The sequence below is a fragment of the Haemaphysalis longicornis genome, unplaced genomic scaffold (assembly GCF_048455015.1).
Source record: "Haemaphysalis longicornis isolate Haplotype H1 unplaced genomic scaffold, Haemaphysalis longicornis Haplotype H1 scaffold_1, whole genome shotgun sequence".
In the NCBI taxonomy this organism is placed as follows: Eukaryota; Metazoa; Arthropoda; class Arachnida; order Ixodida; family Ixodidae; genus Haemaphysalis; species Haemaphysalis longicornis.
In genome coordinates, this window is record NW_027526203.1 from 355306653 (window position 1) to 355378016 (window position 71364).

At 50.4% G+C, this 71364-nt stretch overlaps 1 protein-coding gene and 2 pseudogenes across 1 annotated transcript; all 3 read left to right on the forward strand.

Moving 5' to 3' along the window:
• The first annotated feature begins 25185 nt into the window (after positions 1–25185).
• LOC144154938 (hormone receptor 4-like) lies at positions 25186–43948 on the forward strand. The gene is made up of 6 exons (XM_077686080.1): positions 25186–26158; positions 26470–26618; positions 34306–34367; positions 36427–36695; positions 36750–37441; positions 37496–43948. The coding sequence occupies exons 1-6, from the start codon at positions 25188–25190 to the stop codon at positions 37702–37704; spliced, it is 2352 nt and encodes a 783-aa protein (XP_077542206.1). The 5' UTR covers positions 25186–25187; the 3' UTR covers positions 37705–43948.
• A 14377-nt stretch (positions 43949–58325) lies between these two features.
• On the forward strand, positions 58326–59311 carry LOC144159959 (uncharacterized; annotated as a pseudogene).
• On the forward strand, positions 59308–59855 carry LOC144159970 (peptidyl-prolyl cis-trans isomerase pseudogene; annotated as a pseudogene).
• The last annotated feature ends 11509 nt before the right edge of the window (positions 59856–71364 follow it).

Genomic DNA, 71364 nt, shown 5'->3' on the forward strand with positions numbered 1-71364 from the left:
GGGCAACACAATCTGGCGCTTGCGGCGTCGCTGGATGTGGCGACCTGCTACTCGAACCCGTTACGCTGCTTCCCACATGTTTGACTAGGTTTGCCCGACACGACGCAACTACACCTCGGCTTGTCTCACTTTCTCGTCCCGTGCGTGCATTGTTTGTTCTGCATTCCAAATGCCCCAACGGGCGGCAATTCTCACCGCCATCGTCGAGATGGCGTCGTTGTAGTCATCCTTGTTGTATGGCATGAAAAAGCCTCGCTGTAGGGCCCTTGCGCCGCTGCCGGCTCCATTGCGGTGACGAGGCATCTTGTTGGAGCGGAACTGCAGCTACCGTTACTGGACATAGACAACATGGGCGTTACTAAACATAGACAAGCAACACGCTACTCAACTCTATCCTCCGTCTTCTAGCAGGAGGCAGTCGAAAGAGCAAGAAAAAAGGCGTGCCGAGAAGGTTGCTTGCTGTCTATTAATGACTATAGCTTTTCTCAGTAGACGAGGCAAGCACTCAAAAGTTGAGTCGATCTCTGTGTCGGAGAGCTGGAAAAGGAGCCTCATCGGTCACTGGTTGGAATCGAACCCACGCCCCATGTATGGAAAACACGAGCACTTCAAGTTGAACCATGCGCAGAAGGCGTTCAGAGAAATAACGCGTCAGATGCTTGTGTCGAACTTCATCAGCTGAGACGATGCTGCATGCATATTGCAGCGAGGATCATCAAATGCGAAGAGGCAGTGGAGGCCCGGTCACGCAGTATAAAGATGCACGTATCCCACACAATTGCTCTTGTTTGAAAACCTCTCCATGCCATCCGTGCCACGCAGCGAGACGGGCGTCGTAAGTTGAAACTAGGAGAGAATTCTTAAATAGCACTGCAGCGACACCAATAACAGAGGTGATTGGTATAATTAATTCACGATCGAGAAGTACGCGCTCACAAGGAAGAGACAACGGTAAAGAAAGGGCACGACCTGACAGTTGGAGAAATACGAAATCGGCGGCCGCATTAGGCGAAGGCGAAAGGGGAGAGAGGGGCCCCAGTCAAACAGGCCAGCGTATAGATGGTATGCTTCTCGAGTCAATCCACTTATTTTCAGAGACCCGGAATGGTACGAACTGGTGGAATACGGGCGACGAGGGGAACATGTATACAGAATTGGAGCTTTGAAATGCGGAATAGAGTTGGGGTGGAATGGACAGGTTGGGATATCGAGAATAACGAGGAGACATTGGTGGATGCCCGAAGGCTTGGCTGGACAGCGGCTAAGTGATCTCGACAAGCTAGAAAACTTTCATTTTGGTTCGGGCAGCCTTTCGGCTCTGTGTTAGTAGGTGGAGGGGGGGGGGGGGGGGGGGGGCACCATTAAGCAGTGGGCAATGGGGAGTTCCTTTTTTGTACCACAATGCGCCGATAATCATTGTCTTGTGTAAAATTACATTGGCTACCATTTTCTTTCTTCTGTGGTAATTTTAGTATGTATCATTTATTCAATGCTGTTATAGTGTGAATTCAGTTAATTGCGGAGCTTCCTTACACCACTTGCGCTATATGCTGGCTGTAGACACAATGCAGTTTATCCGAATGATGTCTACGGCCTTTACGGGAAATTTTGTGCAGCTCCGCTTGCGCTTTTGTGTCCAGACCTTACGTTTACTTTGGAGTTTTGCCAAGAAAACTTGTTTGGTTCTTAAGGACGAAGTCGTTAAAGCTGGTCATGCAAACGTGCGGCACCGTTGTCGCGCCAGCTCGGAAAAGCACGATCGACGCCGAGGTTGCCTCCAATGTGACAGGCGTCGCCTGCCAAATTCTGGTGTAGCTCCAGTCGTCCCTCATGAGCGACCTTCCGGAAATTTGTTCTCTCGACAGCTTCACACTAGGATGGTCATTAGAGAAACATTGTCGTTGCATTTGGTCTATGAAGATAATTTCGGGCCATGCGCGCTGTCCCGCACATTGCGTCTCCTGCATCCTCGCCATTTCTTTTACCCGCCGCGGTGGCTCAGTGGCTAGGGCGTTCTGTTGTACAGAGCACGAGGTCGCGTTTTCGATTCCCAGCCGAGACGGCCGTTTTTCTGACGGCTGAGGCGGAGAACAAAAACGGCCGCGTGTCGAGATTTCGCAGCACGTTAAGAGTCCACAAGGTGGCCCGAATTAATCCGTAGCCATGTATACCGCGGCGCGCCCTTCCGTTTTTTTCTTCCCCTAGGAAACCAATGTGACCACCAGTGAAAACTGGCTCGTCGGTTTTTCTTCACACTTACCAACCCTCTCCATCTCGTTCTCAGCAGCATTCACAGTCGACACAGCCATCATTTCGTCGCAGTCGCGTTTCGTAGCCCGCCAAAGCCGAGTCCCGATGACATCCTCCTCCTGACACTCTTGTACACCTGCCCAGCACGTCTTCACTTGAGCAGTGGCGGAAATTCGGTCAACAAGCTCGCGTGGGGCCTTTATGGGTGATCCTTGCGGTACCCCAGCCGGTAGCCCGGCGCATATACGCACTCCTCCCGGTACGGCGCGCAACGTCTTCAGACTTTTACTCGTCCGACCCTCTGGAGTACCGGCGATTCCGGCACTTTCGCAGCTTCTATCGGCTTGGCGTTTAGCGTTTCGTAACATGAACGTTTCTTCGAAAAAGTTTCCTAAAAAACCTTCCGTTATACACCAAGTGCGCTCACTACCGTAAACGACAGCTTCGGATTCTACGATCGGACATGGCCTTATAACTTCTCCAACTCCCGACAGATGCACCGCTTCTCTCAGCCGAGACTTTGGTGTCTCTGATTACACGTGCATGCAGTTAATACGCGTTGTTATTCTTTTTTTCCTATTATTTCCGACAAAAAATCCGTGCATAAGTGCCGCTTCACCTCTCGTGATTTGATGACGCCGGCTGTTACAGCGCCCAGGGAAGCGCACATGACGTCATCTCACAGACTGCGATCCCTGCGTGTACATTTTGCAAATTCTGCTTGAGAGAAAAAATGCCGGGAATGTCGTATTGTGTTCGACCATTGAGACTTAGAAGGCTTGTACAGCAAGATACCGTATTGCTGCCGCGCGTGCGATGTCGGCACTGGTGAAGTTTGTGAGGGAACCGCAAAGGGCACCGGTGTCTTCTTCTCTTTCGAGTTTTATACACAAATTCTAATTCATATATTTCGTCACGCAAAAAAAATCAAGAATTGCATACTGTGAAATACGCCAGAAGCTGTAGATAAGAGTTTAACACTTGTCCTTTAGCCGCATATGCTATAATGGCAGGACCATCGATACACAAGGCCACTGTCTGTCTAGTTTCTTGACGTTTCTTACATGTGCATTTTGCGCATAGCTGAAGTCGTTTTAATGCTCCGCCCTTGTTCAAAAAAGTGAAACGAGTGTTACTCCAGAAATGACGACTGTTGTTTACTGCTTAATCGGAGACTGCGTGGTCTGTCTGCGGTGTCTAACAGACAAAGAGAAACGGCTCGCCAGATCCCGAGGTTTACACACCTTAGCCACCATCAGGGATCATAGAAAGAGGACCACGTTGCAAGTAAGGTACAAGCGTCACCTGGCTACGGATTTTTCGATAATTGCATGCGCAAGCAAGACAAAACAAAACAAAACAAAAATCCCGTGATTCCCCCATGCTTGAGATCACATTCTTCATGCATTCTGATAGAATGGATTCGCAATTCATGCTTTGGGGAAGCCCAATTCCAGACCGAATAGGTGCCCGATAGTAGACGCCCTCTTAAAGGCTATTTCGTCCAATTTATATGATAATAAGCATGAATGCGGTGAGAACGCGTCTCTCTCCTTAGGCTGGGAAGCACAAAATGGACAAGCATTGCATGCGGTGACAAGCCAAGGTGCCTGTAGCTGCGATTGCAGACGAAAAATGGCACAATCTCTACTTCGTGGATGATGGCGAGGGTGCGGAGTACGGTAACTCGAAATGACATCCAAGTTGCGCACCGAGTAACATCCGATTTGCGCCCCGACCGTCATTCGATTTGAGCCGTGAGTTGCACCTTGATTATTCCCTAAATGAAACTGCAACTCACGGCTCAAATCGAATGACGGTCGGGGCACAAATCGGGTGATGTGCGCGCGGATGGACGGGGACGGACATTGGGAGTTCCTAATGTAGTTCGCACCGTTACAGGCGAGGGAGGAAGCCGTGTGACTCTCGGGTACTAACTCACGGTCGTGGGCCGGTGGGTAAGACGACTGACACTAACTCTGTCTGGTCTACCAGACACAGGCTCGAATCCTGCCGGTGCCTGTGTGATTTTTTGCGATTGTAAATGTTATGCGCACGGACGCGGACGGACATTGTGAGGTCCCAAGGTGCTCCGCACCTAAAATGCGGTGGCTGCGTTGTATATAGCAAAGGCCGGTGTGGAAGGGCAATGTAGCGGTGGTTGTTGGGCAAACAGCCGGCTCCCGTCCGCAGCTGGACTCCTTGCAGAGCAGAGCTGACATGGCCCTGAAAGAGAGCCGCCGCAAGAACGCAGTTCTCCATCGACCCCGTGACCCCCGCCGGAACCGCTGCTGCAACAGAAGCGTCTCAACAAAGCGCCACAACCGCGAGTGCGCTTGACCTCGGAGGTCACGAGCTTCCCGCCATCCGCACCTCGGTCTGGTCTCCAAGATGAAGCCGAGACGAAAGAAGAAAAAACGATTCCCCCTGCGGCATGCAAAGCACGGGTGGCGGAAACTGGCGAACGATATAAGCTGGGGCCCGTTATGGAGCGTTGCGTGGCGTGCAGGAAGAGGCGGCTCACTAAGCGGAGAAATTCGGCCGCACAAAGGCTTTTCTCGTGCGGCGCGCATCTTCCCGTTACGCAAGCCCCCCGCCGCTCAAGCAGGGAGCCGCACCGTTGTTCCGAATCCAGAGAGAGGGTGGGAAAGATCAAACAGGAAGACGCATAAGGGATCCCGGCTGCCGCTCCCCACTCGGCATAGAGAATGGCGGGGGGCGAGGGGGCCGAAAGTCGGTCATGAGCCGGCGCCCTTCTCGGCGGTCCGTTGTCAGTGAACTTGTAAGTAGGCCAGCGGCAGGTCTGTCGAACGGTGCGACCTTTCCGACCGGGGGTTCGGGAGGGGTCGGTAACCCCGGTCTCCGGGTCACGGCGCCCCTTCTTCTCGCCCTCGCCCAGCGGGCCCGCGGTGCCCACCTTCCGGCCGCCGCCACTCGGCCCACCGTGCGTCGCCCTCCGCGGGCTCGCCGCCGCGACTCCGCTCCCAGGGGCCTCATCACCTCCCCGACGGCAACGCCCGGAGAGACGCTCCGCGCCGCGCAACGTGAGTAGTGTTCGTGCACCACCCGTCTGCGCCCTTCGGCCGGCAGGCATGAGCCCCGATATTCCGCAGCCGTGTCCGCGCGCGGCGCCTCGAGCTTCGCAGCTACCGTGCTTTCACGCAGAGCGAGTGTAGACTTTACTGCACGAACCAGCATCCGCAGAGAGCCAGTCGCTGTAACTTAGCCCCTCACGTTTCCCCAGTCTGCGGAATTCTGCGCGTCCGAGTACCCTCTGAGCAACAGCCTCGCTTCACGGTTTGAAGCTCTCTCTAAACACTGTGGGGCGGTGAAAGCGAGGATAGCGCGCACCCCCGGCATCCCAGTGGCACCCCCGTTCCGAGCACTGACTCGACGCACTCGCCACTGCCGACCTCAACACGTGGCCACGGCGTCCAAGTCAGAGCTCTCGCTTGCCCCTGCGAACGTAGAAGAAAAAATCGGAAGGCCGTCGTGGGAAGGGTGACGCTTTTACCTGCCATTTTCAACTCCGACGTGCTCCTCACGCTGGAAGCCCGTAAGTTCAGATTTCACCAGTCTGAAAAGTACGGTTCGACTTCGGTGACATGAACTGCACTTTTTCAACCCGAATTCGCTGCAGTTAAAAATTTTGTTCGCTACTGACGCACTTCATGCTCTCTTCTTGACGAAGCAAGTTTCCCTGTCGGTTTTTCAGTGGCTCGGCATATATTATTTAGGCTAAACTCAAGAGCTTGGTTCTAAAGAACGGCCCAGAAGCAAGAAGAGCACGATCCAGGTGGTTTTTCGAAGGGCTTGTACAGCATGGGGAATACGCATCCCTTTTGAGCAGTTTTTTATTGTCGCAGTTCGCCACGGTGATTAGGCAAGGCCACATAAGTTTGCCATTATGGTAAAAAAAGTTGCAAAGGTTGACCACATGTTCACTCGATGCAAGCACGCGTTGTCTTCCGGCGAAAGGGCGCGGATCTGACTGTGGCCCCAGAGTAAGTGAGTTGTCGCGTTAACGCGCGCTTGCGTGGAAGAACTCGGCTGTGACTACGGCAAGGAAGAGGAACCCGTTTCGCCCGAGGCTCGCTCTCCCTTGGCTGGCCCACCTCGGCCAGCGTGCACGCGAGACAGCGGCGTGTTGCGAAAGCTGGCGACCGAGTTGCCCTTCCTGTGTGTGCTGCTCCCGCCATCAACTCGCCGAGGACGCCAGTGTCACGTGGTGCTTTGCCGTTTGACGCTCCTTTCCTACGCGACACAGTTACCCGTTTCGTTCCCCTTTTTTTTCGTGACTGAGGCGGCACGTGACCAGCCGGTGAGTCCCCCTTTCTCGGCTCTGCTGGCAGGTCCCGACTACTCTTCTTCACGCATGCCCCCTTCATGAACGTAGTCCGTGGAACTTTCCTCGTCTTTCCTTTTCCGGTAGAGGAGTGACCCAAACCCCAAAATAATACGAGGTGGCGCGCGCGCACCACCATTCATCAATAATGTGTCGTTGCGGAACCAATACCGGAGCGCTGGAACACACGGCGTGTTAGATCAAGCGGGAGAATTAGGGTAGTGGACACAACCCCCCCTTTTTTTGACGAGCAAGCGCTGCATGCGACATGATATCATATGTTGAGTCGCGGATTTGAGGGTTTTTTTCAGTGGTTATGCGAGCGAGAAACAAAGTATGTTTTTGAAAAACTTGGTAGATAATTATTATCGAAGCCAGACGATTTTTTAAAGAGTTTATGAGCGAAATAAAACGCGATTTGCTGCCGAATTGATCACAAGAGCTCAGTTCGCCGTTACCTCAAAATCGTAGTAGAGCTTTCTGTTTTCCTATTGTATTTTCATTCGCGGCAGTGTCTTCCATCTGTGTGTCGCGTTTCCGATCGAAGCCCTTCTTGACGACGGGCTCTAGCGCCGCGGCGTGCACGTGCCTGGGGTTGTCTTTACAGCGCGCCCAAACGCCAACAAATCCTGGGATGAGTTTTCCCACGGTAACATCTTGGTACATTATTGGCGCTCCTTGATTTAATGCATGAACCGCTACTGCGTCTGCCTTTGCGTCAAAAGCGAAGCGGCGTAGGTGCGGTGATGCGCCAGAGCCCGAATGAAGGCAGCCCTGCGCGGCGGCGGTGGCGGGCTGAGCGCGCGACTGGCGGGAAGGCGGCGGCGGCAAAGGGGCCCGGCGGCGAAACCAGTTTCCGGCGGCAACCAGTCAGCGGGGCAGCAGCGGCGAGCCCCAGAGCCTCGGTAACCTAGTAAACCGCAAGATCGGCGGGCCCTTTCCCCGGGCTTTCCTTTCAGTTGCCCGGCCGTGTAACGGGCCTCCTCCTCGCCACAGAACGGGTCTGCGGCACGCCGAGCCCTTTCTCGGGTCGCTTCCTCTCGGAAGCGCGTTCACCTGGGGAGCGCCCCCGGCTACTCGGACGTCTCCTCGCGGAAAGCGGCGCGTTGGGCAGCCGACGCGCTGCTCTTGGCGGAAGGTCCCGTTAATTGCGCCTCAGAATGCGCGAGCCCCGAGCGAGGAGCGCCGCTCGCTCGCGGCCAATTTCGGCCTGCAAACGTTGCCCCCGCGGCGAGGCTCTTCACCGGGAGATGAACTTCCACTGCTCTGTTACTGCGTGCGTGTTAAGCGCCTGCTGCTGTGCAGCTTGTCAGTGGGGCGAGAGTGTTTGTAAGGGAAGTAAGCATCCTCACTGAAGCGGCCGAACCTTCGCAATTTTAACCGCTCCGCTCAAGTGAAGGTGTTAAACAACTCAACACTTTATCATTGGCTTGGTTTAGAGAGTGTCAGCCTTGATCCGAACACGATAATAATAATCCTCCGAGACAAGTTCTAGTTTACTACTCGGTATGGTTTAAGCACCAAGACAAGATAGCTCTTCTGTCAGCTCTGACTCAATTTCAGCATCAAACTCTTTCGCTTAGAACGCTGTCGGGGATGGCTAGGGGGGAAATTCTTTACCCCCTGTCATTCTTTACCGCACATTAACTTCATGGGAGTTCATGGGAGTTCAGTGTTCATGGGAGGTTTGCGCATTTAGAGTTTGTGAGCAACATTGCCGCCTTAGTTTAAAATCGTAACCGTGACATCGGGCTCAAACAGAACGCGTTACTCACAGCTTTGTGGGAGGTCTCCGGAGCGGTATGGTGCCACGAACCCGACAACATTTTCATACCGCTCAAACAAAGTTAACCCTCACGCCTGCAGGTGGCGAAGTCAAGTGGACTCTTGCATTCTGTTACTCCGGCGAGTTCATAAAGACATAACGGGCTCGTGCTCGCAATCTACAAACCTAATTTTAGGCTCACAGTATTGCCTCATCAAGTTGGTGACTCTTAAACACGGCCCCACCTCGGTCGACCGCTTTCCGGTTGGTTCACTCTCAGCACTTACTGCACAGCATTTTCGTCCGTCCAGTGAGGAAAATGCTTTATGTGTGCGCATGTCACTGTACTCGCATTTGCACCCTTGTCTCCCCCATAAACTGGCAGTAGTGGTCCAAGGGCGCGAACCCTTCCCGCCTTTTTATTGCGTTCTAGAGAAAATCTCTCGAAATTCTTTTTTTCAAAAACGTGGGAAACTACTCCAGTGTGCATCGGCGTCTTTGAGAGGGAGGTTTGGGCAGTCGTTCGTTTCAGTGGTTGCACGCGAGAGGCAAGGAGCAGTGGGTGACCGCACAGTGCGGCTCCTGGACTGAGGCTGGGGCTAAGTTGTCTCCATGCTCCGGGCAGCGTGATTCGGAGGGTCCGAAATTGTCGCCTGCGAGGAAACCCTCGTGCCGAAGGCCACGCCGTGCCATCAATCAATCTCCGAGGTCCGCCATTGTGCTGCGAGCGCGCGCGTAGAAACCTGTTTGCGCTGCCGGCGAACAACAACGCCTAGCCGTGACCCTCTTTGGTCGCCTCGAGAGCGAGATTGGACATGCAAATAGGCGCGGGACGAGAGCGCGCGCTGCTGAGTCGCGGGACGACGGCCTTCGCCGCACGCCACTTTCCCTCGTCCTTCCAGTCGATGCACCGCAAGGCGGGCTGCCGTCGAGCGGTGCACGTTCTCGCTGTCTGTCGCTTTCCGAAGGTATTGAAAGAATTCGTATGCCGTCTAGGTGAACAGCATCATAATTAAACTGTGCCCTGATTCCCAGAAAATATTCAGCCAGTAAAAGCGAGTTTGTAAGTGGAAGCGGACGCTTCCGTTAGAAAAAAAACGCCTAACAAACAATTTGCCGCAATAGTCGTTAAGTTTTTGTCCCGAGTGCGCGTCCCCTCTGTCCTCACCCGTAAATGCCAAAGGGCACGGCAGCATTGCATATCTGGCACGCGTGATGGAACTGCGAGGAAGGAACTGCGCATGTTTCCTTGCGGGCAGCCAGGGAGCAAAAGGAAGCAGAAAAGCGCCAAGGATGGCCCCCGTGCCGTCGTGAAAGATAGCGTCCTTGGACTGTGGCCCTCGCCATCCCCTCGCGCTCCGCGCCTGCAGCCCCGAGAGCGAGCGGGAGCGGCGGAGAAAACAAAAACGCTCTCCGGCGCGCGTGCGAAGAGAAACAGCGGCCGGGGGGTGAGGAGGAGGACGAGGCTACGCACGCCGTGCCCTAGTTTCGCTCGGCGGTTCATTGCCCCCCGCGCAGCGGTGTCCTCGGCGCTTCACTGCCGCCGCCGGTTCCTGCCGCACCACGGCGCTGCGCCATGACGCGGGGTCACGTGACGTAACGGGACTTGCCACTCCCCCCTTCTCCTCTCGTGCGCCGCTCCTCTCCTCCGCGCGCAGGTTATGCGTGGTATTTCTTCCGCTTGCGAAAGTTCCATCGCTTCTCGGAAGCCTCTTTTCGCGCTACTTTCTAGTTGCTGGTCGAGGCCACAAAGCGAGCGATACGGATTGGACGACCAAGGCGAGCAATGGGGAGCGGAGAATTAAAAAGCGACAACAACAAAAAGGGGCAACGTCTACGATAGCGAAGCTTCGCGTGCGGAGAGGTGATCTAGCAAAATAAGAAAAGCTTGGACATCCATATCCGTGCGAACTGAGGACCACGCACAGCAGAGGCGACAATCGTTTTATTTATTCATTGCTGTAGCGGTAGTTTCCGCAGCCAAGCTGCTTCGGCAAAATTTATTTCACTGTGGCGATTTACGACTAGCACAAACCATCCGAGCAGCCCACAGCCTGCCCAAGCGGTGTTTTACAACGTTACGTGCGCAAAATGTAGGGATCGCTACTAACGTTCACTAACACGTCAGCATGAGATTACCGAAAGCATGGCACTACATCTCAAACACAGCCATCGGTGTTATAATTAACCTCTGGTTGTGTAAAGGAGCGGCAGCGTGGTGGCGCTTCGCGTCTGAATTTCTTCGTTCGAAGCCTTGTCAAGGCACCAGTGAGAGCATGGTAGGGTCTGGAACGCCCCGCGGCAGCATTTTTGTGAAAAGTACCAGGAATTCGATCGGTGGCGCAGCATGTGGAGCCACGTGCGGCACCAATCGCAGCTGTACTCCCTCAGCGAATGCAAATCTTGCCGGTGCAGGCAACGTCAACCCGCATCGTTTCTACACGAGGCTTCTTGCACATTATACGGCGCACAGTAATAACCGCGCTGGCGTCGTTTAATGGTGCGAAGAAATTCGTAGTTTATCCGCACCGATGTAAATGTAAAACTACTCATGCATTCCTAAGGTAGCCCCCCTTTACTACCTGCGTGCAATCAAAACGAGCCTCAATATGACTGCCATACAGTTTCCCGTTCCCTTGGCTGAATTAGAACGTATTCCTCAGTTTCGTTGCCCTCCTAACGAAATGGAAGAAAGCGTGGTCGCTCTAAAGTGCACATACAAGCATGGAAACCTGGCCTCGCCACATCCAGCGCATTGCCATTCTGTTTCCCAACTGAGCTCTGGATTACAGTCCCGTATTATATTAAACGGTAGAGCAAATCAAAACGCGCTTGTTTCTTCTTTTTTGGCGAAGGCGTCGTGCAAGTGCTACGGCCGGCGGTGGTCTGGGGAGCCGGGCGTCGGCGAATCATGCTCGCTTCCACTTGCGGCCTGAATGCAACTGGTTGCAGTCTTATTAGCCGCTCAACAGGTGGCCCGGCGGCCAGGTGTGCTTCCTTGAGGTGGTACACGAGCGGATGGCGCTGAGAATGAGGCAGCAGGCTGGTAGATGCGCGAGGGGGGCGAGGAGGAGGCGTGGGCCGCGGAAATGTGTCGGTCTCGCAGGCGGGAGGGGGGCGCCACGCTTCCTCCGACACTGACACGCTCGCAAGGTTATTGAACTCGCGAGCGGCCAACGAGGGGGCGCAGCGGAAGAGGCGAAAAAGCGGGCTAGCGGGGAGGGAGAGCGCGTTCGGGGCGGAGCCTGTCGCCCCTGGCAACTGATCTGCCACCGACAAAAGTGAAAACAGAAAGAGGGGCAGCGCTGATGGAAGAGAGAATGGCAGAAGCAAAAAGAAGCCAGCCGCGCGGCCTACTTTTGGTATCGCAGCCCGCGCAGCGGCGGTGGTTCTCTCTCAGGAGGACAATGACCTCTACGCCAGCCCAACGAAAACACGCCGGCGGCCCTGGACGCCGCGCGGCGCTACGAGAGGCGCGGGAAGGAAACGCCGCGGCAATAATAAGCGGCCGCCGCCATGCTCGCAATCTGCACCGATATGCGCAGCCGAGATTAGGAAAATTTCGCCCGCTTTCTTCTTCCTTTATCCTGCTGCTCCTTCATTTCCCCAAACGCCACTTTTTCAGATGAGCAGCTGCGACCCAATACGCACTCGCAATGTTTTTCCGCCTTACGTAAACGGCTTCGCAAAAGCGTCTTACGTAAATGAGGTTCCTGTTTGCGTTCTTTCCGGATGCCGTTCGCAACACCGTCAGAGGCCACACGTTTCTCCCCGAGACGGGCTAATCGGAAGCCGCGCATGTCCCGGGCATGAGAATGTTAGAAAACATGAACTGCAAAACGCAGACTCGCCATCCCCACAAACTGTTTTCCCTACGTTGGTCGTCTTGTCTTCTCTTCCCTTTGTTTCGTTAAATTACGTACCAACTTGCCCAACTACAAACCCTGCCCTACGTTGGGCCGCGCAATAGTTAGTCCCTCCCCCATAAACCCAGGCCCAGTTGCATTAGTTAGGTCCAAAGCTCAGTCTGGGCAGCTTGTCGGGTGCTCGCGATGCCGGTCTCATGTTGGCGCCCGTGGCAGGTTCGGGCCTTCGGCACACAACGCGCATCAGGGGAGGGGGCGCCTCTAAATTTAGTCAAGTGCCACGGAAGCGCCCGCTGTCACTCCCGCAAAGGGCGTGGCGCGCCGCTCTGCCACATGCGAGCGCGTAACCCCGAGCCGGCAGCGCCCAAGAGCTGTCGCTGATGTAGGTCGGCGGAGCCGTCACAGGCGCGGCCCACGCCACCGACGACGGTGACAGGTGCCACCCGTGGCGTGGGATGCAGCCGGACCTCTGCGGCAGCAAGCTCGCTGGCTGTCGACACTGTCGAAGTGGCAATTTCGCTACAGTTACCGCTCGGCTGTTACGTTCGTAGCTGCGGAAGGACGTCTCACTGCGGCCGCGGATGGGGCACGTTTGTTTGTACTTGATGTTCGAAAATCACGCCCCTACTCTCCATTTTCGTTCGCTATTCGGAATAAGTGTGCCCAAGAAATATCTAACAGAAAGCTTCAATGGTTGAGCTCATCTTGTTGCACCGGGTACTTCCAGCAAAAAGACATGCACCGTCTTTCTAGACTTGCTTGTCACATGCACTCTTTTCGGTTCTTTGGCTTCGCTCGGCACACAGTTCCCCAGGAGCGAAGAAATTTGGTGCGCGGGAAAGGCCTGTGAAAAACCTGTCCGCGTTCCTCGGTATGATGTGAACAAGAAAATGGGGCGGGGGGAGTAAAATAAAGTAGGTGTAACTGCTCGCATTTTTTAGATTCGCAGCTGAGCGACAAAAAAAAAAAAAGAACTGCGTTGTTGAACTTGAAGATCACGCAATTCTAAGGGCGCACCGACATATTCCTGACTTCACGTGCGTACCCTCCAAATTTTCAAGAACGTAACGCAAAAAGCAATATGTCATTATTATTGCAGGCATGGCCTCGCACTAGCGAAATTCGACCCGGTTGACCGAAACATTACGGACGACCGGCATGGGAATGTTATTGGAGGAAGTTCGCATGATCGCATATTTTGTCTCAATAGGCCACAGCGTGTCCTTGCTTTCTTTATTTAATTGGACTCGGGTGAACGGAATCGGACTGAAGCTGCACTGTCATTTAAACTTAACCCCAGCTTCCTTTTTGTGGGGAGTGGGGGGGCGGGGCCTTGTGCTGCGACATTGTGTGGTCGAGCAGAATTTCGAACAGGGATTTTTCACGGGGAAGTTTTCGTTGCTTCAGTTGTGTTTAACTACCCTTTACTCATCACCTTCATTTATACTGGCCGCAAATGCAAACCTTCGCGAAATCCCTTAACGTCTTGTGCCATTCATGGCGTGTAGAATTAGCACGGTCGCAGAAATTGGAAACGTTCCGTACACACGCCACCCGTAGCATCAAGCGCTAAGTTTATCAACACCATAAAAAATAATTAAAAGAAATACGTCTGGTCTTGCTTCGCCGCAGTACTGGCACACTAAGCGGGGTGCACCCTCTACAGGGGCAACTTTTTTCGACCTTTTCTGGGTGGGTGGCCATACTATTTTAGCGTAAATTACAGAATCTCAGTCTCTACGCACGCGCTAACATATAAATTCGCTCGAGTCACTTTTCGCTATGGTTACAAAACGCGGGATTATTTTGGTTATAATTTTAGCTAAAATTATTGGTAGACACGTGATGCAGGTGCTCTTTATCAGCATTTGGAAGCACTAGTGCGAAATAAAAAATACAATACAAAATAAGTGAATATGAAGCGCGTGGGCTGCTATCGTGTGAGAAGCAGCCGAAATAGGGGTTGAAATTAAAAGAAAAGAGAACATCTTGAAATTAGAAAAAAAAGGCAGAAAAGAAAAAAAAAAGGAAGAAGAGGTATAGTTCACAGCAAGTAGAAATGCATAGAACACCGTAGCCATTTATTAATTTTTGTGGACGAGCGCTTGGAGATAGGGACTGGAGACTGGGTGCGGAAGGAATGGATGCTTATTTAGTTGTTTATTTATACGTTGCCTGGTTTCTATCGGAATGAAGTTTTGCTTATTAAGAAACATCAACAAAGCACCAAATGACGGGTGAGTCGTAGGGAAATGGAATCTAAGGAACGATCAGTAGACTACCACGGCAAGCAAGCCGCAAATATTGTTTTTCCTTGTAAGCTCAGGCATCGGCAAGATGTTCGGCGTCTTGTGCACGTAGCAGCCAGCTCTTGAGAAGAAGCTCTTGGGATTACCGCGCAGGATCAGCTCAGCAATAAATTACGATCCGGCTTGGGAGTTTTCCACCGCTACGGGAAGCAATAAATTGGCACGTTGCGAACCTCAGACGCTAATTTGTTGCAGTTATGAATTGGCAATCTTACTCGCTTAGTGGTGCTTGTATTAGCCACTCGGTAAACGCGCAAGCTTAGCGAAATATTAGCTAATCCCGTGTACCTCAGAAGACGTCAAATTACATTTTTTTACTATCGAAGAGTTGTACATTTCGAACGAAAATTTAAGGTCGAACGCAGGACCATCGCAAACAGAGCGCGTCGTTATGGCGGTCAAACGAACTCGACAACCATGGTGGCGTGGGCGATTCGGTAACACGTCTCGAACGGTCTTTGCGCGACAAGGCAGGATCGGCCGCATCAGCAGCCGTGCCCTACGGCGCGCGTGAAAAGGACGCAGTGAACTGGAGCGGCTATGGCTCGGGCCCGAGCCTCGGGGCGCGACACAGGCCGTGCTCGCGGTATTTCTCGGCAGGCGGCCGCCAAGACCTTGAGGCGCGGCGGCCAAGCGAGCCCTGATAAAGTGTCTCGCTCAACCAAGCGCCGAAGAAACCCAGACCTTGAGCAGCAGCAGCAGCGCGCCGCGAATGCGCCGGTTCAGGAAGAGGCGGCGGCGCTGCGGTCGGACGCGGAAGCGAGCGGGAAATAACCCGCTCCCGCGGGGTGACTGAACCCGGCGAGGGGAGAAAGGCGCCGCGTGGCCCAGTTTCCGCGAGACGCGCCCTCCGCGACGTCACGCTCGCCGCCGGAAAGCCGCGGCTCCGCCTCCTCGCCGCGCCGCCGCCGCCGCTAGCGGGAGCAGCCGACGTGTCCGGCGGCCGCCCAGAGGGCCGAGAATAACCGAAGAACGCCGATCCGATCTGGGCGCAAACTTCGGAGGAACGCGTCACCGCTGCAAACAAACAGCGTCCTTTTTTTCCTGGCAGCAGGTTGGAAGGGGTCCGCAAATAAATCCCCGACGCCGCGAAATGGGGTCAGCGCTTGTTTTTCTCCCCCGCGGAAGAAAGGCGCCTTCCGAGGGGAAACGCCGCCTCCCCGGGGGCGAAATGCCCGGCCACCTGGCCACGACGGCCGAACGTAACGCGGCGCAAAGCGTTCCAATCGCCTCACGGCGGCGGCGGACACGAAAGAGACTGGAAAACGCGAGTGCTTTATAAATAGCTCTTCGCCGCGACGACGGCTGTGGCAAACATTTGGGTCAAAGTTGGGGCGCCGAAGCCCTGACCCTCCCAGCGAAAACAACGGTGAAATTGAAATAGCCGAGGCAGCGCGCTGTTGTGGCGGCGGCACTGCTGCATCTCGCCCCTCCTCTTGAGCAAGCGAGAACAGCGCGTCCGCGGCGCCGACAACTGGCGGCCCGTTTTGAACGGCACCGCCTATCGCCAGCACGCGCCTTTTCATGAGTTCCCCCACCACCTTGTGCCATCTAATGGAGCGGAAAGGCTGCGTTTATGTCCAAACGAGCTACCAGAAGGAAGCCATAATCCCCGACATTCTCCTTTGACGCAGCAAAAACCGGGCTGTGTGGCACGGCCTGGTAGGGTGGCAAGCAATACTTTAAGCAGCGTTGAACCTGCGCTCGGTATTTGCATTTCGCATCCATCAGGGTTAGAGCCGACACGGCCTGGAATCGAACCCGCTACCACGTAGCAGAACACCTTGACCCCCGGGCCGGTTACCGGACTTCTTCCAACGTAGCCCTGCAGAAAAATATTACACGCCTGCTCAAGAGCGCAGGCGCTACTGTGCAGGAGCAAGCGAACGAATGGCCCTGGGGAGGAATGGCCGAAGTCCATGAGAATAAAAAAAAAAAAAAAACAGTGCAAAACAAATTGATAAAGAAAACGAATAAAAAGCTACGTACGTTCTACCCCCAACTCATAATAACGAAAGCCTTCTGCGTGCAGCCCTATTATTACGTGTTCCACGGGAGGTCACAATTCCTTATGACTGCTCTCCGCTTTGTTAAATTCGTGACCTTTTGACTGTGAGGCCCTAGACCAGGGCCCGTTTGCCCGAACGCAATAAGTGTGGGAATAAGTTCTCAACTACCACTTTAGCGCTGTCTGGGTAATAAGTTGTTAGCCCAAAACGGGTGCAAACACTCGGTTAAGGTAGCGTTTCCGTCGGGTTTTCCGGCTACCGGCTTATTTGCCGTGGCCGACTTCGACTTATTGGCGTCTTATTCGTAAGCGGGAACTTAATCGGGAACTTATGCGTACGGGCAAACGGGCCCAGGGGTCTCAAACTCACATGAGTTAGCGGGCCGCAGTCACGAATTTTAGTCCCGCAAGGGCCAGGATAGTCAAGAAGGTTGAAACAAAGGTTTGGGGGGGGGGGGGGGGGGGAGGCGGTGTTAACAAAATGTGAGATAACGCTGCCATTTGAAAGAAACAAGTAGGGTTTTCCGTCTTTCCGACATGTTGTACATATGCTTGGTCATTCCTGAATAGAACTGGCGTCAGAATTTGAGACACATATCGATACCGATCTACAAGATGACTAAAATGGGGACGCCGATTCTGAAATATAACATATTTGTTTCACAATTATGCTTAACACATGGTGACCGCATTGGGTGCCTGACAAAAAAAGGCTTGAAGGCAGTTGCGTCTGTGTAACTTACTAGAATAAAGCGTTATTGATAGTAGACGAGAAAATATTGCGAGTATCATTTAGGAAAGTCACAAAATTTTATTCCTTGAGAAGAACAATATAGCTGCTATTGCTCTAAACATGCTGGCTTGATGCCTGGCAACGCTTGGCTGCGAGTAGAGAAGAAATGTCCGGAAGAACTTCTTGTGCGGAAACGATCCTCATGGTAGATCGCAGGTGCTCATCAGTCATCCTCGACCGGAGAGCTGACTTGTTCACCTTCACCAAGGAAAACAGGTGTTCACACAAGTAGGTGCTTCGGAACATGGCAATGATCCTGGCAGCCTGTTTACGTAGCGCCGGGAAACTTGCGTCGTCAAGAAACCTGTAGAAGTCTGGTACAGCCACGTCCTGAAATGTTTGCTTCAACGGGAGCCTGCAGCTCAAGAAGTTCCATCTGTAGCTCGGGCGCGGCGTCATCCACCGGCACCGAAAACGGCAACGACAAAATTCGGAATTCATCGGCGAGGCTTGTGATGTCTTACAAGCGTCCCTCGAATTCTCTTCGGAAATCATGGAGGAGGTCAGCGAAGTTATCACAAGCTTGTTTACCCACGTTCTCCAGCGACTTCAGGGTTAGAAAATGATCACACTTCTGAATTCTCATCTGTCTCTCCCGAAGCTGCAATTTGAATTAAAAGGCCTGAATGTCGTCATGCATTTTTGTGATCAGTTTGTTTTCTCCCTGAAGTTTAACGTTGAGGCAGTTCAAAGGATCAGTGATATCAGTGAGGAACGCAAAGGAGAGAAGCCACGTTTCGTCTGACAGCTCAACAATGGCCCTGTTCTTGCTCTTGATGAAGACGTCAATTTCGTCTTGAAGATTAAAAAATCGTTTCAGAACTCTGTATGTACCTCTGTATGGTGCGAAATTTCACCATATTCGCTGCCAACCGCTTCTAAAAGAGATACAAATTGGCGGTGGTTAAGAGCTCTTGAACGGATGAAGTTCACTGCTCTGAGCCCGATTTCCATGATGCTCTTCATTTGCAGAGACTTGCCGCACAGCGCTTCTTGGTGAAAAATGCAGTAAACCGCGGCAAATTGATTGGTGATTCCGAGTGCAGCGAGTTTCGTCCGCAATCGACCAACAAGCCCGCTCTTGCATCCAACCATTGCAGGCGCACCGTCTGTAGCCAAACTTTCTTACGGTAGTCCAGCGTGTTCGACCACTCTTTCGAGAACAGAAAGAATATCCGCCCCTGTGGTCGTGCCTTTCATTGGGAATAAGTCCAGAAGTTCCTCAGTGACGTTCACGTTTTTGTCCACACCCCATACAAAAATAGCACATTGTGCGTTGTCTGTAATGTCAGTGCTTTCATCAACTGCAATAGAGAATGCTTCAAACTCGTGGCATCGGTTGATTAATCCTTTTTCAATGTCTCCAGTGATCTTGTTAATTCTCTGGGCGACTGTGTTTGGAGAGAGGTTTATTTTCTCGAATGTCTTCTTCATGCTAGGACAGGTAGCATCAGCGACTCCGAGCAGGCACTGCTTCACAAATAGACCTTCAGTGAAAGGCTTGGATGATTTGGCGATAAGCTCAGAAATGACGAAGCTTGCCCTTACCGTTTCGTCGCTTGCTTTGGCCGCCTTTTTGAACAGGTTTTGCTGCTTTCCCAACGCCGCCTTCAGTTGAGTCACGGTGTGCTCGCGAACGTTGCCAGTAAGAGCACCATACTTCTCGTGATGGCAATACATGAAGTGGCGTCGAGCATTGTACTCCTTCGGCACAGCCACAGTCTGGTGGCAGACTAAGCACAACACCGTGTCTCTTGATTCCGTGAAGAGATAAGTAAGTTCCCATCGCCCCTGAAAGCACCTCTTCTCGTCTTCTACTTTGCGTTTTGCAGACTGCTTGGACAACGATATTGTGGCCCGTTAGACTCCCACAGCAGAAACCTTCGTCGTTTGCAGATCTTCCAAAAAACAACAGGTCAAAAAGACACCTGTCACATTTACGGAGGCGACTGGCGCGTAGGAGCACAATTATGTAGTGCGCTCTATCATGATTGACTTGGGGCGCCGCTACCTTTCACAGTGCTGTCTACAGGTTGCGAGTCGGAGGATAGGCGCTTAGTTTTGTGTCTCGATATGGGGCGTTTGATGTCTGGAAGTACACTTTCGACGTGCAATGTGCAGTCTTTTCCTCAGCAGCGCGATGTCGCTCTCTCCCAGGCCAGAAATAACGCTGCGACCCGCCCCTAAACGCACGTGGGCGCATTTTGGAGCCCGAATGCAGAATCCGACGTGTGGCTGCGCCCTTTTCACCACATCTGCAGCGAATTAAAAGTGTTTGACACGAAGACGAACAGGAAAGCAGATATCGGCAAACACCACACAACACCCGGAAACATTTGCACTTTCTCGGAAGCCTGGAAAACTCCGGTCAAGGCGCGTCTTCTCATTAGCGGCGTGCAGCCCCGTTCGCGGGGTCGTAAAACGCCGCGGGGAGTTTCTCCGCGGCCTGTGCTCGCCCAGCCCTGTGCGCACTGTGGAGTGCTCGATTCACAAGTCGCAGTTGCTTGCGACCATTGTGCACCCGACTTAACGGCGCCCGAATTGAGGGGCCTCTGGAAAAGAGGGATGTCCACTCTGGTAACGCAAAGCCGTGAAAGACGATATCCACGCGTTTTCGAGCAGTCTCTGGCCATCTGCGTCTTTGGGTACACACGCAGGGCGCACAGTCACGCACTTGCTTAAAAAACAAAAATAAATGAACCAAGACAGTCATGAGAGGGCCGCGGGCCGCAATAAAAGGGTCCGCGGGCTGCATGCGGCCCGCGGGCCGCATGTTTGAGACCCCTACCCTAGACGGTATCCGGCCATCTTTTCTCAGCCTCTGGCTTGCCCCCCCACTTTCCGATGACAGCACTTTCGGGCAGCTGATAGCATTTTATAAACAACGCCCTTTTATACTTTGCTTTTGTTTTGCTTTTATAACCAACCCGCATGTGCAGTCGCGACCCTTAAACTGTCCCAGCCCACGGGGCTCATGTGGTTGTGTCCCTTAATGCGGTATCATTGAAAACTGCATTAACTATACTGAAGTAAGCCGAGTCCTTGTGCACGAAACTGACAGCTGGACCCTGACCATACAAGTCGCTTCTGGCAAAAATCACGCACGCTGTAAAAATTTCCTGAGTCACCCAGTTCTTTTTCTTTTTGGTCTATTCTTGCGCCGTGCCCTTTCTGTGGAACTAGTCCAGCTAAACGCCTTGTTGTTGCTTCTTCTAATTGTACCTTCAGTGTGTAGGACCTCCACACTCACTGCGATTCGGGTAAAAAGTCGTGCTTCTTCGCTAAATAAGCTTTAAATAGAGCGCCCTGAGACTAGGAGTGTAAATGTGGACTTCTATACTACATAAGCGACCCGTGTTTAAACAGTATAAGTATCGCACATGCACAAGCGCCGCTGTCCCTATAAATGTTGAACGGTATTAGGTACATTAAATATACTGGTCCAGTCCTTGGGCGAAGTCTGACGAGGCCGCAAAACTTCAGGTACCAGTAGTGGTCATGCCCCCCCCCCCCCCCCTACCAATAGTCGTCCCCCCCCCGCCCTAAAAAAAAATCCCGGGCCATCTCCACTACCGTGAAACATGGGGAGGGGCGAAGCATGCAGTGTACAAGTGTATTTTTGGCGCCTTGGCGTTTTTGCCAACGGAGATGAATTCGTTTGTGGGGGGGGGGGGGGTACAGGTATACATCTTTGCCGTAAAAGTCTGTTGTCTTTGAAGCACGAAGCTGCCTAGAGCGAGGCGTAAACGAGTGTCCCGGTGTTTTGTTAGTACTCGTTGCGTTCTAGCTCGAGGTGTTAACGAATTTCCCGGTGTTTTAGTACCGTGGCTACATGAGACGACAATTACGACGACGACGACGACAGAAGACTCCAACAGCCCCAGTCCCTAAGGGGCTTCACCCCTAATAAAAGCGGTGGGGGTACGAGTTCTTTGCAGCGTCATAAACTGAGTGGCGCCTTTTTTCTCTTTATGAAACGTGGAGACAGTACATTTTGCGCAGTATGAATGAAAAAAAAAAAAAAAAAAGACAGCGTCGTTTCTTTGTGCGTGTGTGTGTATAAAATGCGGCAAGAAAGCTGCGGCTTAGCTATGATTACCCATTTTCGGCCGCCCGAGCCATATTCAAAATATTTGCATCGTGAAGCAGAAACAAAGGAACAATGTAGAGTGCGTTTGCGCGCTGTTCGTGGTTTGCAATTCGTCGCTTTTGCGTATGTGTGCGATTTTTCTTTCATTTTGCGTGATTTTCATTTTGTAAGACATGGCTAGTACAAAACCCGTGGAGGTTAAATCGCGCAACCCGACCATTTCCTCGGTCTATTGATTTCTACCATTTGCTCACGCGATAGTTTCTCGCCTTGACTTTTCTTTATTCTCAATTTTCTCTTTCGGGCCGGACGTGTCATCGGTGTTCCCAACTGTTCAGCCCTAACGCCACTGCCTTCTTATCCGCCTTACGCTATTTCTCTATTATGCTGTTCCTATTCTGCATCAACTCCATTATGACCGTTGGCAGCAGCAATGCTATCAACAGGTTAAATTTCCATATTAAAACATCTCACTTGAAATGCTCGGAGTGCGGCACACCAAATTAACAGACCACGACCAAAAAATAATTCCGAAGTGAACTCTGGATGTGCTGCTCCTGTTACCCCCTCTCCCTGCGTCCCCCCTCTCAATGTGTTGAATATTTTCTTTTTGTTTTTGAAGAACGCTGGGTGCTCTAGAAATAAAAATAACTAGCCCGGCCACTTCGAAAGCGGGTGCCATGGTTAAGTCGCTTTAGTGCGCGAGGGAGCAATCTGCCGCATATTATGCACTGCATATCTTCTTTTCACGTGCAAATAGGGTATCAAGAAAGAAAAAAAGTCAGGACAAGAGCAGTTTGCATTCGCAATAGACGGCATTCACTCAGTTTCACTTTAGCAGGTTCCCCGGGCTGTACCGATTGGGAGCGAAGGGTGACAATCACGGAAGCAATAGCGGTTCAACGGCAGCGCACGCCGGCGAGCACGCTTCCACCTCTGGCAGGTCCTTGTGCCGAAGAAAGGCAACAGGACGGATGCAGTAGGAAATTAGATTACGTGAGGATCCGCCTGCTGGAAACGTAGGGACTCTCTCGAAGGGAGCCACAGTTAGATCTGCGTTTCTTGTTTGCTCACGCACATCACGCGCACATGCCCAGGTTACTTCAACGGAGCAGTGTCGACGCTCTGCTTAGTGTTGTTCTCCGTGGACAAGGAAGCCTTATTTCGGCCACAGAAATCGCAATCTTGAGCAAAAGGCAAGCCTAGAAATGCATCAAGAGAATTCGTTCCGGCTGAATATTCGTTGTAGACTCTAGTAACGTATACTGTTGCACATTGTAGGAACTTTTCAAATGGTGCGGCACACAGTACGGGTCATGCAAGTCGCTTCCGCCTGCCGGTTCGCCACCTGTGCAGATTTCTCCCTCAACCTGTCCTCTCACCTCACTTTGGACAGAGAAGACGTTTTGGCAAATTATGGCCGGAGGGTGCGTTCTGTAGAGTGCCGAGCTCTGTCATGTTAGCGGACGTCCGGGTTCCAATTTGGGTTTCCTGTGCGTAAAGCTACCCCTGGCCTAGAGGAGCGCCATAGAAGAGCACTATACGGAATAATTTCCACCCGCTTCTGGGGATCGCTAACGTGCACCGTAATCTTGACACACGGGCGCTTTTGTTGTGCGCCTCGATCACGAATATAGTTGCCGCAACTATCTTGAAAATAACAACTGCGCGCAAAACAACGGGGACAGGAACGCATGAGGACAACACAAGCGCAGGTGTTGTCCTAATGTTCGTGTCCCCGTTAATTTGCGCGCAGTTGTTATTTTCAAGATGAACCATTACCAACTCGCCCAACTTTCAACCCTTTTGCCGGAGCTAGCAATCGAACCCGCTAACTCGAGAACGGGTGCATTTGTAACGGGTTTCACCGGCCAATTCTGCAATGCTGGTCGTGAGAAATCGAGAAACAAGTGTATGTGGAGGGCGGCATAATAACACACATGGGTCCCTGCGCTGACGCGCAAGGGGACGTGCAGTGCATAGCTCGCTGTAATGATATCGCCACAAATAACTCTCACAGCGTGAGTTCATGAAGTGTGTTTCGTCGTCTTAACCGTTCCCTTTCTTCAAACGTTGCCATTGCCTCTCGATCCTCTAAACACCGGCGCAGTTATTCTTACGATGCAAAATTCACTGGCATCCCAGAATGTATGCTACTTGGAAGCCAAACGCACGATACGCGGTCGGCCTATAAAAAGTAAAGAAGAGCGACCACGCTTGTTGATATTATTATATACACACGGAAGCCAACAGCTGCGCCAGTTGGCGAACTTTCACTAAGTCTCTCTCTCTCTCTCTCTCTCTCTCTCTCTCTCTCTCTCTCTCTCTCTCTCTCTCTCTCTCTCTCTCTCTCTCTCTCTCTCTCTCTCTCTCTCTCTCTCTCTCTCTCTCTCTCTCTCTCTCTCTTCTGTTTCCGGCACCAGCTCTTTTGCTTCGGGCCTCTTCGCGTAAATGTCCCCTTGAAAGTTCAGCAGCTTTCAGTGCAAAACAACGAAAAAAGTTCAGTCGAGCGGGACGTGTGCGGAGGACAGACAACTTGTGGTGGACCACACGAGTATCTGAACGAACACAAAGGCACCGGGCAAGAACACGGGCGAGCAGAGAACTTGTTGGAGGAACCAGGTAACAGGCAATCGAGAAAAAAAAAAAAAGCTAGACAACGACGACAGCCTGCTACCGTGGTAACTGAACGGCAACTTAGTCGATCCTTCTCGATACCTTCAAAGTACTGGTTGGGTTTCGCTCTGGATACCACCTGCTACAAGCCTCGTTGCGTTACGCTTTGAAACTCGCTTATAGGTTCATGCGAATCGTGCGTAGTTACTTATTGCGTTGACCACTGGTTCATTTGTGTATTGATGCGGCGGGCAGACAGCTCTCGCCGTCGCTGAGAGATGCAGGGGCCGTACGTGAGGAAAGATTTGCCCAGCGTAATGCGACAAATGTAAAACGAGAAAAAAGTCTGGTCACATGTAAAGTGTGAAAACTGCAAGCGCGATGATACTGCAGGAAAGCATCACTAAGCACTGCAGTGTACGCGCTTTTGGCGGTGCACGCACCGTGATATCGCTGACACGCTCCGCGTGCCGCCCCTCAAACCAGGAATTTCAGCTATTCACTGAAAGGTGCCGAAATAATGAACAGCCCGCAAGCAGCCATACTCAAGCCGAGCTCAAGCTCGGCTTAGGTATAGCTGCCAACGCTTTTACCCCTTAACCCTACAGGTTTTGTCGGAAAAGTCAACGTGTTTAGTTTTTAGCGTTACTTGTGCTCGCATCACGAGTGCCGTGTTTCCTGGGAAATATGTTTTGAGAAAAAAATTAGTGCGTTGCCTCTAAGCGCCTGCAGCTTTTGTCGCTCCTACTGCTCAGCCAGCTCCTTGCTAGCTAGAACTGTTGCGCACCTTAAAACACTTACCGTCCTTTGTCAGTGCCGTGCCGTGCGGTCATGTGTAGCGGTTGAATGGGAGCAGTGAAAACTGCTTTGGGGAGCGCACGCGAACGTTACGTTCATGAGCCTCTGGCCGCACACGCGGGTTCCCCCACTCAGCTGTGGCGTTGCACTCCGCTTCCGAAGCACACGTTCCCCGTGTGTCATAGCATGCGACACGATGTACGAAACCGTATAACTAACTCACGGGTGCAGCATGTATAGAAGCATCGCGACGCGAGTGTCAGTAGATTGGTGTGCGTGCGCGATGGTTCTGACCGCTGCCCCGTTTCTTCCCCCCCCCCCCCCCCCTCTCCCGTGGAGCAGGAAGTATGCTCCCCCCGCTCCTGCACAGGCTACTGTTTAAGATGAGCCTATTTCACGACATCAAACTCAAGCGACGGAAAGTGGACTCGCGAGGCAGCAGTGACGGAGAAAACAATGGCGATGTGAACACCTCGTCGCCGGAGCCGCCACCACCACCGTTGCAGCCGCCGCCGTCTCAGCAGCCGCCGACGCAACAGCCGCAGCAGTTGCACCAGCAGCCGCAGCAGTCGCAGCAGCAGCCGCAGCAGTCTCAGCAGCAGCCAACACATCCGCATCAGCCGTCGCAGCAGCAGTCGCAGGTGCAGCAGGCTCAGCAGCAGCAGCCGCAGCAGCAGCAGCCGCAGCAGCAGCAGCAGCAGCAGCAGCAGCAGCAGCAGCAGCAGCAGCAGCAGCAACAGCAGCAGCAGCCGGGGCCCGCGGCAGGCGGCAATGGGTGCGCGCCTCCCACGCGGCGCCCCGACGAGTCCCCTCCCCCGGCGTCCAGCAGCCGGCTAGCGGCCCCAGCGCTAGCCGACTCGGACGACGAGGAAAGGCGAGCGGGCCCAGCCAGCGCCTGGACGCCGGACTCGAGCGCCTTCAACCGGCCCAAGGAGGATGAGGGCCTGTCGGTGCTGCGGCGCATGTACCGGCCGCAAGTAGTCAGCTGGCCCGCTGGGGCACCGCCGGCCGAGGTGACCCGCGACGGCTACGCGCCGCCGTACGCCTTCCAGCGGTCGCCCATCTACTACCGGCGCGCGTCCACGTCGGCAGCCGGCTCCGAGGAAGAGGCCAGCTGGCGCCGGGACGACGCGCCAGAGCCCACCTCTTGGGCCGACAAGCTGCCGGACTCGCAGGCGCTGAACCTGTGTGTTGCCGCCGGCGTGGCGCCGTCCACGTCGCGAGGGGGCGCAGACGACGAGGACGACCAGCCCATGGTGTGCATGATCTGCGAAGACAAGGCCACCGGCCTCCACTACGGCATCATCACCTGCGAAGGGTGAGCACAGTCGGCATCCGCCGTACACCTCGGGTAGCGAGGGGTTGTCGGGGCGCCTGCTTTGCCATCGATGCTTTCGGAATTGCGTTCATGTCAGGACTCATGGGAAGGGCTCGGGCAGCTTGGCGTTCGCAATGTGCTAGTAAGTGGGTAAAAACGAGTCAGCGCTCATGAAAGAGAATAGCTGGGGTGTCGCTCATTGTATAGCAGGCTAAGCAAGACTCAGTGGCGCGGTCAGCTACGGGGCCCGCGTCCTTGGGTCACTGCCGCTCTTCTCGCATGGTGGTTCTTTCCCCTGGCTTTTTCCTAAGGTGCAAGGGATTCTTCAAGCGGACCGTGCAGAACAAGCGTGTGTACACATGTGTGGCGGACGGCAACTGTGAGATCACCAAAGCCCAGCGGAATCGCTGCCAGTACTGCCGCTTCCAGAAGTGCCTACGACAGGGCATGGTCCTTGCCGGTACGTATGCCTCTTGCCTCTCGAGCCACGGGACGCGCCACGGGCGTCCCCGCTTGTATCCGCCTTATTCGCCTGCACCGCTGCATTAGTAGTGCCTCTGCACATACTGCGCAGAGGGGAATCGAGCTTTAAAAAAGGTTCTATAATAGCTCCGCGGAGCATGTTTTAAATGCGATGGGACACGCCGTAGTGGCAAGCTACAGATTCCTTTGTGCAATCTGATGTTCAATTAAGGGTGCCTAAATCGACGCACGCTGGTGATTTGGCCTTTTCGCCAGCGTAAGAAGCAAGACCGAGATTGAACGTGTGACCCCGTATACACTAGTGGAGGGCTACTGCGTCGTCACAGAGGGTACCAAGAAAAAAGACTACGTGTAGTATGAACGTCGCATTCGAAAGTACTGCTCATGGCCACAAGTGAGTTGTGTTACGAAAACGACACTGAGCCAAAATGAACAGCGAACGAGTTCAACCCAGCCGCCTTCTTAGCCCATTAAGGTTTTAGGAAATGGGCATGCTGATTTTCTGCACCAACTGATGCCGCTGTCCTAACTGGAACCTAAAGAACGTAGCTGAATTTTGGCCCACACTGTTTTATACTTGCGGCAAATCGGCTCATGGAGCAAAATAGGTGACATAACAAAATAGGTAATAACCTTGCGGCACCATCGGCAGCAGATCATAAAAACGTGCTTAGCTTGCGGCGGAACGGAACTTCATTACGACTAAGTTCTAACCCTTTCTGGAACTTCTAACTTCTCTGCGGCATCATAACGAGACAGTGCGCGGTCTAAAAGAGCCACTGAAGCATTGAAGCCTGTAATCTATGGAGTCTGTTATAAAGTCCAGAGCCGCTTCCGGCTGCTATGACATGTACAGGTGCCTGACGACGTTCGCAAGTTTTCGCTTCGAACAGCCGAGCCTAAAATGTTCGGGAACAATATACGTGAGGTGTTCGGAATTCAAGTGTGCCGTGACTGCTGTTGGCCAGGGGCAGTTACGTTTCTGCATGGCGACCAGCAGCTTCGTGTCAGGCCATCATAGAAGGAGGAGGAGTAAACTTTATTTGGACCAGATTACGCTAATATTTTCTTGTTGCTAGTCGACGGGCCTTGGGAGGGCTCCTTGATCCAGGAGCGGCCAGGAGGGCGTGGTTGACCAGGTCTAGCTGGTCGGTTGGGTCCGAGCTGGGCAGCATACCTGTCACTGCTGGAACTGCTGGAGGGTAGGAAATTTGGAGCATTCCCAGTCCATGTGGGTGCATGAAAATAGACAGTATTTCCAGATTTCCAGGTGGCATAGTCGGAAGAAAGGTGTATGGCGTGGAGGAAAGTTTCATTGGGAAAGGGATCAGTAAAAACTGTGGTTGATTCCTCTGTCATAGGAATCGGTAAAACACGAAAGTGAAATGTGCAGCGAAATCTGCAGCTGAGCATGATTTGCGGGTCAGTGGCTGTCTTGTGGGTGTGCTTGGCGAGCGACGTCTTGCTGGAGGGTCGCTTCGGCAAAGGTGTACTGGCGTCATTTTCATGACGGATATGACAACAGTGAAATCTTGGTTCATCACGGCATAAAACACTTTCGTGTTAAAATATGAAACCCGAAAACGAACAATCCCAATTATAGGCGAAGGAAACTTTGACATCCACCTGAATGCAGCCGTACGGCTACAAATGAAAGCTATACAGCTTTGTCAGAAACTTCGCAGTTGAAGAAAAATTCGCCCTGGTCCAGGATCTCGTCGATTAACCCTAAGTATAACCAGAGTCTATTGAAGGACTCTGGTATAACGTACTCTTTAGTACTAAAGGTTGCTTCCCCGCAAGAAGACACTGTGTGCAGGGGTGCACCCTTTACAGGCCGCTTGCTTCGTTGTACTGGCGTCATTTCCGTGACGGGTATGACGTCACTGAAATCATCGTGTCTCCCGGAATAAAACACTTTCGTGTTAAAAAAAGAACCCAGTATAGAAGCGAGGATAAAAATGTAGCAGGCATTGGTGTCACCAATAGATTTTATTTAGCGTCTGGTTTCGCTGTTTTCTGTTATATCTGCGTTGAATGCAACAAAAAATAAATTCTGAGCTATAGTGTCCTTTGATGGTTTCATTATTTTCTGGCAGTAAATAATTTTTAATGCCGGAAGCATGGAAGCGTTATTGACTTTTTATTAAGGATATATATGTCCCTGATTAAGATGTTTAATGTTCCAGCAGACCGTCGTTGTCTAGCAACGCTCCGTCTATGCCACCGCTCAGGCATTCCGATGTTTTGAAACAGCGGTACATTCATTTTACGATGGTACACGCTCTTGATTGACTGCCTTCATACATACTCCCGCGAAGCGAATCTTCGGAGTGACAGTAAATAAGCTCCTGCGTTAAAGCAGTGCATACAAAGGAGCTTCTCACGTGCCATAAGAGACCCCTGCATCCGATATGCATCACCCAAATCGCCTTTAATTTAGACCGACTGCATCCGAGCACACCACTGCAGGCTTTATATGATGAACTTCAAGCCACATTATATCTCATGCAGGCCCACTGCTGACCGAAAATATCTCTCAAGGTAGCTGGGTTTTAAAAATGTTTCTTCATTTATTGCCATCGCCACGAATTGCTCACAGCTCATAAACACGGGGCCAGCCTGATACAATGTGGCCGCATCTATTTCAGCTCTCCCCGTCAATCCCAACTGGTGCCTTAATTTAATGCGGCCATGTTTTCTCTGCAGGATTTACAGTTAAGGTCACATGTCAGCGTGCGTGCTCACACGACTCATTCTTAGCGGTTGGATATGTTTTTCCCGATGCACTAACTTCTCCCCCTGCGAAATCAATTGTTTGTAAAACATTTCCTCTGGTCGGGTGAATCCACAGCGAAAGTGGCAAACGACCAAAATGTCTTCGTTTTTTAGGCACGATTTCTCTTCGCCCGCATCATCTCGCACTAGGCCTGCCATTCTCGACGAGCAGCGCGTGTGCAGTGAGAACCAGCTTGGCAATGAGAATCGTCGCACTCGGTGTCGCTGCGCCAATAAAGACACGATTGCATGGGCGGGCTTCTGTGCGGGCAGCGTGCGAGCATTGCCGCAGCCCGAAGGCGGGGGCCGGATAGAGAACGCGCCGAGTCCCGGCGCCCATGGCGGCCGAGTATAAATAGCAGTCGAACTGTTCACGAACCGAACGCGGCCGGTGTACAGGAAGCAGAGAATGGGGGCGCGACCAGATGACGGTCACGTCTTAATTACATCGCTTCCGAGGAGGAAGGCCTCTGAGCGGCCAAACACTCGGCGAGGGTGAGCCTTCCTCCCAAGTCTCCCTCGTCGGAGCGAAGCCACTGGAGCGCGGAGTGACGTCTTTCTTGGCCCGGTCGGCTCGGCTCCAAGCAAGCCGCAGCTTCCACGAAGGCGACCGGGTCGCCCAGCGGGGGGAGACGTCACTGTGTAGAGCGTTGTCGCTTTCCCCCCATGTGGCAGCAGACCGTGCAACCCAGAGAACGCCTGTCGCGTGCGCGGAGCTGCTTAGGGACGCAGGAACAGCGGCGCATTGGTCGCACGCACACCATTCTGCGAAAGTGCACGGGCCACAGTTGGTCCGTCAACGCTGTGCCGAGAGTAGAAAGTGCTCTTTCGGCGCGACGAGGTGGAATAAAGCGGCACGAATTCCGGACTGTGGCCCAAGCCAGAGATTCCAAGCCAGATTTATAAGAAGGCCAAAGAAAGGAGGGATGGAGAAAGTCTAAGCGGTGTGTGCCAGAGAAAAGCGTGCCTGACAATGCAGGCTGCGTCACTAATGAAATGCTTTTCGATCAGTTTGCGCATCGCTTACTGCCAACAGCGTGTTCCAGGGCAGAGTGATCGAGGCGCCTCATTTAGCGGGCTTAGGTTCTAACCCCACTCACTTCTGTGTGTCCGCCTTTATAGCGCTGGCAACACCGCCCATTGTATAAAATAAAAACTGAGTATAACTTATTTTCCTCTCAAATACAAAAGGTACGTACTAAAATAGATAACACAAGTCTCAATTAGAAACTAGACTAAGCGTTAAATTTGTGCTACGCACTATTTGACACCGCTCGGCGGAGTTTGGTGATATTTACGAACCAGCCACCATGATGGCCAAGGCAATCCGAAGCTGCGTACAAGTGCGGACTGTTGCGGGCCCGACTTCTGGTGAGCCAGCCGTATTTCTGGTGACGGACACCTTAAAGTACCCGAGGTTAGCTAAATCACCAAGGATTATTCTCTATGGCGTGTCGTGACAAATTTCGACAAGCTATGGTTTTTTGCTTCATTTCTAATCTCAGGTAGGCCAAACACCCGCCGCGGTGGCTCAGTGGCTAAGTCGTTGTGCTGCTGAGCACGAGGTCGCGGGTTCGATTCCCGGCCGCGGCGGCCGCTTTTCTGATGGAGGCGAAAAGCAAAAACGCCCGTGTGTACGAGATTTCGGCGCACGTTAAAGATCCCCAGGTGGGCGAAATTAATCCGGAGCCCTCCACCATGGCGCGCCTCATCGCCTGCGTTGCGTCGGCGCGTTAAACCCTACAATCAATCAATCAAGTTAGGCCAAACAGCCACCGAAAGGAGGATGACATGGGAGCGCTACAGGCACATGGCGCAGTACGCGACACACTACCGGTAAGCTTCGCGCATGCCAGCTCATCGTCGGCCAACAGCGGTGACGCGCTCTTCCCACCAGTTTGCCACAGCGGAATGGTAGAGGCCGGATGGTGGCAAAGAAGCGGCCGTGCCATGGCAGCGCACGTACCATGTCCTCCACCGCTCATGGGCCTTTGCGCTATGCGGCCCGGCAAAGATGACATCCAATTTTTCATTCGCTCTACGACAAGAAAAGCGTGCCGTTTTCGGGGAAAAAGGGGGTTTTGTGCGTCTACTGCTTATGTCGTAGAATGGCATGCGGCTGTGCGTTCGTACGGTTTTCCCCGACCGAGGCTCAGTCCTTTTGCATCCCCCCACGTCCCGCGATACGTATTGCGGGCGGAAACACCTGTAGGTCTCCTTCGGAACGTCACCCTAGCGGCCCATACTGCAAGAGAGCGCCCTTGAAGCGGCGCGCTCGGCTTCGCACATCGTCTGTGCCGTGCAGCGCGAAGCTGATAACTCAGGCGTGGACGGGTGGATGCTACTGATGATCACTGTCGGGATCCGGGGCCAGCTTCACAGTGCCACCGCAGAATATCCTACATGAGCCTCTCTGCTTCGTGATGCCAGCAAGGCGTGAGCTCCAATAAGCCTGCAGCTGGACAGCCGATGGCTCGGCACCGCTCGCTCTAGGATCTGCGGCATGGTGGCGGAAGGTGGGGTGCAGGGGCTGCGTTAGCGCGTGGTTCGCTGCCCAAGCTTCGACTTCCGTCGCTCCCCGGTACTTTGAAAGCATTCTGGGAACACTGTCGAATGCGTTCATGTCTTTTTACACCTTCTGACGGATGTACCTGCACTTGCTCGAGTTGCTATTGGCTCTCCCACTTCAGCTGTGTTTTTGACGGTAGATATCCTTCTGTGACGAGTGCAGCGAAAGATTGTATTCTTTGCTCTTTTTAAAGATTTTGCTCTTTGTATTCATTTCTCGTGGCCCATACACGCACACATATACGCACGTACACGCATACTGGCGCATGTACAGTCATGGACAAATGAACCAGAGCACGAAAAATTGAAAAAAATACTGTTCGCGGAGGTCAAATAATGGCGCGCTCTTGGTATATATTGAAAGCCAGATTTCCCAACTTTGATACTGTAATAAAGCCATGTGACAATTCGACCTGCATGGAAAGAAATCGCGCTGTTTGTGCGTTCTGGTTCGTATTTTTGTGTTCGCATTTCATTTGTCCATGACTGTCCTGCACGCATGCGAACATACGCAAAAGCACACCCACAGACGTATACTGACATACGCACACAACGGCGTGCACAGAAAGTGGGCGAAAAGCCTATACAGGCAAAAGTGGAGAAGCCTATTGTTTTCGATTGTTTCTTTGCCGGTTTTATTTTTCTTTCTGTCACGTTTGAGTTTACTTTCCAACCTCGTCTCTACCAACTGAGCGAACGGGAATGAATTTTATAAGAAAGAAACAAGGAGCGGACCTATCTGACAAATTCATTACGCGCGCTTAATTAAGTGTCAAGAAGAACCAATTAAGCCAAGAGGCATTTGTATGCTTGGTTGGTCAGTCCAAAACGTCTTGGCACAATCTGATGAAAACGTGATGCGCCGACAAAGGTGGCCGCTGAAAGGGCAATTTCGAGCTAGCAAGGCAGACTGAAGTCTGAAGCCCTCTTCGCAAATGTGCCGCAGACAACAGCGGCAATTAATTGAGGTCAGGAGAAGCTAGCTGGAAACAGAAAGACCAAGTACAAAAGAAGCGCTGTGCATCGAACGGCCTGGTTACTTCCGCTGAATACAGCACCTTCGTACACCCCTTGTCAAAATTTTCTAGGCCAAACCTAAGCCTACTGGACCACAAAGAATTCAAAGAATAAGCTTTACCTTTAAATGTGACCAAACTATTTTAGGACAGTGAGAAAGGACGGTGTTTTCTCTAGCTTTTCGGCATAAAACGTTTAAGCCTTGTTCAGGACGTAAGCTTGTGCATTGAATTTTTGGTGGCCTGCGCACTCAAGCTTGGCCTAGAAAATTTTGACAAAGACTGTACATATTATCGGGGAGAAAGAGAAAAAAACTTTATTGTTAAAATAGCCCTAGTCCAGGCCATCGTGAAGACATGTATCGACTCGTATGCGCTGCGCCTGTTTGGCAAACGAGACTATTTAATCTAGACCGCTGGTGTGTTCGTTAGTGACCCTATAGGCTCTGCCTTAACGGATTTGTGTTACATCTTAGTTTGACACGTAACATAAGACGAAAGGAACGCATCAAAATAGCTTGTCCCCATAGTCGGCTCGCAGATGGCGAGATCACCGGGTTTAAATACTTCCAGCGTTAATTATGGGGTATGAGGTTTATTATACAGGCCCGCAGACCGTCCGAATGTGCGTTTTAACGTGCCGTCATAAACTGCTTAAGGAACCCAAAGACAATTGGGAAAATAATTCAACCAACCTGAATGTGTTCGTTAAAGCTGAACAAACTTGCGCATATATAGTTTTCTTGACTTCATGCTCCATATGAGAGTCCAGAAGGTGCCGGAAATTTCTGGCTCTTTGGCCAGTTCTTTGCGAGACCCCGTGTAGTCCCGTATAGATTGCGGACACTTCGGAGCCGCTTACACCATCTCAGGTACACTCTCGATACGGTAGTGGTGGTAAAAGGTCTCTTCTCAGATGTGTCAGCAATTTCTCCCTGTCGCGTCTGATGCCTCATTTCTGGCTTATTGGCCCTTGAGAGCCCCATACAACCCCACAGCTGCCAGAATGGCGTCCCGAACCTTCAATACCATCGTCATGGCTTAGTCGTCCTCAGTTAATTATTCGCCTTGTGGTCTGATGGGTGTTCCTAGCTTTCTGGCAAACCTGTTGTGACATCTCATAGCTCACCAATACGGAGGCCTGGGTGAGTTGGTTTAAGTTCATCTTGAAAAGGCGCAAAAACACTCACATGTATTTTTTTGGCTGAAAGAATTGTTCAGGTACCTTGTATATCGGCCGCAATAACAGAAGAAAGTGCACGCTGACTACATAGGCTCACAGTCGTCCGAAATTTGTTCCAGCTGTCCGAGAAGACCGCATGCCCGGTGGAAGAAATTCGGGAGCTGTATACAACTTGTACAAGGTGAGTGGGCTCTGGTTCATCAAGATTTTCTTTCGTGCATTCTTTAACGAACGCGCCAACCCCAAGTTTCTTCGCAACGGGACGTGTAGAAACGTATTAGTGTTATATGAAGAGAGCACGAATGCCAGAGGTAGAAGAAAAATAGCAGACTAAGAATCAGGTCGCATGAACGACCATGTACAGGGCCATGATGTGGTCATGTGGCGAAGATCACAAATAGATGCTTGACTACAGAAATCTCTCCCTAACTCTTTAAAGGTCATTACTATAAAGAATTCTGCATAGTGCACAGCCGGCTTTGTTATTACTGCCCAAGCTAAAAGGAAATAAATGAGGCATTTTCTTTGTTGGCTTATACTGCTGTCCCCATGATTAAATATTACACCACAGCATCCGCAAAACGGCAAATTTATTGCAATGAATAGTCATACAGAACTGATCCTTGGTTTAAGTTAAAAGAGTCCATAACATTGGTGACAAATTTTAACGCGCCGTTAGTGCCATCGGCTAAAAAAAGCTTCATATCGGCAAGTATTAGGGCAAATTTCTTGTGAGCTGTCTAGAACAACAACGGTACTTTATAAATTGTGTAAAACCGGTGCTCTCAAAACGTTTTACGCTAGTGATTCTCATTTTATATCTATTTTATACGCATATGTCTTCATCCATGTAACATAAACCAGAATTGTTTATGGCTCATAAAATCGTGTACTACAAGAGTTTAAAGAAATAGATGTATTTTGTACCATTTTTTCTCTGCAGGCATTAGCAAGAAAAAAGGAAGGCATCGCAAAAGTTGGAATGGTCTGACTTGTATTGGTGAAAAAATTTCGGCAGAGCCCTGCTCAGTTTTTGCGATGCGTTTTAATGCGGCTGCCTCCTTTACTTAACGCGTAAATACGGCTGTTTCAAGACAGCTCGAATATAAGGATATCGAGAACCTCAATAGCTAAGATAACTGAATAGGCGTAACTATGCAGCCTCCCCGCAGGAAAAAGACGAGCGAACGCAAGCGGTGTTGAGCGTTTGTACCGAATGCAGGCTAAGAGGGAAACAACCGTATGTGCCGTCGGTCTTCACTCTCTTTGGTACGACCTACCCAGGTGTCTCCTGCGAAAGAACGGGAGTCCCTTACAAGCTGGCTTCGCCACGCACTTACCCCTGATGTGGGAAAGCCTTTGCAAAACCGGGATGTGAGGTTTTTGGAAAGCCGTGAGTTGTTCTTTGCCGATGAATTGTCGCGATTTCCCAGGGAAAAAATGAATGAAGAATCACCCGGAAAAGCAAGCAGACGGAACATATACTGAGCCAGAGACGCTTACGTCGCAAAAATGTCAGTAAGAGCGGCTCGCTGTCAATGCTGACCACTGCACAGGACTGACAATGCGGTCAGTGGAGGTAGCCGGCGTTTGCTGCTGGGGGAGAAATTAGTGAATTTTCTCGACCTTTTGCGACTGCATGTGCTCAGGCTAACGCTTGAAAAACACACTAATGTTCGTAGTAATTCACAGAGACGGACGGCCACGTGACGTATAGTGGCGGGAAAGGTTTAAACAGAGAACCACAAGTATTTACTGTTTTTGTTGTATGAGTTAAAATACTTGAGACTCAAGTGAATCAAAAGCAAAATTGGTAAATATTACCATGGCCTGAAAGAATTAGAAATGCCACGTATAACCACCAACGTAAAGGCTATTCCTGGAAGCTCTTCAGCGCACTGCGCGGGATGAGCAAGGCCTCAAAACAGCTAACTAGACGGTTAGGGCTCTTCGTGTCAGAATGGCGTCTGAGAAGGAAATCTATCCTTTTCATTTACTTTCACCTCTTGCGAAGAAAATTAAGCACAGTTTGTGCGAATTTTCTATTGAGCTGTCTGCTGTTCGGAAACATCGGGTAAAGGGGGGAAAAAATGAACAAGCGAGCCAGCATTGGTGAGGTTCATCTCGTGGAGCGAGAGCAGGTGCAGACAGATAGGTCACAATAGCAGCAGAGAGAACCGCCCCAATCCGGGGCTGCATGTTCGGCGGACGCTCTTCCGCTCCTCGTGTGGCTGTCGCAGGTCAAGTACAAGAAGCACAAGAAAGGTCCCAAGAACGGACAGCTGCTGCTTCGCCCGGAGCCCGCGCCGGGTGTCAAGGCCCCCGCGGAGGCCAAGTCCCCGCCGGCCGAAGCGGCCACCGCCAAGGGAGCCGCACTCATGCTGCAGGGCCCCAAGGCGCTCCTTCCCCTGGCCGCAGCCGCAGCCGCTACAGCCACCACGGCCAGTGCGACCACCACGTCGACCACGACGACCACAACCACCAACGGGGTCCTCTCCTCGTCGGCCAGGTAAGACGGGCGAGGCGAGCGAGCCGGCGTGTGCTGAGAGCGACTCTTTCGCAGGTACCACCAAAGCTCGGACTGGGTGAATGGCGGCATCCTGAAGACGGCGCTGACCAGTCCCTCCGAGGTGATGCACTTGCGGCACGCTGTTCTGGAACAGCAGCAGCAGCCGCGACCGGAGCGGCGCACGCTGAGTGCCGAGCAGGCGGCCGCCATGATCGAGCAGCTCATTGAGTGCGACGACTTCGAGGACGTGGCGACGCTCAACAACATGCGTGACCTGCTCAACGACTGGGAGGACCTGTCGCGCAAGCTGCGCCAGATAGCCGACAAGATCGTGCACAAGCTGGTGCAGTGGACAAAGCGGCTGCCGTTCTACGCCGAGATCCCGCTGGCCGTGCACACGCAGCTACTGGCGCACAAGTGGCACGAGCTGGTGGTGCTCACGACGGCCGCCTATCAGGCCATCCAACTGCCGGCGCGCGTGGGCTCCTCGTCGTGCTCGTCATCGGCCTCGTCGGACGGGCCCAACTCTCCACCAGCCGACGTGAGCCGCGAGACGGCCGCGGCACTCTGCGAGCTGCAGCGCACACTAGCCGCGCTCATGGGCCAGCCAGTCACGCTGGTCCAGCTTCCCAGCGAGGCGGTGCCCTTGGTCGACCAGATGACCGGCCTGGCCAGCGAGCTGCGCAAGGCTCGCCTATGCCTCGAGGAGTACGTCTGCTTGAAGGTGGTCATCATGCTCAGCTATGGTGAGTGCCAGCCGCCCCCTGGCGCGGCGCCCCTGACTCGCCACCCCGTTCCAGAGGACCCAAGCCAGCGGCAGCTGGAGACCATCCAGGAGCGTTACCTGGCCGCACTGCGTGTCTTCACCGAGCAGCGGTTCCCGAACCAGAGTTCGCGCTTCACCGACCTTCTGGCGCGGTTACCGGACATCCAGGCGGCCGCTGCGCTGCTCTTACACAGCAAGATGTTCTACGTGCCCTTCCTCCTCAACTCGTCCATCACCAGATAGTCGGGAGCCCCTGTGTGATACCGGAGACCCGATTGCGCGGGACCCGCTCGCCAACCCCGCCGGAGACAAACCTCGCCCGTGCTCCCTTCGCTCCGCCTGAGAAGCAAAACGCCGGCACTCCTTGGCCGCGGAACAAACGGGCCCCCGTTCTCCCGTCGTCCTGGGCGTCCTACCACCAGGAGAGTCGAATTCTCATTTGCCTTCCAAATAGGCTGTGGATACTGTGAGCGAGTACGTGGCATCCGAAACGTTTTCATGCGCTCAAAGGCGCTCGGTCGGGACGAAAACAACTGCGCAGGCTCGTTTCGACATCAGCAACGCATAATATCCCGGCTCAGGTCACGTAGATTTGGCCGTTCTACGGTCTACTCTCGTGCAGACAGGGAGGATGTTCTATCCTAGCTTGCAGTAGGCCACCTACGGATAAAGCGTCGCTGAGGGGCGCCCTACCAAGTACAGAGTGTCTAGGCTCTTCCAACCATCGCATTTTGGAAACACCATTGGCTACTCTATCAATAAATTATGCGGTATATGTAATCGCAGCAAACGTTAGCTTCTAAACAAGCAAAGAAAAAACAATTTAAAATTATTACACTCTAAGGAAAGCATGTGATTCAGCTTCACCACAACGCACTAGAGTGACAAATCCTTGCCGCCAACAACGCAAATTTGGCGAGTGACAGCGGCGTGCGTGAAATTTGACTGAAAGTGCGATCTGCACTGTGGTGCCGCGCAATGCAGAAATTCATACTTGCATTGCGCGATGCCACAGTGCTGACCAATCTTTTTAGTCAGATTGCATGCTCGACATTGTCATTCGCCGAAATTTTGTTGTTGGCTGCGCGTATCGGTCAATCGAAGGCATTCGGGGAGGCTACACAATTTCCTCATAGAATCTCAAGTGTAACGAAAGCTGTAATTGCACGTATTTATGTTTTCAGAAATTACTGACAGTCTGGTAATTAGAAAAATATGTAATTGACAGACGGCTATTAATTTTAACCAACTTTGGCAACGGTGGCATACAATGAGGAAACCAAGCAAGGAGACTAGTTTTTCGTTTTGTAGGAATGACTGCAGGTTTCACTTCTCCCGGGGCAGGGTTGTAGTAGGGAAAAACCACGCTTCAGAAGTCGACGCGCACACGCCGTTGGTTACCAGCAGATTCTGGTGAGGCCGCTGGGCTGGCACAATGAGCTTACTCAGGGCACGCGTGATTGAACCAAGAAAAAAATAAGGCCATTCGCCCAAGCTTGCTGAAATATTCGCGAGGGCTATGGCGGGTGCCGCTGTTGCCCACAGACTCCATTCCGCTGCCTGAGCCGCTGAGCTAACGTGCGAACATGCAGGCTGCTACGTCAGCCTTTCTGCTAGAAGCCTTTACGCTACAGTCGGGGTCAATAACGAACTGCGGACCGAAAGGCCTGTTCACAAAAAACGAAAGAGCGAGGGCCACTGCGTTGTTGGGAAGATAGCGTTTTGCGTTCTCGCAGGATTTTGTCAGAGACAGCTGCGATAAAGCGAGGTTTGCTGCCAACGGACGGGTCTCCACGAGGGCGCGCAGATTCCACAGCAGCCGCAAAAGAACAACACATTGTATCATAGGCAATCATCGTATCGTCACCCACTGGACGGCGGGCGCATTTCTTCGCTCCCCTGGGAAGGTTTTGTTAGCGCGTCCGCGAGCCTCCGTTTTGAGGGGCGCCCATCTTGCTAGTCTATTTATTGTGAGCACCCGTATACGAGTCACAATCCGGTCCCGCACCCTCATCAACCATCCGCGACTTGTCCCCTCGCGAAGTGCCAAACGGCCCGTGGACACCGGACGGAACACGAGCAGGCGAAATCAAAGGCCTCCCCGTGTTCCCAGGGCTCTCCTGGCCGAGCGGTTCCCGCGCAATCGCCTTCTCTTCGTTGCTTGTTGATACCACGCTGCCAGTGGCGAGGTCTGGGCTGGACCTCGGCGCCATGATGGGACAGCCAATGGGAGGCTGTCCCTGGAAAAAGCCTGCATTGTTTGCCCCTGGACGAGAAAGACAATGGCAAAAGTGTAGGCGACGGTGACTGTTCGTAGTCTCTTTTTCTTTGTTCTTTTTATAACGACCAAAAAGAAAAAAAAGGGAGAAGAGCGCACAAGACGACGACAAGAGAAGCTTGGACGGATACTTTCTTTCGCCTTTCCCACTCTGCGGAGTGCAACCAGCAACAAGAAATACTGCCGAATGAACTTTCTGACCACTGCCTTTGTAAGCTTTCCATGTGCATGTTCCACCACGGTGTTGCTAGTGACGCCGCTTTAGTCCAGCCAAGGCCCGCACGGGTGCGGCGTCGCTGCTGCGTCGCTGGCCAGCGCGTGCGCGGCCGCCGCCACCGGTGCCGGACATCGTCGTCCCCCTCGCGGGCGCGCTTACGTGCCGCTGCCAGGCATGCAGGACACACTTTTCAACGGCCCGGCGAGATCAGGCCACGCGTGTTCGTCGCTAGTTCAAAGTGAATCCCCCCCCTTTCCAGGGCCACCAGTTGCAGCATTTTGTCTGACGTGGGTGCCGCTCAGTTTACGCCACAAACCCGGCCCGGCACTGAGGCCAGAGCAGGTACGAACACACGCTAAATTTGACACCTACCGCAGCATGGTTGCGCCCACCCGACACAAGTAAATCTTCAATGACACTGAAGTCAGCTTCACTAGCCGCACAGAGCTGTTTCAAACATAGCACGTCTAAAAGTTCAACGCCTCTGCATTCAACCCCACTTGCTGTATAAAGCGGTTTCAAAGGATAGTACGGCTCCAAATTTGCCACAGGGGGAGGCCGTTGTCTGGCTCAGATACCATTATCCTGGCCGGAAGTGCTCGGGTGAAACTTGAGTTATTCGTTACAGAACGTTATTCGTTAAACTAGCTTACGCGCAGCAATAACGAGGGACAAAATACAGGCGTGAGAGATGTGGCGGAAACGCAAGTAGGTGCCGGTGCCCTACGCCACCACGCAAGCGCTATCACGGGTGCGGTGGCAGCCACCTTCGGGGAACGGGATGGCGCGCCAGTCAGCTAAAAGCGCCGACCTTGGAAGGATGTGTCCTGCGGCATGTCACGGCTGCGGCCGGTTATGTGTCTGCATGCTACCGTACCCCTGAGTGTTGTTGTGCGCTCCTAGCAGACGTGTCTCGCAAGTGTGGATAGCATGGGCCGGGCCCTTCCCACCCGGCGCCCGACGGCCTGCGGTGACCCGCGCTCTTGTCCTCGCTGTCCCCTTGCGTTTGCGCGGCATTTCGGGCAGAAATTTGTTGTTGGCCACGTCGTTGTTGGTGGAGTCTGCTGCTTCGACAGCGACGCGACGTTGTTCTTTTTTTTTTCCTGCCTGTTTTTTTTATCATTGCGACGCGTTATTATAATTATTACTATTACGTGAGAGGACAAGCGCATTGTTGGCTTTGTGTTTTTTGTCGTGGTTACATTTAGTCTTTTTTTTTACATTTTTTGCCTTCTGGTCGTTATTGTTGTTGGTGGCCGTTTGGTGTGAAACGCAAAGGACGCTCTCCTCCCAGTGAGCCGCGTTATTGCCTTCCCCCTCCCCCTTTCCTTCACAATCGTGTACTACACCCACCCTAGTCAAAAAAAGATTTTTTTACTGCCTTTATCGTCTTCGCCACATTCTTATATATAAATATATATATATAAATATGAATATACAAATATGAATATATAAAGAAAGGTTTATGTATACAAAAGAACAGAGGTCGGGCCAGAGAGAAAGAACTAAAGAGAGATGGAAAAAAAAAAAACGACGCGAGAGAGGGCAGAGATATACGTTTACGAGAGAGCGCTTTTTTACGTAGGAATGAGGAGTGGATGCATGAATGAAAGAGCGACGCGTGACCCTTGTCAGCGCACACGCACGAAGACACGCCTGTCCGTCTCGTCACTCGTACGCCCATCCGGAGGCCCCGCGTCGGTCGCAGCTTAGCGAGGGACGCACGAAGCGGCCCACTCCATCCACGAGCTCTGGCGTTGCTCCCCGGTCGCTCGGTAGTCGTCGTCTTCGTTCTAGCTTCCCTTTTGTTCGCGAAACGAGTAACGACAAAAGCAGAAAGGGCTGGAGAAGCTGCGAAACGCGACGAAGCATTCGACGGAGCTGAGTCGCGCGATGCATGCGATTGGTGTGAAACTAGAGAGGCGAAAAAATAAAATAAATAAAAACAAACACAATTTAGGCCTCGCTAATGTTTCCCGGTTTGCGGACGGATGAATGTAACCGGTTTCTTTGTCTCCCTTAAGCACGTCCCCCTTTTTCCCCCCTTCTATTTAGAGAAACGAGCAAGATGTCAGAAGGACGCAGCCAGGAGACGGCCCAGTGGGCGCTCGTTTCTCTAAACTGGATGCGGGCTTAGTGACAATGCCACGTGATTTGTTGCGCTGTAAACCTGTTTGTACATAGTCGTGAGCGAAGCATGGATGTCATACTGCGTGCCTCAAGTTTCACTCTTCTGTTTTTTTTTTTCTTTTTCGCTACACCGAGACTTATCGCCGACCGTGGTCGTGTTCACTATTAGAAACACATTGTCATGAAAGGCGCTTGACGTCACGGCGTCCTAATGTTGTGAGCGACAAAACAGTGCGACAACCCCACTCGCGGAGGCACAGTGAAAACCGACCCAAAGTGCACCTTCGCTGAGACGACGAACGGCAGAGTACTTCATTTTTACAGTGTCTCTGATCGAACTGCCCGAAATGCCCGGTTTCCAAAAACCTTACAGGACAAGACGAAAATTTCCGTACTGAAAGCGCTACAAACTCACCCTACGAAGCTGCAAAACATAGGTAACTGTTCCCGGTGTTAGTGTAAGAACAACAAAGCGCCTATGTAGCCAGTAATAAGAGCAAGTAACTGCCTTCAAACGCCGTGCTTTTTTTTTTTAGTGTACGAGTGAATCGCAATAGACCCGCTGGTTTGTGCATGTGAAAGCACAAACGTAATAACACGATTACAAACGTGATGCAGACAAAAAATAATAACTCACTGTGCGGACTGTTTGAACTCGCACAATATAGGATGTTGTTTTTATTCGCTTCAGTTTTAAAAAAAAGCAGAAATGAAACTTGTGTTTCATTTGTTCGATGTTAGCTTTGCCTCGTTCGTTCCTTACGTTACCGGTGGCCACAGGGAAAGCGTATTAAGTGGATATGACTCTATATCAAATAAAGCGAGCAAATACCTGCAGTGTCTCAATTGGAGCACCCGAACGCATGCAACAATCAATCCTCAAACCAAATTCTTATTCTTTTTGCTTACGTTCGCGGACAGCACCTTCGCTTCCCGGAAGAGCCGAAAGAATTTGGGCACCCCAGGAAGCTTTGTTGTCCAGTCAGCTGCATGCTTGATTTTCGCGCAGTGCGCCATCGCAGCTTTCGCCCAGTGGTTTCATTATCATGCCATTTCATCGAGCGTGCTGTCGACAATGAATCTGAGGCGCGGATAGCCTTTCGGTCGCCGTGGCAACGGGATGCCGCCGAAATGATTTCAAGCGCTTCCGGGAGCGGAAACGTGTTTCGAGACGCCTCTATTTAAGATTGCCTTCATTGCGGTCCACTGCGCCTCGTTAGAACAAACTGGAGTTATATTTTGACGTTAGCGAAAATTATCAGTTTTTGCTATTATTTGTTATTAACGGCCGCTAAATCCGAAGAAGCAAGCAAGATGAGCAATGTAGCTTGAGAACAACTTGCTACCCCCCGACCTCTGGCCCCATTTCTGGACACTTCTTTTGCAGCCGAAGAAAAACGCCCTGTACTCCCACTGTGTCTTTTCACTCATCTGGCGGATCGCTGTGTTTCTCGCTTTGTACAAAGACTTTCGTTTCTACATTTTCAAATGGACACGAGCAAGAAATAAAGCAACACGTCAAGAAATGTATCTTTCTTTTTGCCGTGTACTGTACAGCTGGTGTTTTATACATATATAAAAAAAAAATACTATATACATAGTGTACGAAGGGCTTGTGTTTGATAGCGACGTTAAAGATTCTTGGATGTACATTGTTTGTTCTCTGTGAATTTTTCTGAGTAGAGTGCCTTTTCTTTTCGCTCGAATTGTTTTTGTTCTCGTTTTGCCGGTCGCACCCGCGGCCGACACCCCTGACGATGGCGATATCACAGAGAAGGAGGTGAAAATGTGCTCTCAATTCGGCGCGCCCGTTGTTTCTGTGAATGGGTCGCTTGTGTTTTTCCTTTATTTTCCCCCTTAGTTTTGACCTTCTAAATAAATTATGAAGAAGAGTAGACCCCCTGCGTCCTGCCCCTTTCTCTCGCCGTCAGCCCGGCCCGGCGTTGCCCCTCATCGGCCGGAGCGTCAGAGGCATGCACGGCCGGCGGCGATGTGAGTGCGTCGTGCTGATGAGCTCGCCATTCGTGCAAGCTCGCGCGGGGAACCGAGCGGTGCGTTAACGGGCGTGGCTCTCTTCTCTTTCTCAACTCGAGTTGGAAATGTTTGCAGAAATATAACAGCACTCGGTTGTAGGTGCGACATTCGGATACCGTACCGGGACCTCCTAATGCAGGCATACCTCTTGAGTTTAACCTTTTCCTGTAAGTGTCCTATAACTGTTAAGCACGAGTGATTTTGTCGAACTTCGCGTTTCTCCTACACTCAGCTAATAAATAAATAAATAAATAAATAAATAAATAAATAAATAAATAAATAAATAAATAAATAAATAAATAAATAAATAAATAAATAAATAAATAAAAACTGTGGTTGATTCCCCTGTCATAGTAATCAGTAAAACAGGAAAGTGAAATGTGCAGCGAAATCTGCAGCTGAGCATCATTTGCGGTCGGCGGCTGTCTTGTGTGTGTGCTTGGCGAGCGGCGTCCTGCTGGCGGGTCGCTTCGGCAAAGGTGTACTGGCGTCATTTCCTTGACGGATATGCCGCCAGTGAATTCTTGGTGTATCGCGGCATAAAACACTTTCGTATTAAAATATAAAACCCGAAAACGAACAACCCTAAGTATAACGTACAATTTAGCACTTAAGGTTGCTTCCCCGCAAGAAGACCCTATGTGCAGGGGTGCACCCTTTACAGGCCGCTTGCTTCATTGTAGTGGCGTCACTTCCGTGACGGATACGACGGCAGCGAAATCTTCGCGTATCCGGGAATAAAAAACTTTCGTGTTAATAAATAAATAAATAAATAAATAAATAAATAAAAGTCAGTGCCATCCCGCTCTGTGAAGGGGTATGACCTTGTGGCGGGAGCTGTTTGTGGGGGTATTGGTTGGCCCCAAACTCTCGCTCAAACCGCGACGTCAGGCTGGGAAAGCTTTGAGAGGGATTGCAGCCACGCCGCCGTCTTACGTTTTCCGCCTCGCTGTATTCGAAGTCCCGACGGGCCTTGCGCTTACGCTTGGCGCCGCGATCGGATCGTCGGTGACCTCCTTCCGCTGCGTTCCCGCCCACTGCCGCTTGTGTTTTGCGCTATGAGTAGGCCTCACTGTGCAACACACGGTGTGGGAATGCCAGCTTACAAGGACCAAGCTTAGACCGATCTGCTTAGAGTCGGCTACACTACCAAACACAAATGCATTGCTGGGAAGACGTTTATTCAGACACGCGGGGGCAACACAGGCCTTTTTCTATCAAAATGTGAAGCGCCAGAGGCGAACAGGTGACCGGAGAGTGAGGTTGTGCATGCAGAGCGAGAGAACACGTGTGGTCAGCCGCGGCACGAGCAGAGAGCACCGTCCCGGGAGCTGAGAGATCGAACGGGCGGATTTTCTCTCTCTCTTTCTCCCCCTTTCTCTCTCTCTCTCTTCCAAAGGACGCAGAAAAAAAAGGAGGGGGGAGTAATCCTGCTGTAATAATTGTAAGCTCCCTGCCGCACCCTACAAATGAAGGGACGGCGACAGCTAAGGTGTTTTGCGGTGCAAGGTCCACTCGGGACATGTTGCCGGGAGTAACGAAATGACGAGAGTGACGACGCGAGAGACTCCGAGCGAAGGCAAAGTAAAGAGAGGTGAAATCGTCGATCATTTGGGGCTAGTGCCAATTAAGGCGACTGGAGAGCTATCGCAGTCACGATCCAGAATATGCGCGATGTTATATTACGAGTGCTTTCAAACAACGATTTCGCGTAATTTTCATTCTATGACGTAACGAGACTTGCTAGACTTACAGTTTTATCCTAAAAGGCCAAACATGCTGTAATTTTTTAAGTGAAATAAAAATGTCAGTTGATATTTGGCTGAGAAGGCCCGCTAGTGCGTGAAACCCCAAAATGAACCTCTTAGACTGAGCATGCCTGCAAGCAGACATGCGAGCATGCCAGCAGCCGTTCAAGGGCGCGTCCGGCAGCGACACGACGAGAGGAAACAAGCCATTACAAGTGGGTCTATCGGACAGTAGCGTGTTCGAAACTGCGCCTTAGTGGTCCGCAGGCAACGCGAAATTCAATGGTCAGCCAGCCACGCATGCCCGTCAAGCGAGATTAGTCGGCTGCTGTGGCGACGTCAGCCACGCATATACAGCCTACATGCAGATATATCGAACGTGAGGGAAACATCTCCGCCATGCGGCGCTCGTAGTGGCTGGGGCAAGGTAAAAAACATGTTTATTTCAGCTTGAGGGGAAGGGGAAGTGGTCAGCCTCCCATGTCTGGGAGGCAGCGAGTCCGCGACGATTCCAGTGCTCGTTTCACCAGGGCTAGTCAATCTTATTTTTAATGCAAAAGCACTGAATGGCCCATTGAGCGAAGAGGCCGCTGTCGGCCTCCGCGTTTCCCGGCATCTGTAGCGCTTCTTGCATTTTCAAGGGCTGCGGAACGTTCCCAAACGCAAGCGCCAGAAAAGCACACAAAGGAAAGTAGCGCGACCATCGGCTGCGAACGCGGGTATGCGCCGGCCTGACGTCCCCTTTGTGTGCGACGCGTCATGTGGCTGCGGACGCAACACACAGAGATGAAGCTCGATGTTTAACTGGACACTCCCGGCATGCGTTGGCCGAAAGAAGCGAGGCCTAACGTTACGCTTCCAGGTCCAGCGTCGTCAACCGGTAACCGCAGTTTGACGTTGCTTGGCACGTCGTTAGGCTTAGTTAACGTTGCGGCTACCGAACTTTAAGAGTAAGTGCAGGCCTGATAAGGGCGACTGGTCAAGGCTCTTAGTCACAGAATGAGGAAAATTCGCAAAGAAGAAAGAGGGACGACGACGACGACGGTGAAACGATAAGTGATTTCAGCCCGAGTTTCGCACTACTTCCGCTGCCTCATCCAGCGGCGCAGCAGTCAGCCCCGAGCCAAGGGGCTGTGCTCGGCGCACAGCGGCGTCCACAATACCGGCATATCCGTACGCCGATTCGACATAATGTTTTCGCGTTCACCGCTCCTGAGTGCTTAGGTGTCCCCGGAGATTTTCTTGATATCAGCACTCCAGGCGCAACTGTTTAACACCTGTTTCTTTCTCTTTCGTTCTCACCAATTGACAAGCACTCTATTTAGATAAGTCAAAACGTACGAACAGATGTTAATCAACATTCAGCCTCCTGAACTCTTCAAAGTCACGTCAGGGGTAGGGGTGTGATTTCCCTCTCAGAAGCCAATGGGTGGGTTTGGTACGTGCGCTAGAGATGTGAGCGGTTACAAAAAAAAAAAACATTAAAAAACAGTTTTTTTTTTCGTTTTTTAACCAGGATAACATTGAAAAAAAAAAAAACAGAGCTCCTCCGGGGAATTTTGTTGCGATGCGGCCAGTCTGCAGTGAGGGAAACACTTTCTGAAATCAATGCCTTGACGTGAAATCGTGCGCAGCTTTTGAGAGCGGAAGCTCTGCTGGTACTTTTGTAATGCAGCATGTAACAATTTTATTCTTTTAGGTGTTAACGAAAAAAAAATTATCGGGCACTTAAGTCTCATAAGTGATTTGAAGGAGAAAGCCAGCGATTGTCGGAGACTTCTTCAGCGCTGCGTCGTGTTTGTGGTGCCGTCACGTTCACCTGTCATGCGGCACGCATCCGGACAAATCTGGTTCCATCCTGGCACGGTACAGTGTTAGCGCTGTAGTTGCCACACTTGGCCGCGGCTCTTCGCGACCCGGGTTCAGATTTCATTGGTACTCAAATAAGTTTCTATGTATATTTTATTTATTTATTTTCTTTTTTACAGGCTGCCGTTATTTGGTTTCGTTCGAGTAGTCGCCAGCAACTACGGCCAGTTTTCGCATCTGATGAGAAATCTGAGGCTTTGGCCTTAAGAAGCATGCCCCTCTTTCATAGATCTGTGCGGAATCGTCTTACTTCAATTTCAATGATCACAATATATTATTTCGAACTGAAAGTATTGTCGTTTCAGCGGGCAAACGCGGGGGGATTTGCTAAAAGGTGCATGCTTGTTAGGGTGAGGGTTGCCTATTTAAAGGGGCTCTGAAGTGAATTTGTCAAGCTCCCGTCTTTGCTTGCACTGCGTAGACTGGCTCAAATGAACACATTTTCCATCATTTATCCGGGCCATAAGGCGGTATTTGAATTGAATTGAATTTAATTGAAGTTTATTTTTTCTGAGCACAGAAAAACGGAGGGAAGGCAAAAGGCGGCTAGCCTGACAGAGGCCTTCCCTCCGAGCACAGTTGACACGCAGGTACATTTTAATACAAGGAAAACAAAGCATGGCAATTATTTCGCAATGCAGAACATATCAAGAAAATGTTTTACAAGGAAATTGATTTACACACAGACACACTCTTATCAAAACAAAAAGGACACCACTGTGTATTGAAAATAAAGGCACATATCACAACGTCATTTTAATTATTAAATCATTGCGATAAGCACAAGATAACAATCGCAACAAAAATACCAGTTGTACGTGCGCAGAAAGAAACTAGTCGGCCCATATTAAGTAAATACAAGGCATAGAAACAAATTAGGTACACTGAACATTACTTTTCATTTTTATAGTTTTAAATGTGTTATTCGATATCTTCTTTCTAAAATCTACTTGCATCTCTACCCCATTCAAAAGAAAGGGAATTTGGTATTCTAAATGTTGTCGCTCGTAATTGGTTCTTGTCTTTGGCAGCTTAAGGTGTTGCCGGCAAAAACTATATAAAGATATTTCAGATACGTTATCAGTGGTGTAGAGTTTATTTTTGTACGGTATATTGAAAAAGCCTAAAATAAAAAAAATTTACACCATCTTCCCGCGAGGGGAATAATGGGTAGATGCGACGCATCGTGGGTTTCCGTTGCGTTTCCGTTATGTTAGCTCGCGATAGCAGGCCCGTTAGTCTCCATTCAATCATCGGTGGTCATCGGATGTCATCGGCGGAGCGGCGCGGTGGAACGGCGGCGGAACGACTGAATGGAGCGGCGCAGTTACCGCGTTTATATGTAGCGGAAGGAGAGAGAGCAGCGCATGCGCACGTGTTTAACCGAGCGCTAACGCGCGCTGACACACAGCTGGCATGGCGACGGGAGCGAAAGCCAGCGAGCGCTAAACGCAGATGGCGCTGCGGTGAGAGAGCGGCGTTAGCGCGCAGCTGGCGCGGCGAGGAGAATGGGGGAGAGAGACGTGCGGACTACGCCGACTACGGCGGACAAGGCGAGTTAAAGAGATGCGTCGCATCTAAAAAAACTTGGTTTGCTTTCAATAGGGGTATTTTATATAAAGGGGAGATGTTGGTAAATATTCCGCACGACCCGTGTAGCACTCAAGAGTCCGCAAAACCTTTTTTTTTGCAAGTTTATCAGCCTGTCATAGTTCGTATTGGTGGTTATGCCCCATACCAAAATGCAATAGCTTAACCTTGAATATAAAAGTGAGTTGTAAGTGGAAAGTTTCAGCCATCTGGGAATCAATGAGGTTAACCTATACAGGCAGCCTACCGACCTACTTAGATCAATTGCCAAATTATCAATGTGAACGTTCCAGGAAAGATTTTCCGGAAACCAGACACCCAAAAATTTTTGTTGCTTTTCTTGTTTTATTTTCACACCTCGAAAAATAATCTCGATGCCATAATTTTTTGCCTTATTTGCCATGTTTTCCACTTCAAAAAGGCTACGGGCAGTAAAGAAAGTGTTAGTATCATCAGCGTACATATTGACTTAAGGTGTATAAGGTATGCTACAAAAGTCGTTCACATAAATTAAAAATAGCAAAGGTCCGAGGATAGAGCCCTGGGGTACGCCTCTTTTCACTTTGATTTGGTCTGACGTGTCACCGCACACACTGACGTACTGACATCGATCAGTGCGGTAACTCTCTATTAACTTCAGTACCACCCCCGTACACCATATGTTGGAAGTTTCGACACAAGGACATCATGGCACACAGAGTAGAACGCCTTGCGCAAGTCAACGAATAATCGTAGACTGTATAATCTGCTTTCAAAATTATGTATTATGTCGTCCTTAATACTAAGTAAAGTGGCTTCAGTAGATTATCCTTTCTGAAAACCGAATTGCACATTGCTTATAATATTAAATTTATAAAAAAATTCTCTAGTCGAGTGTTTATGGCACGTTCGAATACTTTTGACAAGACTGGTATAATTGAGATTGGCCTGTAATTGTTTATTTATTTTTCACAACCACCCTTATGAACAGGAAAAATTCGTGCTATTTTTAACTGCTCCGGAAGAATTCCCGTCTCGAATGTCCTATTAACAAAAACTGCTAAAATAGGGGATATGATATCCGATACATGCTTAATAGGTACGGATTTTGGATCATCAAAACCCGAAGCAAGATTGTTTTGAATATGCATAATAATTTCCCTGATTTCATTAGGTGCAACCGGGGTCAATGAGACAGAATTAGCTATTTGGCTAACTGAGGATATGGGACTCTCAGATTCATCGCATCTATCATCAGGCGCAATGGCACTAGCAAAGTGTGTGTTCAGAGAACCGTCATATCCGATTTTAAGGCCTGTAGTTGTCATTATATTTAGACAGCTCCGTTCAGTGTGACCACCTCTAAGGTTATTAATTTCTATAATTTCTATAATTTATTTTATAAAGCCTGAAAGAAGAAAAACTACCATGAGTGGTTTGTGGCGGCTGCACCAACTAACCACAGTGACGTCAGGTAAAGGTGCTACGTGATTGTATACAATGTCCAAGATTAGCCTTCAAACAAGTTTCGGTTTCGGTTCTGTGAAACAACATGCTTGGTATCCGACGTTATCGTTTGATGAGCATTCTCGATATCTGAGTAACCGCCGTACCGCGCTTCTGCTATGTTGTCGGCTGTAAAATGCCTAAGATAAGCCTCCCAGGACGGCTTGGAACCGTAGCAATCACTAGCCGAGGCCTATGCAGTGGGTGAACACCCGCCGCGTCACCGCAGACGCTCACATGCCATCTCCCATCTTTGGAGCTTGCCTCACTCATGCCTGCTCGCACCAGGCCAAGGGTCCGCTTATTCTGGCCTGCGCCCACTGCCAGCAAGCAGTCGGTGCTTGTGGCAAGAGCATGCGAACGAGAACTCGAGAACTCGGTAGCGCATCAGTGTCAGTCTGCGCGCGTTCTGCGAACTCGCTCGTGGAGCAATGGTCGTTACATCGCGAAAATGGTGAGTTCAGTATAGAAAACATCGGCCGAAAACGAATAAATCAACTTACGAAAAGAAAATTCCCTCCCGGGGATTCAAACTTGCGACTTGCAAAATAACATGGCCCTGTAAAATATGCAAAATATGTTCCGGTAAAACGCCGTCGCTTACGCCAATCGGCCAGTGTCGTCTGAGACAACCACAAAGAGACGCAGTGCTGTGCAGCTAAACAAGCATAGTGGGCGCAGTACCAACAGCAGTACACATCGGTACTTCTATGTTTAGGTGTGCTTTCGTAACTTCCACTGTTTAACCCACCATTCTTACGGCTATAAAAAGAATTACTCTAAATTTAAGCGCAAATAGCTCGTACGGCAAGCTTATAAGCTCTGCCTAATTTGCATTTGCTTTTGCCGGCCTCAGCCAATCGCAGAGCTGGCGCGTATGACATCATAGGTTCTGTTGTGGGAAATGAGCTAGTGGGTCGCATGCCCAGTCCCTTTTTTCCTAATTATATATTTTATTTGAGTGAAGTGTGCGTTAAAAGTGGAAGGAAGGAAGGAAGGAAGGAAGGAAGGAAGGAAGGAAGGAAGGATGTAGAAGGAAGGCAGGAAAATTAACCTGGCTAGATCCTAGTTTTCTATCCTGCACGTGGGAAAGAGTACATAGGCAAAAAAGAAAAAGGAAAGAAAGAAGAAAAGTTGGAGCAGACAGGTATGCCCAGCGCTGAAGCACTAAACGTTCAAGTTCAGTGATCGCCACTGTAGGCTTTCAGTCTATAGTCTGGAATTTCAGTTCGTCGCCCGTAGAAAGCGTAAGAGTTCCTGTCGCGTTCTGAGCGGATTATAGAGAGGGCCATTGACACAGAATCTTCTCCTCCGAAAATGGCGGCCGGGAGTCCAGGTTCCTCAGTGCTGACAACAGCTTTTTTCTTTAAGGCGAGTAGCGTGGGCACTCGCATAAAACGTGGCGTATTGTCTCCGGCGTGCCGCACGTTTCGCACTCCTCACTTGCTGCCATTCCTATCAAGTATGATTAAGCGTTTGGGAAAGCTACCCTCAGCCAGAGACAGCAAAGAGTTGCGTTAGACCGTGGGAGGCTTAGAGGAAGGGGACGTTGTAGTTGCGAATCAAGGGCACCAATACGTGAACATGTGTGTCAGTATATGATTCTAAAGAGGTAATCTTTCCAATGAACCAAACTTGTGTTTTGTCTGCTGGGTGTGGCGGATTCACCGGGTACATACTGGAGTTAAGTTTTGGGGTGGGGGTGACTCAAGTTCGAAGTTTCCTAGCGAATATATAAATTTGTTTATTATTCAGTGAATACAGGGTCTTTTTTAAGCGAATGATTGGGTTTAGTATGCGTGTCCCGAAGGATATAGCAAATACTAGCTGAGGCAGTATTACAGTCTTATACTCTAATAATTTTACGTAATTAGGAGCGTCTCGGAGTTTATGCATCAAAAGACAGTTCTCGAAAGGGACATCAGCGGCGTGGGTATTCCAAATCAGGCCGTTTGTTTTTGTTATCTCGACGTTTTTATACTGACTCACTTCTCTTAAAAACCAGCTAGAAGCCAAATAAAAAAGTTAAGGGGATTTCTATTATGAGAGATCGAAGTAAAAATGATTTATCTGCGTTAACATCACACCAAATTAATTGCACCACGAATGAACGTTGTTAATGCAGCGTTTAGTGAGAATTGTCATCTGTCCTTTGTACAAGACTAAAAATAACACAGCCATCCGCAAACACATTTTAATTGGTTCATGAGTATATTATAACGATGCCACTGCAATAAATTAAAAATATCCCTGGTCCAAGAGCACTGCCCTAGACTTCGCCGGAATTATCTGGAAGATGATGCGAAGTGTGTCCGCAGATGTCGAAATAGCGTTTTCGGCTATTCAGATGAGCAGTGACCCAAGTAACTAGGTGGCTGGGAATCTTTGCAATGAGTAATTCGCAAGTCAGTAAAATTGAATTTGCTGAAATGTAAGCGCATATCACATAGACCTGACCGGTTTTGTCTAAAAGAAAACGCAAACAAATAAACAACTGAAATAAAGCGAGTGAGGGTGGAGAGCAATTTTCCAAAGCCACGCTGTAAAAGTGATATGAAGCGATGTTCAGCCAAGAAATTACTGATGCTCGTGGCAATTGTATGTTGAAACAATACATAACAGGAGAAGGTCTAAAAGATCGGACGATAACGTGGAATGTATTCAGGCTCCCCCTTTTTGATAGTTGGCGAAACAAGGCCTGATCTCTCACCGAAGGGTTACGTTGCATGTCTTATCGAAGCTGGTTAAATCACAACAATGTACAAAGCATCAATGTCTCGGCATTACACTGGATAAATGCGCCAGGATTGTGTTCAGTAAAGGCGAGGGATTTTGCTTTTACTCCGAGGGGAAAATTCAGTACGCCATTCTTCAGTAACATATGTTTAAAATTTAGATTACGGCTGTCAGTGCCACTGCCTGCAGGCACGTATGAGACCAGAAAAAAAAGCTGTAAAAATACTAGTTAAAGCGATGCGCGACCACCCGAGGATCGTCAATCATTGTACCGTTAAGAAATATTAGATGTCCGGTATTTTTACGCCGTCTTATAAAATTCTATATTTCATAATTTCGGATGGTATTCGTAAAGTTTGACAGCATGGTGCTAAAACAACAATTATTAGCACGTTAAATGGCTTCAGGGAGGAAAGTACAGACTTCACTTAGAAGGTTAAGGACGATAAAGGCGATAATCTTTCTTTGCTACAGAAATGCTGAAATTTCGCTCTGTCCGTGAGTCGCCACTTGATTGCCACCAATGATGACTCATGGGTGTGTGAAACAGCACAACCACTGGTGAGCGCCGTACAAAAGTACAAGCGTCGGCCGCCATTTTGCTCAAAGTGTGCGTTGAAACTAAATCTGAATTCTTGGATAGTCTGCGACATAGTCAATCTACAACCGAACTAAGAAGAGCCACCCCGCACTCCTCCTTCGACGACATACTATTCCCAAAAGAACACTGGACCGCTAGGAGGGACATCTTACGCCTTGATCTGAACTTTTTGAAGGACACTAACCTCTGTGATTTTTGGTGATTGGCCGCGAACACTTTTAAAAGGTGGCATTCGGGCGGAGAAATTGCCAACTCACTCACTCACTCACTCACTCACTCACTCACTCACTCACTCACTCACTCACTCACTCACTCACTCACTCACTCACTCACTCACTCACTCACTCACTCACTCACTCACTCACTCACTCACTCAATCGCTCGCTTGCTCCCTCCCTCCCTCCCTCCCTCCCTTCCTCCCTCCCTCCCTCCCTCCCTCCCTCCCTCCCTCCCTCCCTCCCTCCCTCCCTCCCTCCCTCACTCACTCACTCACTCACTCACTCACTCACTCACTCACTCACTCACTCACTCACTCACTACAGAATAGAAGCGCTACCTACCGGGTCGGGCTGAAGCGTTTCGTCTGACGTCATTTGCAGCGAATTAAGCGTTCACGCAGCCAATCTTTGCTATGCGAAGCGTATCTTGCCGAACCCCCGAAGCTGTTTAAGGCCAAAGCATTAGTTCACGCGGTAGGTAAAAAATCTGGCGTCCTCGCACACAGATGGTACACAAAATGGTCGACGGAAAAAAAACCACAGGTAAAAAAAGCCCCGATTAAGGCCACATTTCTCAGGGAACCCTTGTAAACAACATCAGTAATTGAGTTTTCAAACACAAGTACGAAACATTTTGGTCTCGATGGAATTCGAACCAGGGGCCTCCGGAATGCGAGACCACCATGCATCCTCGACACTGTCTCAATTCGACAACCTTAGCATTTCCTTTTTCAACTGCGTCGAGTTTCCTCACCTCTGTGTCCTACCGCGAGTTCGCGAGGACCTGAAACACGTTCTCTGCGCATGTCCTCGCTACGAACTTGAGCGTACCACGGCAAAGCTTTCTCTGGGCCTGCCCTCGTCCACCCAGATCTCTCCGAGTCACCTCCTTGGGTCCTGGCTTACAACCGGCATGACAAGTCGCGCAACAAAAGTGCTCTTAACATTCCTCCGGAGAACTGGACTTGTGAGTGAGATATGAACTCTCAGACAAATGAATATATCACCTGATTGTGTGTGTGCTTTTTGTGTGCGTCTGTGTGTTTGAGTATTCATGTGTAAGTGAGAGTTTTCATATATTTTCATCACACCTTCACCCCCATTTGGTGTAGCAAGTCGGGCGCCCTTCCTGGCTCACCTCACTTGACCATTAAAGATGCTTCTCTCTCTCCTAGATGAATAAACGTGGACTTAGTGAATTGGGATACCACTGACAGGTGTGTTGAAGACGTGCACTGAGGCCTACGCGAGCAATGTGAGCGTGATTACAGAAATATCGATTGGGCGACTAGCGAGAGAGAGAGAGAGAGAGAGAGAGAGAGAGAGAGAGAGAGAGAGAGAGAGAGAGAGAGAGAGAGAGAGAGAGAGAGAGAGAGAGAGAGAGAGAGAATAACTTTAATGAAAACCAGCGATGTTAGCCGAGCCGTCGGGCTGGCTTGCTACGCTAGATAAGATAAGAAAAAAAAAAGAGAATAAAATCTGAAAACAAAAAGATGTCATTTGATGCGGCCAAAATTTTCAATCACAAAACTCTGTCCAGTTCTGTGCTCCGAAGAAACTCCAAAAGAGCTTTGATTGCACGCGCACCCTGACTGGAACCCGACCATTGACCCAAAACAGCCCTCAGCTCAAGTCCCGCACCAAGCTGCCTGCACAAAGATAATATGAGTTTCTGTCTGTGCACGGTGTACTTTGGACACACGCATATAACATGATGGATGTCTTCTCGTGAGTCACATCTGGAACAAAGAGGTGAAGATGCCTGCTGGATTTTGTACAGGTAATGTCCCGTGTAGGCCACATTCAAGCGCAGCCTATGCAGAATGGCTTCCTCGCGCTTGCTAAGTCCAGGTGGCATTCTGAAGGTGCACTTGGGATTAATCTCATGAAGAGGTGCGTATTGCTGCCTTGCATCAGTCCAGATAGACATCTGCGCATTCCATGCGGTTGATGAGGCGAGTAATGCCTCTGCACTGAAGCTGTGCCGATCCCATTCACTAGCGAAGTACATTCCGCTAAATATCATCTGTGCTTAATGATGGGAACACGCGTATGTGCCATATCACAGTAACGGAAAGAAGAAGAAAAAGACGCAAAGGGAAAATGATGATGATAATAATTCGATATGCGTCCGGCAACCGAATACCGATGCTTTGAAAAAAGCAGTTATTTCGGGTACGGAAGCGTTGTCGACTGGCGTAACCAGAAGAAAAGAAATTAGTTAGGCCACATCTAATTTTTAATGTCGATTATTACTTGCCGAAAAAAAATTATACGGGATATACAGGGTGTCCCAGCTATCATGCACCAAGATTTTAAAAAAGAAATGGCGTCATTCGAAGAAAACCTGGTGCATGATGTTTCCAGTACAGTGGAGTAGTGGGCAGTATTTTTGGGTTAATTAGATTCAAAGAACAGTGAGGCATCTAACTGCGGTATTTCCAGCGCCGAACTAATTGCGTACTCATTTATTCTGACGGATGAAGAAGCCCCGCTAAATATGAAAAATACCACGTGACGGCGTTCCCGAACGCATCATAAAACAGTGCCCTCGAACGGGCTGCCTCTGAGTTAGCCAGAATGAAATAAAGAAGAAAAAAAAAACAAGAACTCGCGACCGAGTTTGTGTTTTATTTGCCACACGTGCCCCGCGAAACTTGCTGTTGCTGCTGCTTCCATGCATGTCATTATCAAGGGGATGCGCTCTCTTTTCGGTCGTGTGACAGGCAAAGCATTTGCTTTCAATCAGTTCATTTGAGGGCTCTGGTTTATGAAGAGGGTGGGAGCGCCGCCATGTGGTATTTTTCATATTTCGCGGGGTTTCTTTGTCAGTCAGGATAAGTGAGTACGCATTAGTTTGTCGATAAAAACACTGCAGTTAGATGCCGCTCGTGGGTACCTACACGTGCCTCGTTGACGCTTTAATGATTAGGCCAGTACTTCTCGAGTTAGGCAATTAATTACAATTAACTAAATCACATGAACGAAAAAATTAGTAGCCGCTACTCCACTGTACTGGAAACATTATGCACTGCTCTTGCTCTATTTTAAAATCTTGGTGCATGATAGTTTGGACACCCTGCATATGGTTTCTCTCTGACAGTGAAGGTAAGCTTGCTTTAAGTAATAGTTTTGTTACTGATGTTCGTCAATAGCTGTTGTTTATGATTCAAACGGCTCTTCTATGAACTGCATCTTTTTAATTTATAACTGCCAGCTTCAGTTAAAATATCCCAGATAATATCAGAGTAATCGAGTATTGGCCGCACTATAACTTTATAAGCAAGTAAGGGAAAATATGATAGTGAAATTGTCAGATATCGCAGAAAAAGTATTTTGTGATTAGCCTAGGAACACACGATGCGAATATGCGTTGTTCAATGAAGACCATATTTATCCATAGCCCAAGACATCTAAACGAACGTAGTTTGTTAGTGGACCTTGTTAGTGGACTAAACGTTTTGTTTTTCTATTATAAGTAATGGACATGTGGACCGTCTTTTTTTGTCAAAATTGATTGGCATTTTCCAAGCCTCACACTAAGGAACAGCCTCTGTTGCTATTAATATAGCGTAAATTTGTTTTTAGGGGTACTGTCTTGAAGTAACACATACGTCGGCATAAAGACTAATATTGCTGTGTAGCAGCAGGACTAGTGAGACGAACCATGGAAGATGATGCAATGATTTAATGGGTGGCCCTCACACCACAAGCACAGGGCTACGCGCCTATCTACGAAATCTCGTTGTTCGAGGGCCCTGCTTGATGCTGCGCGAAACTGCCCATTTTTTCGTGTGTGACGAGAAAAGAAAGTGGGAACAGAGTGAACAGCAACCCTGAAGAAGAAGAGGAGGAAGAAGAAGAAGCCACTGGCCGCGGTTGACCACGTCGCCTTATCCTGCCGCCCCGAAGAAAAGAATTCCATCATTGAGGAAGGATTGATATACCGGGGGGACCGATGGGCTTCCCGAAAGTGTTTTTCGACGTTGAGGCCGGTGGCCAGCAGCTGGGCCTCATCGCAATGGAGCTGCGCGCTGACTACGTTCCCAGGACGGCAGAGATCTCTCCCCGTCCTCCAGTTTCCACGAGGTCATCCCGAACTTTTTGTGCCAGGGTGGTACTTAACGAACCCCAACGGTTCCGAAGGCAAGTGCATCTACGGCAACAAGTCCGAGGACGACTACTTCCACCTGATGCCCACGGGCCCTGGAATCTTGCCCATGGCGAACGCCGGTGGCCAGCAGCAGGGCCGCATCGTGATGGAGCTGCGTGCTTACTATGTTCCCAGGACGGCAGAAATCTTTTCTGCGCTGTGCACAGGGGAGGAAGAATTCAGCTCCCTGTCCTCCAGTTTCCACGAGGTCATCCCGAACTTTTTGTGCCAGGGTGGTACTTCACGAACCCCAACGGTTCCGAAGGCAAGTGCATCTACGGCAACAAGTTCGAGGACGACTACTTCCACCTGATGCCCACGGGCCCTGCAATCTTGCCCATGGCGAACGGCGGTGGCCAGCAGCAGGGCCGCATCGTGATGGAGCTGCGTGCTTACTATGTTCCCAGGACGGCAGAGATCTTTTCTGCGCTGTGCACAGGGGAGAAAGAATTCAGCTCCCTGTCCTCCAGTTTCCACGAGGTCATCCCGAACTTTTTGTTCCAGGGTGGTACTTCACGAACCCCAATGGTTCCGAAGGCAAGTGCATCTACGGCAACAAGTTCGAGGACGACTACTTCCACCTGATGCCCACGGGCCCTGGAATCCTGCCCATGGCGAATGCCGGTGGCCAGCAGCTGGGTCGCATCGTGATGGAGCTGCGCGCTTACTATGTTTCCAGGACGGCAGAGATCTTTTCTGCGCTGTGCACAGGGGAGAAAGAATTCAGCTCCCAGTCTTCCAGTTTCTACGAGGTCATTCCGAACTTTTTGTGCCAGTGTGGTACTTCATGAACCCCAACGGTTCCGAAGGCAAATGCATCTACGGCAACAAGTTCGAGGACGACTACTTCCACCTGATGCCCACGGGCCCTGGAATCTTGCCCATGGCGAACGCCGGTGGCCAGCAGCAGGGCCGCATCGTGATGGAGCTGCGTGCTTACTATGTTCCCAGGATGGCAGAGATCTTTTCTGCGCTGTGCACAGGAGAGAAAGAATTCAGCTCCCAGTCCTCCAGTTTCCACGAGGTCATTCCGAACTTCATATGCCAGGGCGGGACTCCATGAACCCCAACAGTTCCGAAGGCAAGTGCATCAACGGCAACAAGTTCGATAACGACTACTTCCACCTGATGCCCACGGGCCCTGGAATCCTGCCCATGGCGAACGCCGGTGGCCAGCAGCAGGGCCGCATCGTGATGGAGCTGCGTGCTTACTATGTTCCCAGGACGGCAGAGATCTTTTCTGCGCTGTGCACAGGGGAGAAAGAATTCAGCTTCCAGTCCTCCAGTTTCCACGAGGTCATTCCGAACTTCATATGCCAGGGCGGGACTCCATGAACCCCAACCGTTCCGAAGGCAAGTGCATCAACGGCAACAAGTTCGATAACGACTACTTCCACCTGATGTCCACGGGCCCTGGAATCCTGCCCATGGGGAACGCCGGTGGCCAGCAGCCGGATCGCATCGTGATGGAGCTTCGCGTTTACTATGTCCCCAAGATGACAGAGATCTTTTCTGCGCTGTGAAAAAGGGAGAAAAGGTTCAGCTCCCAGTCCTCCAGTTTCCACGAGGTTATCCCGAACTTTTTGTGCCAGAGCGGTAGTTAACGAACCCCAACGGTTCCGAAGGCAAGTGAATCTACAGCAACAAGTTCGAGGACGACTACTTCCACCTGATGCCCACGGGCCCTGGAATCTTGCCCATGGCGAATGCTGGTGGCCAGCAGCAGGGCCGTATCGTGATGGAGCTGCGTGCTTACTATGTTCCCAGGACGGCAGAGATCTTTTCTGCGCTGTGCACAGGGGAGAAAGAATTCAGATCCCAGTACTCCAGTTTCCACGAGGTCATCCCGAACTTCATGTGCCAGGGCGGGACTCCACGAACCCCAACGGTTCCGAAGGCAAGTGCATCTACGGCAACACGTTCGCGGACGACTACTTTCACCTGATGCCCACGGGCCCTGGAATCTGGCGAACGCCGGTGGCCAGCAGCAGGGCCGCATCGTGATGGAGCTGCGTGCTTACTATATTCCCACGACGGCAGAGATCTTTCCTGCGCTGTGCAAAAGGGAGAAAACGTTCAGCTCCCAGTCCTCCAGTTTCCACGAGGTCATACCGAACTTCATGTGCCAGGGCGGGGACTTCACGAACCCCAACGGTTCCGAAGGCAAGCGCATCTACGGCAACAAGTTCGAGGACGAGGACTAAGCTCACGGGCGCTGGAGTCCCACCCATGGCGATTGGCGGCGCGAACACGAGCAGGTCGCACTTCTTCATGGCCGTGGCCGAGACTAGTTGGATGGATGGCAAACACGTTGTGTTTGGCATCGTCGTCAAAGCCGTGGAAGTTGCCAAGTTCGAGGCCTACAGTTCGGAGTCCGGCAAGACGTCCAAGAAGATCATCAGCGACTGTGGGCAGCTGTCAAAGTCCCCGCTCGAGAATTCTGCGGCTCCAGTCACTATGGTGTTTTTTTTTTAATTTGGCGATTTGACTGCACTACGGTGCTGACATTTTTCTGACGTTTTGTTTTGGATTGCTATTTCGCTGCGTCCTTGTTTATTTCTTGTTATGATATTGCGTTTACCAAGGATATCGTTTCTAAACAAAATGAATAGACACCTGGGGAGCACCAGGTTCGATGGAAAGTTTACTACAGGACTTATTACCAAAAAGAACACATTTTTCTCAGGTGCTGATAATTGCCAATAGCAATTTCTCAAGGTTTCTCCCAGGCCAGGCTAAGGAGTGTCCCTAATTTATAGATTTTTGCGCACGAAACTTTATGAAAAGCTTTTGTAAAATCCATTGAAATCTGAAGACACCTAAGAAGTTCTTGTCATTTGTGAATGCGTCAGCATTACCGTCGATTGGAAGACTGCTTAGTGCTCCTTCTAGTTTTGCACTGCGAGTAATGTTTTTGAGTTATGCGATTAGAGTGGTTTGGGTTATTTTTTGACGTTTTTACGCGGGCCTGTTGACCCTGGACTGGTATAAATTCGACTATATTGCTTAGAATTGGACTAGCGGGCACAATTTCCTGGCTCACTGGTGGCTGTTGCGCTGCTGTGTGAGGCCAGCACCACGCGCCCTTAATACCCGCTCCGCGTTCCACGTGGGTCTGCGCATGTTCATTTGTTACTTAGCAGCGCGGTCCTTGCCTTGTGTTTTAATGCAAAAGCATTATATGCGCCATTACAGTAAAAGCACGCTAATTCGGATATCTAGGGAGTAAAAAATGTACGGATTATCCGGTGATGCTAGTTTGCCTTCAGACGGGTAGCTGGTCAGAAAGAACAAGTTTTCCGACAAGTGACAAATCCGTGCAGGGGAAGAGTATTGTACGAAGGGTTATAGCGAAATTCTCCCAGAACAGCGAGAGCATCCGGAGCTGCTTCTGCAGTACGAACCGCCGGGAGTATGACATCGCACGGGTTCTCTTATCGGACGCCTCACCCGCCACACCGAGGCCATCGTTGATCTTGTCGCGATATAGCCGAGGATAGACGAGACGGACACGTGCGAATGCTTTTGTCAGTGAACCCAAACTGGGGTCCCCGTTTATTTATCGCTCGTGGCTGGCGCCGCACTTGCGGCGCGTGGACTGTACTCAACGGTGGTGGCTCAGCCCTAGCGCTATCACCCTTGGGGATTGTCCGTCGGCGGCAGCATGCGATCGTGCGTGCTGGGGCATCGCCACAATCTTATCATCGCTTAAATGGGCAGCGACAACAGCGCCATCATCAGTGGCAACATATTCAGCAACCTGAACTTCAGATGGGAGCAGATCAACGAATGTCCCATCGTCGTCCTCCTCTTCTGGCGCTGACTCCGGGCTTTCACATGTCTCGGACCGAACAAATCCACTATACTTGGAACAGTATGCCACAAATTCAACCGGCGTATTCCCCCACCTGTACTCCAATCCCCTCCGGCTGTTACTGGCCGCGATGTACGCTCGCATCCTCCCCACCACAAACGGGAGAGAGCGGTGATCGAAGGATATCGTTGCGGCCAACGTTTTGAGAAGGCGTTGGTCCAAATTAAGCGGGGAGCGCGTAAATTTGCGCTTAAATAACGAAGGTCCGCGGCCATAGAGAAATGTAGATTTTTGAAGGGAGGGAGTAGGAACGCCGAATTATCCGAATTTCCTAATTAGCGGAGGCCGAATTAGCGAGATTTTACTGTACTATAAAATCCGATGTACTGTGCTATAAAATCCGATGCCTGGCCGCCAAGAAGGCGTGGAGGAGAAGGGTGGTGCCTGATCGTCGGGCCGTGCGCACAACGCCACCTAAGCAAGAAACGCTTGGCCACGGATATCGCGGGGCACACACATGGTTGCTTGCATGCTGCAGCCAGCCGCACAACTAGAGAGACTCTCTCGCAGCTCTGCTGGTCGGTGGATCCTGAGGTCTTTGAGCCTCGTACCACAAATACCACACTAAACGCGACTTGCCACCATTCCGCCTCCTCTGGGGGTTGTCATCAGACTCTCCCCTACACCAAGGCGAATGCATCCCATCCACAATAGGGAGCGCCGAAAGGCAAGTGCGAAGGCCCTTGCCAAACAACACCCACCGGGGTCACCTGTGGTATACACTGATGCCGTCCCATAACAAGACATGAATGCAGCGGTACTAGCTCGGGTCGACTCCAAGGGGAGCCACATCGCTACAGCATCTATAGCTGCACATCCTGCACAGAGGCAGATTAAATGGCAATCAGTCTAGCCATAGCCCACAGCCGGTCTCCACATCTGAACATCGCAACTGATTCAAATCGGCCGTAATAATTTTTTTAAACGGCAAGGTATCATCTAGAACCTTGGCAACCCTGTTGCAAGGGCCCACACCTCATATCCGGACCTTGCACATCATTTGGTCACCGGCACACTCTGGCCTAGTGGGAAATGAGAGAGCTAATGAGACCGCTCGAGATATGGTTTGCCGAGAGCCTCATAGGACCCGTGAAGATAGCCCGCATCCTTTTGGTTATAAGGACCACCTCCATACTTTCGGCGATATGCTCGACGATTTCCGCCAGGATCGTGACTGTTTCCCACCACCGCATCAGTCGCTCAGTCACAGGCATGCAGTCCTTCCAAGGCAGCTTCAAACCAGTGGCGGTCCCAAGGGGGGGGCGAAGGGGGCGATCGCCCCCCCCAAAGAGGTCCTCAGCTTCTTATTTTTTTTTTCGAAGCATTCCACTTAATTGCGCGAGGTTAAATCCCACTTGTTCGAGGTCGCAAACGTGTTGCGACCGTCAGAAATACGGGCTCGAGTCAGCCGTTGCACCGCCTACGGGGAGTCAAAAACCACTGTGTCGCTAAGTGATTTGTACGCAAGCGGGTTACACCACATACGCGCACACGCCGGCATTGTTGTCACCTCCTCCGCAGAACTGACGCAAGGAGAGAAGCGGTTCTTATTCGCCCCACAAAAAAAAAAAAAAAAAATCGCCCCCCCCCCCCCCCCTAAAAAAAAATCGCCCCCCCTAAAACCAATCTCTTGGACCGCTACTGCTTCAAACACTATCATTCCCCACTCTACATCTCATTTGCATCATGTATCCTGTGAAATATAAAGACGCTTGCCCCTTCTGTTCTGTAGAACGAGTCTCACTTCACCACATCATTTGGTCATGCCCAGTAATACCGGCATCACGCAGAAGAACTCATCCCATCCTTCATAACATATCGTCCTTCCCAGAGTGGGAGGCGGCCATCTCTAGCCCAGCTACCCTCATGCAAGAAGCCCTCGCCCAGTTGGCTGAAGGCACCGATCTCCCAAAACATCGGGAGCCCCGATGTCCAGATGACTGAGTGAACAACTCAGTGGTACAATCACCACAATTTTGCGGTAAAAAAAAATGTTTCAGAGACGTCTACGTTTGTATCATAAGAAGTAAGGCGCGATAGCGATACTTACGGAACGTTTCCGTACGCAGCTGCTGCATTTCCGGTCTATGCTTCACGAGCACGAAAGGTTATTGAAAAGAGAAAGACCAGCAACCAGGGTTTTTAATCACCGTGTCCCAGGAGAGACAAAGGCTCTCTGCGCTTCTGGGGAAGAGGAGGAATAAACGTGTCTATAAAGCAGTCAGCCCTGGGGAAGAGTCCTCATTCTAGGACCCCTTGAGTCCGTCCGGCTTCTTGGGGTCTCTGACCCAGAAGCGCACTTCGAGAGTGCGCTTCTGGGGCTTAAAATGTGAGCGTGAAAGGTTGCAAATGCGAGGTGTTGGTCAATTTGAGCGAGGAGCAGTCAGTGTCAGTGTATCAAAATGTTTATTCCGTGATGTCTAGGCCGGGCTGAACAATTTTGCTTTTTTCAGAGAGAGAGAGAGAGAGAGAGAGAGAGAGAGAGAGAGAGAGAGAGAGAGAGAGAGAGAGAGAGAGAGAGAGAGAGAGAGAGAGAGAGAGAGAGAGAGAGAGAGAGAGAGAGAAGTTCTTGTTCAGGAAGAAATAGTAGTTGTATTTTACGAAAATGTGGTAAAGAGGTGGCAAGGAGCTCAAAGGTGGAACCTGAGTCTACAGCCCCAGATGCAGCAGCTCCTTCCCTTGCCCTCTCATTCAGCTCGCACTGATCTTGAGGTAACGAGTTGGTCAAATCTGCCTGCCATGCTTCGAAGAAATGCAATATGTTATGTTCAAGTTGTTCTCCCCTGGCCATATCCTTGGACATGGCTAGGTAGTGCGCAAGAGGGTGGACGTTCAGCAGAGTTCTAAGCAGAGTTCTAAGTTAATCATCTGATTTTAGCAGAGTTATAAGTTAATGTCTGACGTTCCTACCGAACAACTTAACGCACATGGGTTTTCAGATAACTGTGTTGGTTTTTCCCCCACAGAGTTTGTGATTCTTTGGCATTGAGACCTCGTTGTAGCAAGGGGAAAAATTGTGTTCCTAGGCACAGGATGAGGATTCGTTCTTAACGTTTTTCGAAGACGGCAGTGTGGTAGTCGTGGTCACAAGGAGTACGGTATGTGAGTTCATGTGCCTCTTGCATAGTGCGTCGTTCGCTTTCAGACCATTGTATTCGGCTGTCCAGGTGACGTTGTTAACTTTCTGCATTATGGATGGGAATATCTTACCGAAGTGCTTGGTATTCTGCCTCCAGAAAACTGTATAATGTCCTTTGGAGTTTGTAATGATTTTACGCTTCTATTTGATACTTTCGCTATTCGGATTGCCAACAGGATGGCCCTAACTTCCACTTCTTTATTCCTCTATGTTGGAGGTACATGCAGTCACAAAGATTTCCAGAGTAGTCAACTAAGACAATTGGGGCCTCGTGCTTTCGTACTTTCCGGAGTCGGTGTATACTGTGGTCTCATGATATTGAAACTTTCCCCAAACGAACTTGAGCCTGCCATACTGCCCCTTCTTGTGTAGGATTGTATCCATATTTTTGGTAGAGGAGAGTTTTTATGCGGGGTCGCTGTATCGGTGCCAATATCTAACATGGCGTGCAGTGGTTTTCTTTCAAAGGGGTTAGGGTGCCTGTCTTTTCTTTTCTGTTTGGGGGTGCCTCTTTCTTTTCAAACGGGGTATGGTGGCCCCTCCCGATTTTGTTTTTATATCCACTTTATTGATGCTTGGAGAGTGCATTGTTTCACCGACTTCTTGAAATGCGTTAGGAAGACACAAGTTGAGGATCCATTCATCGTCATTATCACCAACATCCTATTTAGGACGACTGTAGCGTGAAGGCCCCTGCCACTGACCTTCCCCCGCTGTTGTCCTGTGTTTCCCGAGTCCATTCTTTGCTCCGAATATTGTTATTTCATCCCTCCATCGAGTAAATGGCCGTCCCCTTCTTCAAGACCCATCTATGCATGTTCATTCTGTTACCCTGGAGGTTCCCCCTTTGTTAGTTCGTCTCACGGTCAAAATTGTGAGGCTGACAACAGCCTTATATGCTGTCCTAATGATAGTGTTTCTTTCACTTTCTTTGATGCAGGTGAATTTGTGGTACGGCAGGCTCTGCAATATTCTGGTCATTATCAGTGGTTGCATGAGTCTTATTGTTTCTTTTCTCTTTTTCTTGCTCTTTTCTTGGTTTGACGTTTTGCCTGTGGGCAATAATTGGTTAAAGATTTTCTGTTTTTTGCGATTGTGAGTTGGGAACTACCCGCTTGTCCAGAACCCCGCCGAGCATTCTTACGTGGCTGTTCTCTGGCAAGATATTCGTACCTATTTTTAGGGTGATTTTTAAGTTGACCGCGTGGCGCCATCTGTCGTTTGCCAAACCGCGCTTGCAGCGGAGACAAAACCGTGGGAATATTGCAAAGTATTTTGAAAACTTATGTGATTAGAATCTATATAGTGGGCTTTATTTTAGTTCTTTTATGCTTATAATATATGCCTTGTTTGATTTCTGAAAGCCTGGCGTTAATCCTTTTCCCCTGCTTTAGTTAGGTCACCCACTGTAGGTACCGGCGTAAGTCCCGGTGGGGAACACAGCGCGGTGGCTCAGTGAGTACGGCTTTGCGCTGCTGAGCCCAAAGACGCTGGTTGAATTCACGGCCGCGGCGGTCGTTTTTCTGATGAAAGCAGAAAACAAAAACGTCAGTGTGTCAAGATTTCAGAGCACGTTAAAGATCCTAAAGTGGTCAAAATTCTTCCGGAGACTTCCACTACGATATGCCTCGTAGCCCACGAGTAGCCTCGGGGCATGAATTACGGGAAATTTATATTTTTGATCTGCTGGTTGAAACCCTCTTTGGTGTGATGACGTAAGTTGCGGGCACGGCTGGAGACCGTGTCTGCCGAGCATGCTACCAAAGACTGGGCACAGAACAAACTTCACCGCGCAGGCGCGGCACCTGGTGAAAATGCGTGTCCTTTCTTTCGTATCCGGCGTTACATCATTGTCCTCCTTTCCAAACTTCTGTTGCCGTAGCGCCACATTACAGGTTCAGTGGAGCCCTCGAATCCTGCTGCCTCAGTCGTAGCTTCCGGGTGGCAGCGGTGACGTATTTCTGTGGACGCCTGATGAACACGGTTAATAGCGGACGGCTAGGAGCCACGGCGGAATCGAAAAATGAGCCTAACAACGCTATCGCGTTAAAAACTTCAAGTGCTGAATGCAGACGCGCAAGAGTGGATCAGTTAGCCGCAGGCGAAACACCCAAGAGTGCACTTGGCTTATAAAAGGCGCATGCTTGACGTAACCTGATAAGCGAGATAGATTAAGGCCGCGTAGCAACACCGAAAGAGGGCATTGAGCATGCGTTTGTTGAATCTACCAACAAATGTTTTGCTGCACCGAAAGGTTGATTCAGACGGCTTTAATAAAGAGTTTGTTAGTGCATTACGCAAACTGGATGATGAAACTATAAGACACATTAGAACAGGAAATAACCGCTGAAGAAGTAGCGAAAGCAATCCAGGACTTGAATTAGGGCAAGTCCCCTGGCCCAGATGGGTTAAGCGCGGCTTTCTATAGAGCATTTGTCGGCGTATTAGCGCCGCTGTTAGCCGCACTGTTCAACGAGGCCTTCAAAATGAAGTCTTTGCCACCGTCGTTCACACAATATTAATACTGAAAACCGACAATGCAGAAAAACTCATGCAAGTTATATCATACCACCCTATTTCCTTGATCAATGCAAACTATAAAATTTTCATGAAAGTGCTTGCCCAGAGAACACAAACAGTAATACAATTAATAGGATCACATCAGACATGTGGTATCAAGGGCCGTACAATATTTAGTAATATACATAAAGTCAGGTGTGTACACGAGTGTTGTGACGCGACGCGTGGTGGGATCGCAGTTCTTCAACTCGACCTTGAAAAAGAGTTCAATTATGTGGCGCACGAGATGTTATTTTTTTAAATGCAGAGCATTTCAGTAACTCACGATGTCACCCGCGTTGACGTCCGTAGTCGTAGTCCGCACCCCTCCCCTACACTATATTAAAAAAAAAAAATACTATCCGGCGCCTGGTTTCGATCCCTCGACCCTGCGGGCGGAACGCAATGTACATGGTGCTCTACCCACTGCGCCACAAAGCCGACACAGAATGAGAGGCTACGAACGCGCCTTATATCCTTGACTCATTCAAACTACGTCAAGAAGCTGCTGATACAACGCATTCACTACCACCAACTCCCCAAACACTAAACGTTAACGCAATACACCCACCCCCTATGCGACGCATTTACTCGAGTCCCCCTCGCGGGGAGATGGGCCCAATTTTCATATTCCTCTTACTACTTCATACTTTTTATTTTAGAGTAGAGTATGCAAATGTAGGCTCAGTTGAAAATGAAGGAGTGGTTCTGGCGTACAGGAGGTGCTCCACTAGGTCAATAGGTAATAAAAGTCTGGGGGACTCATTAGTGTGGAGCGTTCGGTGCGCCAGGACTGACCCCTCAGCCCCCTCCTTTTTTGTCTTTACATCGAGACGTTGTGTTTGAAAATAATGCGAAATGAGCAAGTTCGAGGTTTTAAGCTGCTCCAGGATGAAGCCAAACTGTTAGCGTACGCTGACGACACCGCGCTATTCTGTAAAGACAGTGTCACAATTGCCCTAGAGAATGTTAAAACGTTTAGTATGGTGTCAGGCAGTAGGGTGAACTGGTCCAAGTGCCTGGCATGGCAGTTGGCCGACGACACTAGGCTTATTTGCAGGTGTCAGCTGGAAACCAAACCTGTCAAGTATCTTGGAACACCCCTTGAGAACTACAGGGATAGTGATGTATACTGGTATGCGCAAGCACAGGAAATGCGGGATATATAAGGAAAAGTGGAAAGGGATCAATTTGTCGATGTTTGGCAGGGCAACGGTGTGCAATTTATTTTTTGTTTCAAAGTTATGGTCTGTACTGCAAGTGATGTATTGCTCGCGCATGAATGTTCAGAAATTGCACCAGATATTTGCTGTGTTTATATGGTCTTCGACGTGGGAAAGGTGTGCAAGAATTCAAACCTCTTTAGACGTATACGAGACGGTGGACTGGAACTGGCGCATTTGTTCGTACGCCAGTTAGTGAATCGGTTTCTGTTTTTGCGGGACACAACCGACCCTTTTTTATTAACTGTGTGCCAGGTGCGCTTAGGTCAAGTGCTCCCGCAGTTCGTAGTGCTCCCGCCCCCGCAGACAAGAAGTATGGAGGGGGAATTTTCGGGTATTTTAGAGAAATTGTGTTGGCGGTGCGGTTTTTGTCTGCACGCTTTTCAGTGCAGTACCTGAGTGACATTTCCCGAAAAAAGTTGTACAAGGACGCATGTGACAACCTTTTTTGCACTCTGCAAGCCCTGAGCAAGAAGTTCTTAAGAGGGTCAAAAGGATGCCAGTTCAGGGGGAGGGGGAGGGAGGTGGGCAAAGTCCTTCCTCTTTAAACTTCATACTGGGACACTCGCAGTTCAAACGTGGCTTCAAGATAAGGGGTTTGAAGTTATGTGGGGTACAGACTGCACAATTTGCAAGCAACCGGAAACAATAGAACATATGTTTATACACAGCTGGATGGCAGCCCACTATTAGGACGTACTACAGCGAACACTGCACAAAGAATTTCCGTTGACCCACATGGAATTCGGTACCACCCAACCGAAAACAAAGAGGGCGTACCGCACGATATGCTAATGCTTCTGCAGGGCCGTTACAGTATTTGGAGGGCGCGCATGGTATGGCTTTACGGTGATGTGGATGCTCGGGTGGCGCGACAGTTTTTTCGCGAGAGGGTGCCGATATGATGAAAGGCTCAAAATCCAAGAGTCTGTGCTTGAATGGTTGGCATGCGTAGAACCATTGACCACACTGAAATAACTTTTTAACGACAACGCCATCCGGAAGAACCGGAGGGTGGCATTGTATTATTCATGTTGTATTGTGTTGTCATGTGTTGGTTTTTGTATGTCGAAGTCCGGCAATAACGAAAAAAAAATTGGCCGCGTATCTGCTCCTTTCGTTGCAAATGCCGTCAAAAGACGACAGTCTTTATCGGCTTTTGCGAAGTAAATGCCTCCCTTCGCTTTCCCGCTCACCGCTCATGTTGTTCCTCTTGCGTCGCGCTCCTCCCAAGGTAAAGATGCCAAAGGTTTGCTTAAATCATTTGAAATTTCCCGCGTTCCACTGCTCCAAACCGGGTGTCTCGATGCGAACGCTGCCGTACGGCGAAGACGCGCGTTAATCGAGGCGCCCTACTTCAACGCTTATAGAACCGCGTTTCCCGACTCCAGGTGCGTTGCAAGCAGAACGTGGAACCTATCTAGTGGAATCTTGCGTAACTGTTGCCGGTTGATTTCTTAAAATGGCACCAGAAGCTATAGTGGCGCGGGTGACAGCAGGCGACGGCGGAGTGAATTCTTTTTCTGCAGTTGATGAAGTATTTAATTTCGCAAAATCAAGCATGTTTGATTTTTTTATAAAGGAACACTGGAAATATCACTTCTGTATTGATTTATTGTCTCATATTTGCGTAATGTCTTGTTCTTCTTCAACAATGTTGACAAGTATGAACATTACACCGGACATAGACGGGTAGATGTAGCTTTGACTATATAAGACTATTGCGCAGGCATTGTTTTTCTTTGGCCGGGTGGCTGAATCGAGTCACAGACAGACAGACGGACAGACAGACAGACATACAGACAGACAGACCAAAATTTCTGGGTTTAAGTAGCCCAAGAAAGACTATCGTCTTTAAAAAAGAAATGGACCAATCCGACAGACGCCGGCTTCATAACGCGAGAGTCCCAGGTTCGATTCCGGCCACTGAAGCGTTTTAGGGGCGAAGCTCCTAAAGCCATGGGTCTGTCCATCCGTTGTGTCTCGTGGTACGTGACCGCCGCATGCTTTCGGAGATGTCGCAAAGTGGGCCGCGTTGCACGCGCAAGA

Bases quoted from the DNA above. Each gene is read 5' to 3' on its own strand.
- LOC144154938 (XM_077686080.1), top strand. From the start codon at position 25,188: ATGCTCCCCCCGCTCCTGCACAGGCTACTGTTTAAGATGAGCCTATTT. The intron at 34,368-36,426 runs GTGAGTGGGCTC...TGGCTGTCGCAG, and splicing joins CTGTATACAACTTGTACAAG to GTCAAGTACAAGAAGCACAA. The intron at 37,442-37,495 runs GTGAGTGCCAGC...ACCCCGTTCCAG, and splicing joins GGTCATCATGCTCAGCTATG to AGGACCCAAGCCAGCGGCAG.